General features: G+C 34.2%; 1 protein-coding gene across 1 annotated transcript; it reads left to right on the top strand.

Moving 5' to 3' along the window:
* The first annotated feature begins 26,055 nt into the window (after positions 1 to 26,055).
* LOC114755374 (potassium channel AKT1) lies at positions 26,056 to 33,341 on the top strand. The gene is made up of 10 exons (XM_028944250.1): positions 26,056 to 26,365; positions 26,920 to 27,285; positions 27,373 to 27,430; positions 27,512 to 27,832; positions 28,019 to 28,264; positions 28,354 to 28,452; positions 28,999 to 29,217; positions 29,580 to 29,774; positions 30,489 to 30,564; positions 32,119 to 33,341. Exons 1-10 carry the CDS (start codon positions 26,181 to 26,183, stop codon positions 33,060 to 33,062), a joined length of 2,709 nt encoding a protein of 902 aa, XP_028800083.1. The 5' UTR covers positions 26,056 to 26,180; the 3' UTR covers positions 33,063 to 33,341.
* Positions 33,342 to 72,089: the final 38,748 nt, after the last annotated feature.

The raw sequence follows: 72,089 nt of genomic DNA, 5'->3' as shown, positions 1-72,089 counted from the left end.
ACGTCGTTCGTGATTGGTACGCTGTTCGTGTGGATACCGGTAGAGGAAGCCGATCTGAGTTGTCGACTTCTCACGATCGAAAGGAGAGCATAGTCATCCCGAATGTCAGAATCCCTGAGCCACCAACAATTCGAATACCGCAGGTAACACCTCTTACTACTTGACTTAAACACAATCGGTAAATCCGGGCAAGGGATTGAAAAATTTTAAAGGTTAATTTCCGCTGCGTGTCTTTCAATTCCTTATAGGATCGTCACCTTTCTTAAACCCTCGCACATATTGGCTCGTGTGTGTGCTTGAAATCTTTCTAGTGCTGACGAACTTGCTACAACAAATGCTTTTTCATTTGCTCAGTAGGAGGGATGTCATATGTTTGCTGCAAAGAAAAATATATATGTTTGAGTTAAAGATCTCAGTTATAACTATATTTACAAAAAAAAAATAAATCAAATAAAATTAGAAAGTGATATAACAAAATATATTCCCAAATCCTATCCTTCGTTTCCTTAGAAATTGACTTCCAATTAGACCATAGAATGTTAACTTTGCTTCGAGCAATAGAGTCTATATAGCTAATGAATCTGTCCTTCTCTTCACCAATTGGATTCATATTGACATCAAAATCCATATGCTTCTTCTGAATATGACCATGACGTACTGCTAACTTCAGTAGCCTTGTACTACCTCTACCCTTCCTTCCTTTCGGCTCATTGACATCATTGCTGTCACAATCCTCCTCCATATTTCTATTAGAATCCTCCTCCATGTGCCTGTTCAAAAACCAAAATTAGATAAATAAGTAAATTATAATGAAATGCATTAACATAAATAATATCAAGTACATTGCAATGAAATAAATGAAAGAAAATAACACAAGGTACATTGCAAAATTACATTACTTAATCTATATTAATTTTCAAACTAGTTAGTTAATAAGGATTTTAAACTTCAAATCCATTACCCAATCAATATAAACAAATTTCAACCTATCTAAATGCAATTTCTTCATTAATAATTCAATGTATACCCAATCCTTAATCTAAATTCAATACATATAGGAAACTATCTAAATGCAATCTCTCTTAGGCATTTTGACAAACATTGTATGCATTATTTTTCTAACAAGTATTAACAAGGCTTGAAATCTTTAAATTTTCTACCCAATCAATATATACAAATTTAAAACTATCTAAACACAATTCTTCCATAAAAGTTTAAATGGAAACCTTAGAAACCAACTCAAAATTTCTCAAGTCACACAAACCCACATACAACATATTAAACCCACAATACAACCATTGAAAGAACTTACCGTCACTGTAGGTCGAAACTATTCTAGCTTGCCTTTGAATCAGAGAGTATTATAGCCTGGAGAAAGGAGGAGGACGGCGAGTTGCTATGCGTGTGAACTTCACCGTTTCAGCCTTGTTAATCGATAGCAACGAGCTGCTGCAACACGAAAATGATAGCTGACAGAACGACGGCAATGGAGGGAGGGCTAGCTACAGAATAACAGCCTTGAGAGAGTTGAAATGAGAGGGAGAGTTTCAGAGTAGCTCACAGCTGCTGCAGGTAGAAGATGAAAATGAGAGGGAGAGAGCAACAAATCAGAGTTCTCACGCACGCTACCTGCTAGCTGGTGACGGATATGAAGCTGATAAGGGCAATTTTTTTAAAAAATAGCCACCTTCATGTCTATTTCTTTAAAAATAGACGTGAAGTAACGTCTGTTTATATCAAACAGACGTTAATTAGGACAAACAGACGTGAAGTAACATCTGTTTTGTGTAAACAAACGTGAACATTATATATTTCTCCTCTGTTTTTTAGAACAGACATAAATAAGGGAGGTAAATAACACATTTTCTTGTAGTGTTGACATAGTGTCAATTTCTAGTAAAACTTGAGTTAATGTAAATAGCTTTTCAAAACTTATTATTTCTTATATTAGACTTATCATTGGTAATAAAATTGTTGAAATGATGTTAATTTCTATTAAAATTTAAGTTAACATGAATAGCTTTTTAAAACTTGTTATTCCCATAACTTAAGTTAATGTCAATACTATTATTTCTCTATAAGTCCATAACTTCCAGATAGCCACTCCTTGAAGCAATGCCATAGGCCGCCCATCTTCATTAATTCCAAGTTGTCTTTTTAAATTTATGGCAACCCATATTCAAGTAGTTGAGCAACAAAAAAAAAGAACAATAGTGTCTGGGACATGATACCTGATGCCGCAAGCTTCTAGCATACTTACCGTCCTCTTAAAATATGTAAAACATCTTGAACTTTGACGTTACAGTAAGAACAACTATAAACCAGCATATTCATAAAAAAATTTTAAGTAGAGATAGCATATTTTAAGTATAAACCAGCATATTCATTAAAAAAATCCAAAATAGAAGGACACAGATAGCCAAAGAAGAATTATGAGCATCAGTAAAGAAGAGAAGAAAGAGAAGGAGAAGGAAGTAAGAAAGAGGGACAGAGAGAGAGAGAGAATGAGAGAATGAGATGGAAGAAAAAGAAGAAGAATGGGGTATTTTGGTCTTTTCCTTACATTTTATAATTCATATTTAAGACCAATCTCTCTAAGCAATTTCCCTCATTCAAGTGTGCATTTTGCTATTTTGCTATTTTGCTATTTCAAGGTTCTTTTTCTGCCATTCTCCCTAATATATAATTTATAAAAAAAATATACTATTTACCAAAATGAATTTTGTAACGTCTTCCTTTTAGACTACATAACCTCTCAAATAAAACCATTTGGAACTAGTTCTTATGGCCTTAAGCTAGAAAAATTTGAAATTTAAAATACATTAAATTGGGGTTAATATTCATGTAACCCTAATCAAGGCTAAACTTTAAAAAATCATAACTAATTCTAGAAAAATTGAAATAAGGTGGTTCTATGTTCTGTTTAAAGCTCTTAACATGATCTTTAGAGGAAACAAAATACTCTTTGGTACCAACCATTTATCAATCATTCCTAGAATTTATGCAAAGTAGCACTGTTCATATGGTAAATTTTTAATTTTTCAAAATGTATGCCTAACTTTGGATAAGCATAACTTTCTGTACAAAATTTTAATTTTGATGAAATACCACTTTTTTATAGCTAGAAATATGGTCCATAAATTTGCCAAGTTTCAACCTAAAACTCATTCATTTAACCAGAATCATGTTAGCATGAAATTTGGTCATTAAAAGGCTATTTCATACCATTTTCACATCCTTTCTTGATTATTCTTTTCCCTTGGCATTAGGCAATTATTCCACACATATAAAATGCATTCAGTCATAATATTATCTAGCATTTACAGTCATCCAAGTCATTAATACAAGTATCCAAGCTTCATACATAATTATTACAAATTTGTATAATCAAAGTTCACATAAAAACATGAGCATTTCAAGCATCAACTTCCTCATTGCAACATAATCTCCTTGCCCTTCTCCTTGAACACTCTAACTCCTAAATTGTTGATTAATTAGGCATGGAAAGAGTGAGGTTTCAATGAATTTCAGTAGTAAGAACTACAATAATCATGCCAAACATGCAATGCAAGAATGCCATATGCCCCTAACTAAATATTATACATACTTTCATGCTCATATGCCATCGAAAGAGAGAAAGAAGCATACTGTTCAATCTACTCAACATTGCATAAAGCTAAGGCATATTATGCATGGAGTTAATCACATTATCATCCATCTAGCTCTCACACATCATGACATAGAAAAATCAAGCAATAGATAGCAAACCAAGCAAAGCAAGTTACTGATCAAATTGCAAGTTCATTGCTACCTCTATATCTCAAGTATTCAACCTCTTCCCTTTCTCCTTGCTCCTCTTTGTTCTTTTGATCAATGGCTATCAATTCATGCATAAATATATGTCACATTATCAACAATGCCACATAAACTACCATTAGGTATTAAGGTAACTCTATAAACCTATTTTCTTTGACTTTTTGACTTAAATTTTTCATCTTTGTTTTGACAAGTCTGAAGGGCCACTCTTACACAATTTTTCATGTAGAATTCAAATATCAACTTGGTTTTATAAAATCAAACTCCTTCCTATAGCATTGAGCTTGGCCGAATAAGATATATATTAGGGTTAGAATTTCTATTTTTGATTCCAATGTTTTTAAACACTTTCTCTTAGTGTATTCCTTCACCAAATCACCTTTTAAACTCATTGGAATCATCCAATTAATCTGAAACAACTTTTAACCCCTTGTAACAAGCTCGAGCGAGTAGTCTCCGCAATTAGGGAATTTGAAAAATCAATGAAAATATCAACCAAACAAGCTAGTCCAAGCTCTAAATCATAGTTTCTATCCTTCCCTAATCATTCTACATTCAATTTGAAATTTGGATAGCATGGTACCGTAGGATTTTTGTCACCAAACTCTACTAGCAACTAGCTAGAAATATAGTCAAATGAAAGCTCTTACATATGTTGATTAATTCTTGATCCTTACTTGATAATTTCTAGCTAATTCCTGTGTGTTCTTAGCTCTCCATGACTAGATTTTCTGCAATAAAATCTTCCCTCCTTAAGGTGCCAAAATCTCCAAAATTGAAGACTTGGGAGGGGGCATTTATAGGCATAATTTTGGCCTCTAAACCCCTCTAAGTGTCCTATAAAAATCTAAATGAAAAGGCTATGTGTCCCCTCTCTTATGCTGCAAAAAATTTGAGTAAGCCAAGTGTCCATGTAATTTAATGTTTAGGATAAACCATGTGCTTATTTTTATTACTCCTCCGGTCCTAATTATAAGACCCAATTGACTTATTTGAGGAGATTAAGGAAGTAAGTTAAGTTGGTTATTTATAATAAATAAGTGTTGTCATTCCTAAAATATCCTTGCTAATTAAGTATATTGACTAAAACTATCATTATTAGAAGGATTATCTTGGAAAAAATGCATAAATATAAGAGACAAAATGGATTAGGGTCTTATAATTAGGACCAAATAAAAAGTCAAATGGGGTCTTATAATAAGGACCGGAGGAGTAGTTTATTCCTTAATCATATGGGCCACTTGGACCATGAAAATTCTAGAGTTTCTTAGCCTAAAATCATACCCAATGGGCTAGAAAAAGAAGGAAGGAAGTTTTAACCTTCAATTCCCAATATTCCTCCACTTGATTTCGCCATGTTAATTAAAATTTCTATCTAATTTCTAATAATATTTTTGGACTTCCAAAAATTTATTTCTACCCATCCAAAATCATCTTTTAATATAGGAATGTCCCCTGAATTTGTTTTGGAATTTATTTTAACCTATAACTACTTGTATTAAATTTTTTCTGAAATCTGGTATTACTGATAAGATTTCGGCAATAATTATTATAAAATTAATTCTTTCACTTCTAAAGCCTAGAAATAATTTTATAATCTCAAATAAACCTTCCAACAATTTTCTCATATTTTTCTTGGAATTATTGAGGCCTCCATATATTTAAAATAATTGTTTCCGACTAATTTTTCACTATTTTACCCAAAAAAACTTTATTTACAGAAAATTTTGTAATAAATTATTTTTATGCTAATTTCACTTCCAGGGCCTCAAATATTATTCCAAACCAAACTCTCTAGTTTATTTTTTAATGATTTTTTGGGAATTTTCTGAAAATTTTCTCCAACTTTCCCATTTGCCTCTTCTTGGATTGATAATTTCAAAAATATCAATCCGATTAGGAGTTAGATTTCAGTTCAAAAGTTATTTCGACTCTGAATCCACTTTACTACTTGGTCCTCTATCTAATTTATTATTCATACTCCCAAGGTTAAAATTAGCGGGATGTGACAAATTTCATGTCATGGATTTACTTAGGACGTCAAAATTAAAAGTAAGATATCTATGTCATATCCTGTTAATTTTAACCTAGTAAATAAAGAACTTAAAGCTGATAGAGTGTAACATCTAGAATTTTAGGCCTAGAAGCATCAAAAGTAGCCTAAATTGGATAGGCTATCAGACTCTTTTTGAGCAGAAGTCCCAAAGATGAGAAAGGGAGTCAAAGCAATTTCAGGGACTAAACTGCAAAGTAAAAGTTTTTCAGGGGCTTCAGTATAATCAAGGTCAGAGACTCCAGTAAAGTCTTGAAGGCCTAGAGAGAGAAAAGAGACTAGATATAGGCCAAAGGTTAAGTTAGAAGCCTCAAAGAGAGGATTATATGAAGTTAAGTCCAAGCAGGGACTAAACTGTAAATTCAAAAAGTTATGACCAGCAAGGGCAAAAATGGAAGAGTATACAGAAAATTCCAAGAAAATTCCAGAAAATGGGAAATAATATTCTAAGACTCTTCTATGAAGAGAAAAGATAAAAATACCCCTGAGATAGTTTAAATGGAATTTATGAGGTTGTGGCCAATAAAAAGTACACTGTTTGAGGTAATTATTTAAAATAGCAAGAGACCTCAAAAATGTATGTAAAAATGAGATTAATTGGTTGAAAGGTTATACTAATTTATAAAATTAGTCCCGTAACCAAAAGGCAAGTGGAATGACTTTAATAAATTAAAGAGCAGATTATACCGATAAAAGGGTATTTCAGTAAATGATTTTTATACAAGGCTTAAAGGAAGTGTTATGGCCTGAGAAAATTCATAGATACTCTCTAGAATGAAGGGGAATTTATCGAGTAGATAGAAGAATTTTTTGAACCCCGGAAGGCCATAAAGAAAGTCAGAGAAATGTGAGCCAAGTAAAATAGGAGGAAACTTAAGGGCTAAGTTTAGATCCGACAGTTATGATCTAATCTCCATTCTCCTCCACCATTTTTGCGACACGTGGCCTCTTCTAGAAGCATGATACAAGGATGATGTAATAAGGTGATGCAATGATGATGCAAAAGTCCACTTGAACTTCCAAAATTGCCCTTACTCCTTCTTCTAGCTACCAAGGGCATTTTGGTCCATTCAAGCCAACTTTTTTGCTATAAATAGGCACTCTTCTCCCCCCCAATTCGGCCAAGCTGATGAACACTAGGGGAAACTCTGCTGCCCTTGCATCTAGAGAGAGAAAAAGCTATTTCTAGTGAGAGAAAGTCCTCCTAAGTTCAAGCTTCAAGATCAAGGTATGTGGTGGCTGTAGCATCTGATTTGATACCTATTTTGAATTAGTTACTGTGCATATCTGATTCTAAAATTTTCATGCTTAAAGTACACTCTGTAAGCTTTAAATCCATGGGTAGAACAATTTATTTGGATATGTGTACGATTTATGGTGATTTTTCAAAGTTAGGGTTTGAAATCTAGAAACAGTGTTGAACTTTTGGAAGAGTTTCAAGTTCCGTACAATTCCGGTACTGTTTGGCATAGAATTGGTTCCTGAAACTATTTTGCCTTTAAATTTAACTTAAGGAGCTTTCAGTGAGACTTGGAAGCACTCAATTTGGATTTTTCTAGATTTAATTATGAATTTTCAAAGTTGAGCAAAAATTCTGGAGTTTCTGCGTGAACAGTACCCGTGAACCAAAATTTCCAGATTTGGTATTCTTGAATCTAAAGCCATCTAAAGTGGTCCTAATTGATAGGAAATGGATCTTAAGGATGGGAAATGATGAGATTTATATTAGAAAATCTAGAAAGAAAACCCTAAGAGCAAGAGAAAGGGGTTGAGGTTCAAGAGAGTTAGTTTTGAACTTTATGTAATCAAGTGGTCCTAATAGATTGTATGATCAATGTGACTATGTTTAGGACCTTTGAAATATCCAAGAGGACATTTGACGATGTTGACCGAATGCCCACATGGTTGGAAAGTCAAGGGAGTCAAAGGAAAAGTAAGAGGAAAGCTTAAGGTGCAAGGTAATGAACTTACCTATTGTCATTGCTTGATGTGGTATGCTTGTATGTTGCCGTGTACATGTTATTTGCATGTTATTGTGACATGTTTTAGCTGCTGTAATTGCTATTCATGATGAGTAGATTATGTTTCCATGGCCATGCATCAAGAAGTTAGCTTTGAGCATGCTAGTATGTCACTAATTAACAAGAGAATAAACAAGTTGCGAGTAGTGCATGAGCATCCATTTAGCATGATTAATATGGTATTGTTTGCTACTGAGATTCCCCCGAATCTCACCCCCTCGTAACCAACCATTTAGGTCAATCAATGATGGGCACTAATGGCATGAGAAGCAAGGAAGGTAAGTGGAGAATTATTGATGCTAATGATTGATACTAATATTCAATGTATAATTCTCCTATGTTATAATTATGTTGTGAATGCCATGTATTTAATTATAAAGCTTATGACATGTATAGGAATGTATGAGCATGAATGGGAAAAATTAAGCCCATGTTAGGTATGCCAAAGAAATAAAAAGAATTAAAGTAAAGATATGTTAAGGGATAAAACGTAGGTCATGGAGCAGTTAGTTTCGAGCTTCAGTTCGACCTATCATATGAATGAGTTAAGCTATGAAATTTGGTATACTTATAGTTCACATCCCAAGATTTAAAATGAGTGGTTAATCACCTCATTTGGATATGTATACAAAGAGATATGAATTTTCAAAGTTAAGACAGAGAATCTGGAAAGTCCAGATTTTACCAAATGAATAGTAATATTAATCCAATAAACTGTATGTTTTCAGTGAGGGTGAGTTCAGTTGAATATTTTTCCCTTAAAGAGAATTGAAATATCTTTCTATAGAATTTTGGAACACCTCCATACGATTTTTCTAAAATTAGTTATGATTTTTCAAAGTTGGACCTGTAATCTGAAAACTAGACAGTGAATAGTAATTTTCCGAAAATTAACGTTCAAATTAAAATTTTTAAGTGTAAGACTATCTAACATGGTCTAGAATGATTCTAAATGAATGCTAAGGTACTATATAAGTAAGGTGTGATATAGAGGGTTAGGAAGTGTAGTAGAGGCAGAGATGAAACAACTTTTGAAGTAAAACTTGGTAAGGAGGAGACTGTCATTTTGAAAAATTCCAGTCAAGAAAGGGCAGTATTTAAAACTATGCCCGAAATTCCTAAGAATTCATGAAAAACATAACAGAGTGTATAGAATAGTAATTTGAGGTCTAAAAAGAGAAAAAAATATAAAAATAATTTATTACAATATTTTCTATAGTTAATGGTATTTTTGGTTAATTAGGAGAATGTTAGCTAAAATGAATTATCTTAAATATACAAAGACCTCAATAATTCAGACAAAAATGAGAAAAAATTTACTGAGGCCTTATAGATTGTAAAGTTAGTGTTGACCTTTGAAAGCAAAGAGGTTAGCTTTAAAAATATTTAAAACTAAATTATGTAGGTAAAAGGCCAATTTCAAGAAAAATTGAATAGAAGAAGTTACAGGTCAAATTTTGACCTGAGAAAAATTGGTGAACTTCTCCTCAATAAAAAAGAGTCATTGTTACAAAGAAATAGACTTTTAAAGCTACTGGATTAGACAGGATCAAGAAAAAACTTGGTGGAACAATTTTTTAACCGATATGGTGAGATTATACACTAGAATAACCTAAAATTTGGTGGAACAATTTTTTCCCAAATTTTTTGCTAATTTTGGTGCCAAATATGAGGAGGAAGAGGACATGCATAGAATTATACAATTTGTCTAAGGACATAATTAGAAGTAGTAAAATTATAATAAAATATTGTTTAATCACATGGATAAAAAGGTGGCATGACATGTGGCATGATCAGGGAAGGCAAGATAAGATCAAAGGACAAGTGTACAAGGGAATTATAACATTTCACCAAGGATAAAATAGGAAACCCTAGGCCAAAAATTTGTCTATATATACCCCCCATAAATGAAGAAATTTGGCCAAAATTTGGAAATTAGGGAGGGAAGGTTTCGCCTTTCAATTGAAGAAAGAGAAAGAGTGAGAGGAAGAATAAGACTAAGTTAGTTTCAATCAATCATCCAAGGTAAGTTAAAGCATTTATTAATAATTTAATTGCCTTGATTAGTGATTGATTTAGGATTGATTTGGATGGATAAAAATGGCCAAAAACCCTATATAACCTTGTTGCCCAAATTGCCTATAACTTGTTATGAATGTTTAGAAGATGGCATAGGGAGTAGATGATAAAAGATGGTTGAAACCTTGTAGTCATGCATGGATTATGAAAGAAATTCTACTTGAGATCTCTATGGATATGTCTTGGCCTAACTAGAATAATGTGTTAGGATTTGATTCAAGTTGATTTGATGCTTCCAATAACTTTAGAAGATGAAATTGTGTAGGACTATGTTAAGAAAATGTTTTTGGCAGCATTAAAATTGATAATAAAAATTTTAGATTTTCATACACTCTGTCTCGGCCAAACATGGAGCTTGGGAAGAAATTGGATTTTGATAAAGCTAAGTTCAAATATGGGTTCTACATGAAAAATCAAGTGGAAAAAGCATATGAAAAGTTATGTTAAAAAAGATGATACAAAAACCTTAAAATCAAGGATAAAGAGTTAGGGCTTTAGGTTTACTTTTTAATGAAGTTATTTGAGTTGATATTTAGAGTGCCATTATTGTGTAATTGATAGGCATCAATCTTGGGCAAGAGGAGACTTGAGACCAAATGCATGGAAACAAGAATCAAGGATTTGAGCAAGGTAGCAAGAAGTTACAATTTTAGTGTTGATTTGTATTGATGATCACTACGACAAAAATATAAATACTTGATAGTTGATAACCGTCAAATATAGAGGCATCAAACATTTTCCCAGCTAATATTTGATAGTTAATACTAGTCAAATATTTGATACAATACTTGATGGTTTTAACTACAAACCGTCAAGTATTGCTGGCAAATACTTGAGGATTTTTTATCAAAACCATTGAGTATATATTTAACATACTAGGAGATCAATGAGTCACAGTTGATCATGTTGAGCAAATTAAACAAACATAAGAGATCAATGACTCACAGCTGATCAGATGTTACCCTCTTTAATTTTAATTCTGCTATTCCAACTGTTAACAACTAGTAATTCTAGTCATTAACAACTAGTGATTGAAATAAATTAAATCATGTGCCATTCCATTTGAAAAAAAAATTTGGCAACATAACAACTTAAAAATGATCATTTTCTAGGCTTTATGCCCCTCATTTGAACTATATTAACTTTAAAAAAAATTACTAAATAGCAAACTAGTAGCACAACAATATCAAAACTAATAACTTCATTCATGAAACAAAAACAAAGCCATTGAATTCCAGCTAACTTGTATGAAAGTTTAATTCTTGAAACTAAAAACAAATTTCATTGAATTTAGAAACAATGCCATCTAAATTCAATCATGTCCCATTGTAATTGGAAAAAATTCGGTAACATAAAAACTTAGAATGAGCACTTCCTAGGCCTTATACCTTCTCTTTCTACTATTTTAACATCAAGAAATAAATCTTTCAATACCAAACCAACAAGGCAATTTATTCATGAAATTTTAATTTAGTCTAAATAATATCTCATATAACATGTAATCATTCAAACCATAAAAAATAATGCTTTAACAAAACTGAAATGATTCCATTCAACCAGAAATCAAACCCCACAAACCATAACCAGAACAGATAACCCACAATTTGGATAATGTAACCCAACATACAAAACTTGTAAACAACATATAACCCACACAAATAAACCAACATTGAAACAAAGAACAACTAACAAACATGCCAGTTAACATTTAAATGAAGAAGAAGAAGAATAAGAAGAAGAGATGAAGCAAAGTAAATGGCATTCACTATAAACCTAAAACATTTTTAAGACACTAGAGAAGAAAAAAAGGCAAAAAACCTGGAATACGAAGCAGAACCACCTCCTATACTGTCCTGAAATGTGAGCACGATAGTAGTGGCAAATGACGAATGTCGAACAGTGAACTCAATGGCAGTAAAGGGGAGAACAGGAAAATAATGGTAGAGAAGCACAAAATCACAAGGGAAGGCGCAAAATTGAGGTAGGGAATGAAGATTTGAATCTTCAAAGGCTAAGGGAGAACACACGATAGAGAAATGATAGTAAAAATTTTCAAACAAGTATGGGCAAAATGAACAGATTAGAGATTTAAAAAAGAAAATATTTGATGGTTATTCCTAATAACAGCCAAGTTTTCTCTTAAAATACTTGATGATTCTAATAAAAAACTGTCTAATATTCCTCTACGAAACCATACTTCATAGTTTTTTTTTTGGAACCATCAAGTATTTGAAAACAATACTTAACGGTTATTTAAAACCATCAAGTATTTTAACACAATATTTAACAGTTATTATTAATAAGGGTCAAGTATTTCTCATGTGGCTCTTATTTGATGGTTTTTTGAAAAATCGTCAAGTATTTGGTGTCAAATATTTATAAATATGTAGTAGTTTGTTTTTGCTATGTGCTCTATACCAGGGTATGGTTGAGTTAGCTATGATAGAATATATATATATATATATATAACTCCTTGCATTTATGCCTTGGCAATATGTATAGTTGAGTTGTTTAATAGTCTGATTATGTGCTTCCTTTCCATGGCATGTTATTATATATGAATGCCTAAAAATGTTGATTGCATATAGCATAAATTAACCTTAGATTGTTAACATTATGATTGTTGTTCTTTGCTATTGAGATTTCTTTGAAATCTCAGCCCCTCTTTTATATCTAATTGACATCACTAGGGGTCAGTGCTTCAAAAGAAAAAGGGAAGAATGTGGAAGCATAAGAAGGCTTACATGAAATGTCATGCAAGTATATGTTTGACCTTGTTATGTAATTAAGAGCTTTCAATATATTTATGTAATGTTATGTAAACTTTGATGAATAGATGTATGCTCCCACTTCTTTAGAAGTATTATGATATATAAGTATATGATAATATGAATGGTAAATGGTAAATATAGAGGCTATGGCCAAAATTTCATAAGTCAATGCAATTAAAAGAAATAGATTTTTAAAAAAATAAAGATTTTAGGGCTATAACTTCTCTAACCAAATAAAGGATTCTGGCTATAAGATTTTGTGAGCTTAAAGATCACATCCTAAGCTTCAAATGAAATAGTAGATCACCTAATTTAGAGCTATGTGATAAAAGTTATGTATTTTTGAAATTATGGTAGAAAGCTAGAAGTTAAAAATTGACCAAATAAACAGTGTTTTTGGAAACAAATGGAGCCTGAATGGAATAAGTAATGGACCAGTGAGTATTTTTCTATGTAAAGAAGTGAATGAGCTTCAAATAGAACTTGGAACCACCTTATTTTGATTTTTTAAGAATTAGTTATGAATATTCAAATTTGATAAAAATTTGAGGGTTACCAATTGAATAGTATCCCAAGAATGTGCTTTTCAAAGTATGATTTTGTAAGCCTAATGCCATGCAATGTGATTTTATTTGACATGTTTTGGCTCTATATATAATTATAAATTAAGGTATTACATTTTTGGTATTAGAGCAAAAGTTCTGGCTTTGTATAGTATGTCATGCTGTGTTATTACATTAGTTATATGTAAAGAGATTTGCAAGAAAATAGGAAAATGGCCTATATAGAGGGAGGTAATTCCGAAGAGACTATAGACCAAGGACTTCCAAGCAAGCCACTCAATTCATAGTACCAAATAGAGAAAGACCCTAAAGATCCTACTACTCTTCTAGGGTACTATTCTATAGGGCAAGAAATAGAAGGTACATACTTCTCTGTAGCATCCAACAGAGTAGTTGATCTTGATCTCAGGAATGATGCAAAGAGTCCTCTAGTGCCAAGGGCAGACAATAATTAGGCTGGACCTAGCACGATGCTGTTACCAGTAAAGTCAAAGTTCCCCACATATAATGATCTGCTAAAGGAATTCAAGTTCTGGCCCTACGTATAAAGTAAAATGAGAATCAAGTGGCCTCAGTTTACCTTGAGTTTCTATATTAGATCAAGGTCCTAAATTATGTCATTACTTATGAGGACCACACACTAGATGACATGACTTAGATCAATACCCTAATTGAAGTACTTCCTTATACAGATATATGGTGTAAAGGACATTGTGATTTCTTTCACATGGTGCCAGCTACCTTTGAGCAAACAGTTGAGGCCATATAAATCTTTGTGTTAGTAAACTTTCCAAAGATTGCTGTTAAGTCTAGTTGAACTTTTAAAATATGATTATATGTGAATGTTAGCTATATGTATAAAGGACTTTTGTTGTCTTACTGTATAAAGTGGTAGGAATGAAACCTGAGTCTTGTATCTATAATGGTTTTGTTTCTTTTGTGGTTACACAATAACAAAATAGTTAAAACCTGAAGAAATGCTAGAGTAGGGGAATAACCAGAAAAACCTAATAGGCCCCTAATAGATCTTATGCAAGTAATTATGAACCATTTAGAGGAATAAGAGAAGACGATAGAAGAGATCCAAGCTAACCAAGCTCAGCAAGATCAAGAGCGAGATGCTGTGATAGCAGCAGTAGTGGCAATAACAGTAGCAAACCTATGACAACCTGAGTAGGGAGCAATTGAGGTGCCTCTACAACAAGTCTAACTTTAAGGTCAGCCAGCTGTTTAAGCAAGACTGATGGCAAAGAAGGATATTCAATACCAGATTAGTTGCTTTTATAAGCACAATCTGCCTGCTTTTGAGAGGACTTTTGATGTGCAAGTAGCTGAGGATTGGTGATCGATGGCCAGACTATCGCCTTCTGGATCGCCAAGAAAGTGAGTTACACCAGATAAAATGCAGTATAGGATGCAACCAGTTGTTCTTCTCGAGGAGCTTGTTATTGGAAATCCTAGTCTAAATTGGTTTTCAAAAACATTGTAAATTGGAGTAGGTAAAAAAAAAAAGGGTTTTAATTGTTTTAAAGGTGGTGCAATAAATGTAAAGTGCAGAAAGTTAACTATTTTTGGTATTTTAAATGAATGAAGAAATGTTTTGGATTAAAAGGGAATTATGGTTAAATAGTCTCTTGATGATGAAAACTCAGCTATCACTACTCTTTAGAATGATTGGGAGTTTTAGAAAACCTCTAAGTCTGAAGAAAACCCCAAGTAATCACTTGGGTCCAATGTCTTAATTAATGAAAACTCACTTTAATCAAAGTTAATTAACATCTCTTAAGACACTACTGAAAACCACTTAGAGTGTAGATGAACGGATAATGCAAATGTCCTCTGAATGTCAATCAACAAACACAGAATACCAAGCACATAGATTAATTACAAAAATCACTGAAAATCAAACTGAACACAAGGATTCAAACTGAAATATTATACAGATTAATCAACATTAACATCATCTAATCCAAATACAATAGAATAGTCTAAACATCAGATTTACAATCATAAACCAAGTTTGATACAAATACAGAAAGTTCCTAAATCTAGAAATATTCAACATAGCATTAAACAAAGGTTTAGATTATAGAAAAACTCCCCAATTAGATCATTGAGCTCAAGCTTTGTTCTCCATCACCAAGAGGCTAAGGGGTTTAGCCTCTCATGCCTTCAAACCAATCCCAATCGCTCCAGGAATGAACAGCCATGGTTAAAGCTAAAAATGAAGTTGGAAAAATAGAGAAGAAGGGTGTTGGAGTGGTTTGATTGGTCTAGTAATGCAGAAAATGATGAAGAGATGAAGAAAAATGGAAGTTTTGGGTGTACGATCAATAAAGACTTGAGAGGAAATGATAGTGGCTCAACCTTGTGCAAATCTACAGAATGAAAGAGTGTCTTTTCACGGTAGCTGCCCCCTTTAGGTATAGAAGCTTAGAAACTTATTCCAAAATGCATAGCTTTACTTAACGCACTCAAGTCATGACCCCAGGAATGTAAGGTCGCAACCTGATAAGTTCCATGTCGCGACACGAGAAGACAAAGAGCTCTTATCTTGACTTGGGTCCAAAACATGTAATTTCACTAAGAGGCATCCAGGTCGTGACCTCAGGAGTCCATGTCTTGACCTGGGGAGGCAAAACACTCCCAACTCTTGTGTTTTGGTCCTTGTAACATTTTGGTTCCATCCATACTCCATCATGGTTCTTGGGTCCTTCTCTAATTACTTGAAAATCACAACAAAGAGCTTTGTAAAGACCAACTGATTATATATCAAGACACTTAAAATTGAGAAGAGAAAAATAACTCTTTTTACCCCTTAAACAACAAAATGTAATGCATGACTCAATATAATCAAATGGATATAAATGCACGCATAATGAGGGCAAAATTGTTGGAAAACATTAGAAAAGGCTCAAGAAAACCATATATGGATTGGGTTCTATCAATTGGATTACTCAATTAAAGAGGATATTTAAAGTTATGGACTGCTTATCATAAATAAAAGCACAAATGGCCATATATAAGTCAAAGAAAGAAGCTGACTGATAGTGGAAGAACACTAAGGGTGTGTTTGGATGAAACCAAATCATGGTTTGGAGAATAGCTTTTGGAGAATAGATTCTGGGAAGAATAGATTCTATGAAGAATAGATTTTGTAAAAAAGTGATTTTGAGAAGTGAGAGTATTTGGATAGTTGTTATCAGAAGTACTTTTTATATATACAAATTACTAAAAAAAACATAAGTTAATATGATAATTATATAAAAGATAAATTTTATGATATATTTTAATTTGAAAGAATAAAATTGTTAATAATATATTTTTTACCAATATAATTAATAATACATAAGATAATGTAATTAACAAATAATTAATATGTGTATATATGTTTATAAGATATAATGTTAAATATGTTTATAAAAAAATAATTGAGAAATGTTAAAGTCATATTATTGTTGAGATCTACTCTGACAGACACAATCATCTCTCCAATTTGAGCGAAAAGCAAAATGAATTCACTTATCCTGAAACCATGGTTTTGGATTCCAAAACCATGGTTTTGGCCCAAACCATGGTTTCAGATTATTAGCCCAAAATTGATGCTGTTTGGGTGACATCTCACCAAAACCATGGTTTTGAGGGTCACCCAAACAGGCCCTAAGTTAGTTTTGCAAACAGACAATGCCCTAGTTACATGGGAAGTATTTAAAGAACAATTCTACTAGAAATACTTTTTCATGATCAATAAAGGATACGAAGGAAGTAGAATTCCTCACCTTAAGGCAAGGATAAAAAGAACCCTTTAATGAGTACTTAGCTAAGTACATCAACTTGTCTCGCTACTCGAGTTACTTGCAGTACCAAAATAATGAGTGGTGATTTAACGAGAAGATGATTAGGGGATTGAAGCCCTCACTGAGAGAAAGAGTAACCCCTCGACAGATCAAGGTGTTTAACTAGATTGTAGAGAGATGCCAAATTATTGAAAGTAATCACACCTATTAGGATCTAACTAGGGCAACCCTCAAGACTGAAAGGACACATGTGAAAACTACATAAGGAGGGACAACCAGTAGTAGTAGGAAGAGAAAGAGGCCTGGCTTTGATAGAAGGCCCAAGAGAGGAGGTAGCCAAGGAGGTTTTGACATAACTAGGACGACCAAGGTATATGAACGATGTAGAAAGGATCTTAATGGGTCAGAATGTGTGCTATCAATGTGGCAAAGCTAGTCAAGGTGATTTAGAAGGAATTAACCCAAGAAGAGGCAATGTGGAAAGTGAAAGACGAAATGAGAAGCAAGTACCCAAATCTTTTTATATAAGGCATGTTTTAAATTTTATGGACAAAATTTATTTTTAGGAGGAGAAATGTCATATCCTATTAATTTTAACTTGGTAAATGAGGAACTTAGAACTAATACAACGATAAGCAATGTAGTAGAGACAAAGATAGAGCTACTTTTGAAGTGAAACCCGAGTAGGGAACAGATTGTCATTTTGAAAAGTTCTGGTCAAGGAATAACACTATTGGAAACTATGCCTGAAGTTTCTGAAAATTTTCAACAACTCATGAAAAATAGAATAGAGTGTATAAAATAGTATTTGAGACCTAAAAAATGAAAACAAGATAAAAATAATTTATTACAGAAATTTTTATAGTTAATGGTGTTTTTGGCTAATGAATGGAATATTAGACAAAATGAACTATTTTAAATATACAGAGGCTTCAATAATTTTGAAAAAAATGAGGAAAAATTTGTTGAGAGGTTATTACAGATTGTAAAATTACTTTTGACCTTTGAAAGTACATAAGTTAGCTTTAAAAATATTCAAAGCTGAATTATGATGGTAGAAGGCCAATTTCGGGGAAAGTTGAATAGAAGAAGTTACAGGTTAAATTTTGACCTAAGAAAAATTTGTGAACTTCTTCTCAATAAAAAGGACTCATTGGCACAAAGAAATGGACTTTTAGAGCTACTAGATTAGACAGGATCAAGAAAAAATCTGACTGATATGGTAAGATTATACACTGGAATAACCTAAAGCTTGGTGGAACCATTTGTTCTGAAAATTTTTGCTAATTTTGGCACCAAATATGAGAAGGAGGACATGGATAAAATTATACAATTTGTCTAAGGGGATAATTGGAAGTAGTTAAATTATAATAAAATATTGTTTTATAATTACATGGGTAATAGGTGGCATGACATGTGGCATGATCATGGAAGGGAAGATAAGATCAAAGGACAAGTATACAAGGAAATTATAACACTTGACCAAGGGCAAAATAGGAAATCTAAGGCCAAAAATTGCCTATAAATACCCCATCCCTCCATAAATAAAGAAATTTGGCCAAAATTTAGAAATTAGGGAGGGAAGGTTTTGTCCTTGAACTAAAGAAAGAGGAAGAGAAAGAGGAAGTTAGCTTCAAGCAATCATCCAAGATAAGTTAAAGCATTCATTAAGAATTTAATTGCCTTGATTAGTGATTGTTTTGGGATTGATTTGGATTGATAAAAATGGCTAAAAAACCCTATGGAACCTTGTTGCCCAAATTGCCTTATAACTTGTTATGAATGTTTAGAAGATGACATAGGGATTAGAGGATAGAAATGGTTGAGAACTTGGAGTCATGCATGGATTATGAAAGAAATTCAACTTGAAATCTCTATAGGTTTGTCTCGGCCAAACTGGAATAATGAGTTAGGATTTGATTCAAGTTGATTTGATACTTCCAATGAGTTTAGAAAATGAAATTGTGTAGGACTATGTTAAGAAAATGTGTTTGGGAGTACTAAAATTGAAAATGAAAATTTTAGATTTTCATACCCTATGTCTCGGCCAAACATAGAGCTTAGGGAAGAAATTGGATTTTAATAAATCTAAGTTCAAATATGGTCTCCACATGAAAAATCATATAGAAAAAGCATATGAAAGTTATGTTAAAAAGTTGATACAAAAACTCTAAAATCAATGATAAAAGGTTAGGGTTTTAGGTTTAGTTTTCAATGAAGTTGGTTTAAGTTGATATTTGGAGTGCCATTATTGTGTAATTGATAGGCATCAATCTTGGACAAGAGGAGACTCAAGAACAAAGGGAAGAGAACAAAAATCAAGGATTTGAGTAAGGTAGTAAGAACTTACAATTTTAGTGTTGACTTGTATTGGTTGTTTTTGCTATGTGTTCTATGGTTAAGTTAGCTATGACGGAATGTGCATAATTCCTTGCATTTATGCCTTGACAATATGTATAGTTGAGTTGTTTAATAGTATGATTATATGCTTCCTTTTCATGACATGATGTTATATATGAATGCCCGAAAATGTTAATTGCATATAGCATAAATTGACCTTACAATTGTTAAGATTTTGATTATTATTCTTTGCTACTGAGATTTCTTTGAAATCTCACCCCCCTCTTTTTTTATATCTAATTGACATCACTAGGGGTGGCACTTCAAAAGAAAAAGGGAAGAATGTGGAAGCATAAGAAGGCTTGCATGAAATGTCATGCAATTATATATTTGACTTTGTTATGTAATTAAGAACTTTGAATATATTTATGTAATGTTATGTAAACTTTGATGAATGGATATATGGGATAATGCTCCCATTTTGGGAGGTATTATGATGCATAAGTATATGACTGTGTAACTAGTAAATGGTAAATATGGAGGTTATGGCCTAAATTTCGTAAGTTAATGCAATTAAAAGAAATAGATATTTTTGAAAAATCAAGCTTTTAGGGCTGTAACTTCTTTGACCAAATGAAGGAATCTGGCTGTGAGATTTGGTGAGCTTAAAGTTCACATTCTGAGCTTCAAATGGAGAGGTAGATCACTTAATTTGGAGTTATGTAATAAAAGTTATGAATTTTTAAAGTTTTGGTAAAAAGCTAAAAGTTAAAAATTAACCAAATGAATAGTGTTTTTTGGAAACAAAATAGAGCGTGAATGGAATAAGTAATGGACTAGTGAGTATTTTCCTATGTAAAGAAGTGAATAAGTTTCAAATAGAACTTGGAGTCATCTCATTTCGATTTTTTTAGAATTGGTTATGAATATTTAAAGTTGGTAAAAATTTTAGGGTTGTTAAATGAATAGTAGCCCTCGAGAGTGTGATTTTTTAAAGTATAATTTTTTTAAGGGAAAATTTCAGTGAAGGACCGCAGAAGGCAATTTATAATAGTCAAGGACCAAAACTTTCTGAAATTTCACTACAGGACCAAGGGACCAAATTGAAATTAAAATTTAGAGTGAGATTATAATAATACCTGATAAAGCCCAATTTTTATATATTTTATCCCACATTAATTTACGATTTAAATGATAATTTTGAGCTTAAATGAACTTTTTATGCATTATTGAATTAATTGGTTAATTTTTGGATTTTGCATAAAAATTGAGATTTTGGATTAAAAATATAGATATTTTGTGCTTTCCTATTTTTGACTTGGAATCAATTTTTCCTATTTCTTTGAAAGCAAGTCTCATATTTTTAGAAAGATTATTTTTAGAAAGTTTTGTACTTTCTTGCCTAATTTTTGTGCAGATCTAATATTTAATTTTTGATTATATTTGGATATAATCTATATTAATGGATGTACTTAAATTCTTGTAGATCAAGAAAGGGCACATAGGAAATCCAATGGTGCAAGATTATTTCTTGGAATCTAAGCAATGACTAATATCAAGTGGGTCAATTAGTTACTAATGGGCTTGACCTTTGGATCCACAAAAATTTTCTTTTCCCTCGTTATATTATTTTCCTTATTTTTGGAGAAGGGTTCACGCCAAATCATACCTTTTTATTCTCCATTGATTCACGCACGGATACCATTCATTGAACGTCAATTCTCTCCTTTCAACATTATCCCATATTCACCATATACCTCACGTCATTCACCCACCAAATTCAATCACCTCTATCTCCATTCATACACGCACAATTCCTCACCATCACCTTCAATTAATTCATGGCTATGGCATCTAATAACCTTGGTGGAGGAGATAATACCATGGAAGCTTAAGCTTATAAGGAGGCAACTTGGAAGGAGCATGAAGGAGACTAGAGCCTTGGGCTAGCACTTGAAGACCACAAGGGAGTGATATTCCATTTATCTTTTTAATTCAAGGACTTGAATTTGTTAGTTTTAAATGGGTTCAGGTTGTAATTTTGTTGAGACAATTTAGTTCTAGATTGTCATCTTTATGCTTGGATTGGATTGATATTTGGATTTTATTTGTGTTGAGACACTTGTTGGAATTTATGTTTAGAACCTTTGCATTGTTAATTGAATTTATAATTGAGTTTTCATTATGAGTTTAATTATCAATGTAGTTTGAATTACAAAATTTGGGTTCTTTTGCCTCTTAATTGTTTAATTAAGTTGGCTAATTGTCTAATTGTTTAATTGGATAATTTCAAACATAATTTTCAGAATTAATTGAGTTATTTTTTATTGGTTTTAATAAGTTTAATTAACCAACCTTATACTGTTATGAGTTCTCTAATAGTTTAAGGGTTTTTGAAATTGAGGGTTCCCTTTGTTTCAAGTAGGTAATTAAGTTTATTAATTCCACTCTCTTATCACCTCCTTTTGGTCTAATTAACTGATTAAGGTTATGAAGGTTGAATTCATGCGAATCCTAAGTTGTCTCCTCTACCGTACCTGAAGAGAAATCTCTGAATTTTTACTTGCTAATTCTCTTTGCTTTCTGATTAATTTTCTTGATTCATTATTTTTATTTTCCTTCAAAAAACCCCCCAAAAATTGCATTGCATTCATTTAGTTTGGTTTAATTTTCATATAGATTTAGGACATTTGCATTTTGCATTTAGAATTAGAATTTTACATTTTAGTTTGAGTCCACTTTATTGCTTTTTTTTATCACCTAAATTTTCACTAAAGAAACCCATAACTTGTTCTTTGGAAGTAATGACCTAGGTCGACTCTAAACTACAAATTAATTGGGACCTAGTTTAATTGAATGCTTTGACGACAAAAAGCATCATCAATACCCCTCTCTTTTTATTTTATTAAAAAATAAATATTTATCGGAGTTACTGTTTCGGCCACCGGCACTCAGGTGGCCACCGCCGGGGGTCTGATCACCGGTGGCCAGAACAGTAGCTCCGGTCGGACCTCCGGTGGCCGGAGTTTTTTTTGTTTAAAACAAAGTGGCCAAGAGAGGGTTTGAACCCCTGACCCCTTGGCACACCAAAAGACTTGTAGTCACCAAGCCAAGCAACCCATTCAATCATAAGATGTAAATAAAACTACATATAACAAAACAAACGCAAGTGTCCAAATATAAGTGAATAAGTGAAATTAGACGATTTACAAGTGGAATTCAGCAATTTGCAACAAAAATTAGGCAATTTACAAATAACATAATAGAAGTCATAACCCAAAATGCAAGTATTTAAGTGCAAATGAGCAAGTAAAATTTGAAGATTTACAACAAAATTTTATGGATTTACAACCGAAATTTGGTAAACACAAGAGAATTCACAACCCAAAATGTAAGTGTTTGAGTGTAAGTGAACAAGTGAAATTAGACGATTTACAAGTGGAATTCAGCAATTTATAACAAAAATTAGGTAATTTACAAATAACATAATAGAAGTCATAATCCCAAATACAAGTGTTTAAGTGCAAATGAGCAAGTGAAATTTGAAGATTTACAACAAAAGTTTATGGATTTACAATCTAAATTTGGCAAGCACTAGAGAATTCACAACCCAAAATGTAAGTGTTTGAGTGTAAGTGAACAAGTGAAATTGGACGATTTACAAGTGGAATTCAGCAATTTACAACAAAAATTAGGAAATTTACAAATAACATAATGGAACTCACAATCCCAAATACAAGTGTTTAAGTGTAAATGAGCAAATGAAATTTGAAGATTTACAACAAAATTTTATAGATTTGCAAGTGAAATTCGACAATTTCACTTGCTCATTTGCACTTAAACACTTGTATTTGGGGTTATGACTTCTATTATGTTATTTGTAAATTGCCTAATTTTTATTGTAAATTGTTGAATTCCACTTGTAAATCGTCTAATTTCACTTGGTCACTTTCACTCAAACACTTACATTTTGGGTTGTGAATTCTCTTGTGTTTGCCAAATTTGGATTGTAAATCCATAAACTTTTGTTGTAAATCTTCAAATTTCACTTGCTCATTTGCACTTAAACACTTGCATCTGGGGTTATGACTTCTATTATATTATTTGTAAATTGCCTAATTTTTGTTGTAAATTGCTAAATTCCACTTGTAAATCGTCTAATTTCACTTGTTCACTTACACTCAAACACTTACATTTTGGGTTGTGAATTCTCTTGTGTTTGCCAAATTTGGGTTGTAAATCCATAAACTTTGTTGTAAATCTTCAAATTTCACTTGCTCATTTGCACTTAAACACTTGCATTTGAGGTTATGAGTTCTATTATGTTATGTGTAAATTGCCTAATTTTTGTTGTAAATTGCTGAATTCCACTTGTAAATCGTCTAATTTCACTTGTTTACTTACACTCAAACACTTACATTTTGGGTTGTGAATTCTCTTGTGTTTGCCAAATTTGGGTTGTAAATCCATAAACTTTTGTTGTAAATATTCAAATTTCACTTGCTCATTTGCACTTAAACCCTTGCATTTGGGGTTATGACTTCTATTATGTTATTTGTAAATTGCCTAATTTTTGTTATAAATTTCTGAATTCCACTTGTAAATCATCTAATTTCACTTGTTCATTTATATTTGGACAGTTGCGTTTGTTTTGTTATATATAGTTTTATTTACATCTTATGATTGAATGGGTTGCTTGGCTTGGTGGTTATAAGTCTTTTGGTTTGCCAAGGGATCATGGGTTCAAACCCTCCCTTGGACACTTTGTTTTAAACAAAAAAAAAACTTTGGCCACCGGAGGTCGGCCGGAGTTACTGTTCTGGCCACCGATGGTCGGACTCTGGCGGCGGCCACCTGAGCTCCGGTGGCTGGACCTCCGACCTCTGGTGGCCGGAACAGTAACTCCGATAAATATTTATTTTTTAATAAAATAAAAAGGGAGGGGTATTATTGTAATCTCACTCTAAATTTTAATTTCAATTTGGTCCCTTGGTCCTGCAGTGAAATTTCAGAAAGTTTTAGTCCTTGACTGATATAAATTGCCTTCTGCGGTCCTTGACTGAAATTTTCCCTTTTTTTTAATCCTAATGCCATGTAATATGATTCTATTTGACATGTTTTAGCTCTATATATAGCTATAAATTTAGATGTTACAATCTACATATAATTCATGTATTTATTTTTACAAATATAAATTCTAAAATAAAGATTTTTTTTGGTAATTATTGTTGTTAGAAAAGAGTTACTACTAAAAACAAAAATCAAAAGTAAACACTTTAAACAAAAGAAAGTTCAAAATAAATTTAAGATGTCTATATCACATCTCGATAAGCACATGATATTTGAATTTGGACGCTATTAGCAGGAAAAAAAACTTGTAGGGCGCGCAATCTATTAAATATAAAGTCGTCGACTCATGAAACTATAATTAATTCTAGAATTAAAATTGTAATCATCAATCAACAATAGATTTTATAAACATACTACCTCCAATTCTAAATATAAAAGTTAATTTGTAATATAAATTATACTATAAATTAGCTGGCATTATGACATACAAGTTTTATAACAAAATCCACTAAAATGCTTCTTTTCTTCTAACTTTTTACAATTTTTTTTTTATTTTTAATAAAAAGTTTACAGATTTTACACATACCCTATTTTATGTTAGCAATTTGATTTTACAATTTTCTCACTTTTTATTAATTTATTATTTTTATGTTAGTAAGATAATTTAAATTGATTATATAGTTATATTTATAAAGTTTGGGTTAATTTAAATATATTATTTTCTGAAACCATAAAAACAACTTGAAGTTAGTCTAATTTCATTAAAAAAATTAGAAAAGTAAAAATACTATAAAATTGATTTCTTTTTTTATTTTGGGAAAAAAAGAAAGAAGCTGGCCAGGCCTTAGTCTAATTTTAGTTGCTTAAATCCCAGCATGCTTGGAGATGGGTTTTTTCAACCCACTCTGTTAAGCCCGTAGTCCATTGCGAGTCAACTTACGGTCGTCTAACATTACCACTTTTATGATCTATTTTTCTTGATTTTTGTACTCTTCATTTGAGGACCTTAGTTGACTCAGAGAGCCTGAGAATTAATCCCCGAGATTTTGTTTTCTAGTATGGTTTTGAACTTAGCTCCTTCTCTTGCATTTAAAAGGAAAAAAAAAAAAAACAGAGTTAAGGTTTTATGAAAATTCTTCCGGAAGTTGTTGGGAAAGAAACAAATTTTAGTTGATGCTAGGGTAAATTTGTGTATTTTGCCCTTGTGTGTTTCAAAATCTTTATCATACTAAGGGCTTGTTTGGAGCTCCGTTCAAAATGGGCTTTTAAGCAAGTTCACGTAAGCCGAGATAAAACTCTCCTCACATACTTACCTTGTATTCCGTAAATCACGTTTGAAAAGCTACTTATAAGTCAATCCAAACAAGCCCTAAATTGCTGTAATTTTCAATTAAAAAAGACAAGAAAACAAACTGTTTGACTTGTTGGTCCTAGCAGCAATAGGAGAGATCGAGAGAATGCACGTGCCTGCTCAGACGGCCTCTCTCTATTTAAAGCCAAGCTCAGACGGCCCTGTAATCCTCACCGCGATAGATCAACCGAAGACTTGCCAACGAAGGGAGCAACTAGCCATGCCGACTCAAACAATATAGCAAACGAAAAACCAGACCCACAGAGAGAGAGAGAGAGAGAGAGAGAGTAACAAACAAAATAACAGAGAAAAGAGGGGGATGATAGGAAGCAGAAACCGGGGGGTGTTTAGTGTAGGTGTGTGTGGGCAAGAAGAGCTTGAACTGTCCAGAGATGGCAGCCATTACAGTCTATCTACCGGCATATTGCCTTCTCTTGGCGCTCGAAGCAACCGCCGAAACATCCTTCGACCTTTCATTATCTCCCCCTACGACCGCCGTTACAGGTTATCTTCTCTCTCACACATTCTCATTTCTCGTGTTTCTTGTTTCTTTCTTTCTCTCTCTTTTTTCCCTTTCTCGTGATTTGCTCTCTTTCTCGCTGTTATATTAATTTTATTGGAAGCATTCTCGTGACTGCCGAAAGTGTTTCTTTCGTCTTTTTTAATTTTTTTTTTGTCCCGTTGGTTAGACTTGTTGCAACCTCTTTCGTTTTCTCCCATCAAAAAGCTGATTTTTTTCCAAAGGAAAATCTTTTCTTTGTCATTGTTTCCTTTAAAATTGCAATCTATTGAGAAATGCTCGCCATCCTCTGGTCAGCTTAATAGGCACTTCTTGTTGGACTGTTGCAGATTTTCTTGCTTTCCCGTCAGAGATGGCTGGTAGTCATATATGATTTTTCTTCTTCTTCTCTGCTTCAAAGATTTGATTATTATTGTTATTAGTACACAAGGGGACAGGAACGATTCGGATTGGCCAATGCAAAGAAGTTTCAATTTCTAATTGAAAACAGCTTTCTTTTAACTGGAAGCGAATAAAGTGTGCTTTTTTTTGCCCACAGAATATGGCAGACTTTTCTGGTGATTCTGGTTATATACACGGCATGGGTGTCGCCATTTGAGTTTGGATTCCTCAAGGAACCGATAAGATCACTCTCCATTGCAGACAACGTTGTCAACGGATTCTTTGCAATTGACATAGTTCTTACCTTCTTCGTTGCCTATCTTGACAAAACTTCCTACTTATTAGTGGATAGCCACAAAAGAATCGCCTGGAAATACGTTAGTTCTTGGTTTGCCTTTGATGTCATCTCCACGATCCCTTCAGAGCTCGCTCGAAAAATCTCCCCTTCCCCCCTTAAAACCTATGGATTCTTCAACATGCTTCGCCTCTGGCGTCTCCGAAGAGTCAGTGCTCTGTTTTCTAGGTACGAGATATGATAATTTTGTTTCAGATCAATGACCTTTCTATTGAGATCTGATTTCAATCTCAAGTCTTTTATGCTTCTGATCAGATTGGAAAAGGACAAGAACTATAACTATTTCTGGGTTCGTTGTGCTAAGCTTATATGTGTAAGTTTCTGAACGGTGTTCTGATTGATGTACAGAGTTTGTAGTGTGGCAGATGAGCAACGTTTGGGTTTGTCTGTGTAGGTCACGCTTTTTGCTGTTCACTGTGCTGGATGCTTCTATTATCTTCTTGCTGCTCGGTATCATGATCCCAAGAGGACGTGGATAGGAGCACAAATGGGGGATGATTTTGAGGAACAGAGCTTGTGGTTGAGATATGTGACTACTATATACTGGTCAATTACAACCTTAACAACTGTCGGCTATGGAGATTTGCATCCAGTAAATTCCAGAGAGATGACCTTCGACGTCTTTTATATGCTCTTTAACCTGGGATTAACTGCGTATTTGATTGGTAACATGACCAATCTGGTTGTCCATTTTACAAGTCGAACTAGACAATTTGTAAGTAAATTATCAAAACATTTCTCTATTTCAAGCTTCAAACATATCATCTTAGAAGTGGATAAAGTCCTGGGATGTCTCAGAATCTGATAAGATGACCCAAAAAGGACATATCCTTAGTCCTCAATTAGTTAGTAAATTCGAATTCAGAATAGTTTATTTGAAGTTTGTTGGTTGATTTTGCAGAGGGATACCATACAAGCTGCGGCAAGCTTTGCACAGAGGAATCGATTGCCTGTTCGGCTACAAGATCAGATGCTTGCACATTTGTGTTTGAAGTTCAGAACAGATTCAGAGGGGTTACAGCAGCAAGAGACACTTGATTCTCTTCCTAAAGCCATAAGATCAAGCATTTCTCATTATCTCTTCTATTCTGTGGTAGATAAGGTTTATTTATTTCGTGGGGTCTCAAATGACTTGCTTTTCCAACTGGTAATTGTCTAATCATGTCTTCTCAGACTTTTCTTGTTTGTGTGTTTTTTCTGCTAGTCGTTTGTTTGATTTCTATTTTTGTCAAAAAGGTCTCGGAAATGAAAGCTGAGTATTTTCCACCCAAAGAAGATGTCATCTTGGAGAATGAAGCTCCCACAGATTTCTACATTCTAGCGACTGGTGCTGTGGTAATAATCCAACTTCCACTGACTGTGTTGGGATGGGGTAACTTACTTTATAAAAAGTTTATTCTCTTTTTTTAAGCAATAAATGCACGAATTTCAACTGTTTCATTTTTAATATAAATCAGTGTTTAATAATTGACTCTTTACATGTCATCTTATTTTTCTTGAACTTCTTTATTCAAGTAAGAAATTGAAACAAAATCATAATAAGATTTAAATTGTTCAATTTTTTTTTTTTTTGGCTTGTAGCATGATGAAATTGGCTGGCCCAGCAACAAATACTGTAATGGGAATGATATTGCATTAGAAGCAAGATTTTCTGTATTCAATAATATTTATCGTTTCGTAGTTTTTCTTAAATGTAGATAGACACGGGTGTTATCTTATCTGTTTCTTTTTCTCACTCTCTTTTTGCTCTTTAAATGTAAATCTTGAGATTAAAAGTCATTCTATTTATAGTTGAGTGAATCATTCTAGTAGATGGTGTGTGTATTGATAATTTTGTCTCGCAAAAGTGGCAGTTTAATCTTGTTAATTATTTTGTTATAGGAGCTGTTAGTTTTGAAAAATGGGGTAGAACAAGTGGTGGGAGAGGCAACCACTGGTCAACTCTGTGGTGAGATAGGGGTACTCTGTTACAGGCCACAACTCTTCACGGTTCGAACCAAGAGATTGAGCCAACTTCTTAGGCTGAACCGTGCCACCTTCCTCAACATTGTGCAGGCCAACGTTGGAGATGGCAACATAATCATCAACAATCTCCTTGAGGTTGGTCCCTACTACCCTTTTCAGCCTTAGATGTATGAACTAGATGACTAATCTAAAGATATTAAGAAAATTAATTAAGTCGGTTATTTGTATCAAATGTTTGCTGCTTATATCTTCATCGATAAATACTTCCTTTAATACATGCAACTAATATTGATAGTTGGAAAAAATTTGGAAATTTGTGAGGTAAAGTGGACGAAAGTCTTATATTAAGATCAAAGTGCATTTTTAAACTAACTACTATGTTTAGGATGGAAGGGAGTAAACTGTTAGGGAAAAACAACATTGAAAATGTGAAAGAGAAACTAATTAAGGTACAATAACGATGGATGATGTTGCTTTTGTTGTTGTTGTTGTGACAGCATTTGAAGGAACAGGAAGACCCAATGATGAAGAGTGTGTTGGTGGAGACAGAGAACATGCTGGCTCGTGGAAGGATGGACCTACCGCTTAGCCTCTGCTTCGCTGCTCTTAGAGGAGACGACTTGATGTTACATCAGTTGTTGAAACGAGGCTTGGATCCCAATGAATCTGACAACAACGGAAGAACTGCTCTCGTACGTACAAACTTCTATTGCTACCACCACCATTCATTCTACTTTCCCTTTGTTCTCATACTACCTCCGGTTCTAAATATAAGACTTAGTTTGTAGTGCAAGAACTGGAGATACTACATAAAATGAAACTTGCGTGCCGTATATTGCGTGGACTATGAGGAATGAAATGTGCTCTTTAACAGCTTGGGTTGATTTCACTTATTTTGAAGGATTTTGTGCTATACAAGACAAATGTATAATGAGAGTTTTGTCTTGTAAACACAAAAACGCTTTTTTTAAGTGTTCCCTAACCCACTTATAATTTTACTGGATCACTGTATAGTGAGCCTCATCGTTCATGGAAAGCTGCTTTACTTGTAAGAGCATAAAAGTAATGCAGCTTTTTCTCTAAATAGCCACTCTTTTCTTGTACTTTCTCGCCACATACAAAACAATAGATTTGCTTCAGATCTGTAGAAAAAGGATTTAATAGAGAAGCCGTATGCATAATCTCTGACTCGTCGTAATGCTCGAGCAAACATGTTTGTAAAAAAACAGTTTTATGATTCAATAATAACAACCAAAGCATCATATAATAAGAAAGTATACTAAAGCATGTTATATATTTGGATTTTTGTGTCCCACTGGATTGCTTCTCTCTTTCTGAATGCACATTTTGGTGAGGCCTAAATTTCTTGATTTCTAATCTGTCTTTCATTTTCTGCATTGTATCAGCATATTGCAGCATGTAAAGGAAGTGAGAACTGTGCCGTGCTTCTATTGGATTACGGGGCTGATCTCAACGTTAGAGGTAATCATCTCATTCAAATTTTTTACATTCTATTTTATGATATAAACGTTTACTTTGCTCGAAATATTTTTAAATGGTTGAATGATTTATTAAAAGGGCAAAAAAAAAAAAAAAAGATAGCGATATCAGTAAAAGATGAAATTGACCAATTAGTTTAAATTGAAAATTATAATTTTATTTTATTGTATGTTTCTATGATTAACTAGTTATGAACTTTTTTTTTTAATATTTGAAATCTTTTTGAAGTTCAACTTTTGTTATTTCTACTTTTCGTTTTACAATTTTTTTCCCCCCTAAATTTTATAATTTCAAATGTTTGTATTGTACGTGGTATGTTGCGCTGCCTCTGATATATTGGTGCTTCTCAGCTCTCCATAGACGATTGTGTGTAAACCCAAAGCCATGCATCTTGTCTTTTAAAACCACAGGTCATACTCTAATCCGTAGGGTGTATCTGAGGGCATTATTATTTAATTAATTAGCATTAAGTCACTCGTTCAGGTATGTTGCTTCTAAGGTCTAAACATGATGTTGTGAGTGGCCAAGAATTGTATTTTCCGAGAGGCTTCTGCTTTGCTCATTTCTTAATACTTTGTCAGCCTCAATAATGCAAGAATCCCTTTCCTATTTTAGTCAGGTCATCGTAATAATGGATTTGAGATAATATTAAGTATAGCCGTCTGTCTCGTTTACCAAGGCTTATTTATTTATCCCCATACGCTCTTCCAAACAGAACAAAAATTTATTATTATTATTTATTTGTAAAAAGATGGTGTCATGGACATCAGATGGGATTGTGATTTTCTGGTAGTAGTCGCAGCCTAAATAGGATCCTGTTCTATTCCAAAGTCAACTTTCCAGTTTGATACACCCAATGGGTGATCCATACACATTCAAATTTGTCTACCCCAGATTTCAATGTTGACTTTATGACTGCATGTTACTACCTTCGATCCTTAATATAAGAGCTAGTTGACTAATTTGAGTAGATTAAAGAAACTAGTTAAGTTAACTATTTATAATAAATATATGTTATTATTTCTAAAATATCCTTGTTAATCAAGTATATTGGCTAGAACTATCATTATTGTAAGGACTATCTTGGAAAAAAATGAATAAATATGAGAGATAAAGTGGATTGCGGTCTTATATTTAGGATCAAAATAAAAGTGAAACAAATTCTTATATTAAGGACTGGAGGTAGTATTTTATATACTACTTGTTGTACTTAATATAAAAACTAGTTAAATATTCAATTTGATATTAAATATAAGACTATAATTTATTTTACCTCCTATATTTATTTATTTTTCTCCAATTCATCCGTGATTGTACACGTTACGTGTTAGTTTTAACGCACATAATTTACAGTGACGTTTTAGTGAAGACAGCACTATAACTTGACTAATTTCTTAAAAATTGGAAAATCAGTTATTTGACTCTTGTATTAAGAATTGGAGAAGGTAGTATATTAAAAACTGTGACGCTGCAAAATGAATGTGAAGATGAAGCTTTTGTTTAAGACGATGTGTTCACTCAGTTTCAAATTTGCAGATTGTGAAGGGAATGTACCACTATGGGAAGCAATACTGGGTCATCACCAATCAATGGTGAAGCTATTAGCAGAAAATGGAGCTTCCTTGAAATTCGGAGACGTGGGTCATTTCGCCTGCATTGCAGCAGAACAGAATGACCTTAACTTGCTCAAAGACATAGTCCGATATGGAGGAGATGTCACACTTCCTAGAAACCACAATGGAACCACAGCCCTCCACGTCGCAGTCTCTGAAGCCAACGTTGAGATTGTCAAGTTCCTGCTGGATCATGGGTCTGACGTAGACAAACCAGACAAGGAAGGGTGGACCCCAAGAGAGCTTGCAGACCAGCAAGGTCATGAAGAAATCAAAACCATTTTTGCATCCACAAAGGAACCCAAAGCTCAGTCTGTTGTATCCATGCCTGAGAGACACAGCACAAAGATCAGATACCTAGGAAGGTTCACTAGTGAGCCATCCATGCCTGTGGCTCCACAAGATGGCCCGCTTCGTGGCAATGATAGGTCGTACGGCGGGAGCAGGCCGAGGAGGAGGACGAATAATTTTCATAATTCTTTGTTTGGGATTATGTCCGCTGCTCACAAGGGGGACAACATGGAGGATTTGATGCTTGGTGTAAATAAGGAAAAATGTATGGGGAATGATGTTGATAATGGAGTTGGTGGAGGGTGTTTGGCTGCTAGGGTTACTATTACTTGTCCAGAAAATGGTGAGGTTGGAGGAAGACTTGTGCTGTTGCCTGAGAGCTTTAAGGATCTGATTGAGATTGGTGTTAAGAAATTTGGATTGAGCCATGATAACGTCAAGGTTCTGAACATAGATGGGGCTCAGATTGATGATATTGATGTTGTTAGAGATGGTGACCATCTGGTTTTTGCCTCTGCTGGTGGTCTTGTGCGCCAATCCAGTTGCCCGGAACCAACTCAAAACAATGTTTTGTGAAAATCTTCCTTCCTTCTTCATCTGATCAAGCAATTTCCATTGGCCTGAGAAGCTCCCCAAAAAGAAAAATCCAGCTTATTATCTTTTGTCTTCCCACCTGCTGCTTCATTTCACTTCACTGTTCATCCCAATTTCAAAGAAATAGAAATATAAACGGATGATTCACTGTTTTAGTCTCACTTTGTGAAAAGTAAATGTTTTGTTTTTCATGGCTGCTAAGAGCTCAGATTGAGAAATAATATACTTCAATTGTCTATAGATCCCTTGCTTTCTACTGTATGTTTGCTTTTCCCTAGAGCATTTCTAGTTTTCGAGCAATGTCAGCTCCTTGTTTTAGTCTTGTATGCAGGATATGGCCAAGTCTGAACTTTTTTCATATGAACTAAAAATAGAGTCTTTTTGATAAAAACAAAAGAAAAGAAAATAAATCTTTATAACATCCAGTATTTTAAATATCGATTAACTAAGTGCAATGGGAGAAGTGTTTTATGTATGGAGTAACGAAGGGTAAACAAGAAGTTTAGGGGCAAAAACAAGCATATTAAGAGTAGTCATGAACTCTATACTTAAAATTTTGTAATATCCAATTTGTTTAAAAGCAATAGTATTTTTGTTCTTTTACCCATAAAATTTTAGTGCTTGAGGATGCAGTGGAATTTCAGAATTTTTTGAGAGTTAGTTGATATTAATTGGCTAATGGAGGTTTATTGAAATTCTCCACGAAAAATATCCAAAAATTTAAGAAAAATTAAAACAAATCTTGAAAGATGGAAAAGAGGTTTTTAAGGTATTTTTCACGCTTAGAAAATTATTTAAAGTGAAAATTCCCGAAAAGTCTATGTTGGGAGGAAATTTTAAGGAGATAAATGAAAACATACTTATTGAAATTATGTAAGGGTCCATAAAACTTATTAACAAAATATAGCTGATTATTTTGGAAAAAGTGGTTGTCAATTGCACTACCGTTGTGGAAAATATCAAATGAAGTGTAGTAAATTGGCATAAGAAATCATTTATTTTAACAAGCTTGAGATTTAGAAAAAGTGGCTGTCAATTGCATTATTGTTGTGGTAGTAATGCATTACAAAAGTAGTTAATTGCCATAAGGATTTATTTAATTTTCGCATGTCGAAAATTTGAAAAAAGTAGTTGTCAATCGCATTACTCTGATAAATATCTAGTGAAGTGTGCTAAATTGTGTTACAGAGAAGTTGTAGATCACCAAAAGATTAAGCTTAATAATTAACTTATATATTATTTTTCATTAAATTATCAAATGGATTGGGTGTCTTAATGGAGCAATGGGGCTTAGTTTCACACACACACACACACGAAACTAATGGCAAAAATTATAAAAGCACCGATATTTTAAAATTTCTAGCTATTTATCAGGAGTATGGGTTTCAAATTTTGGAAATTGGTGCTACCTTTGTGAAATTCAGCAATTCAAATGGTCATTTTTTTAAGGATTTCCCATTTTAAATATTTCTCCTTTTCATTTGACAATTTTTTTAACAAAAAAGTATACGTTGAAATGTTTGTATGGTTTGGCCAAAAAAGAAGAAGAAATGTTTGTATGGCACTCCGTGCGCTTTATGACATATTCCTCTAGTCCTATTTATAGAATAGAGAGAGAAGATATTTTTTGGTCCTATTTATAGGGCACTGAGAGAAATTTTTTATATGGATATACAAATTTACCTTTCATTTATTATGGTGTTAACTTTGCATACATGAAGTATAATGTATATTAAATAGAGATAAAATTAGAAAGTTGTTGAATTTTAAAGAAGAGTTAATGAATTTTAAGATTTTTCTTAGTCTGTGTGAAACATGTTGGAATTGACTTATAAATAGAACAAGAGGAGTAAAGCTTTCTCACAAACTAAGAAATATTAGTTAAATTATTAAATATGTTTTAAATTACTCTTCTTTAAGAATGTAATTAGAAAATTCTCTTCCTCTTTCTTACATTTAGAACTCTTTCCTTTCCTTGTAACAAAAGGTAAAAGTATAGAAAACTAATCAATAATTATTCTGTCAAATTCTTATATTTTGAAGTAAAATTTTCTTCTTAAAAACTTTTTATATTATCGATACGTTGTGTTGCCTCTGATCGGTGCTTCTTAGCCATAAATTAGCAAGCATAATGTCTTTTGTTATCCATAGACGATTTTGTGTAAACCCAAAGAGGCCAAGGTCGTACTTTAAACTGTATCCACTATAGTTGGCAATTCAAAAGAGGCCAAAAAAAAAAACTGTATGGAGTATGAGGTAAAATTGCTTGACATATTTTCATTTCATTGGATAGCGTACAAATTAAATGCTTCACTCTCATCTATGCCTTTTTAAATCTCATTTTCTCTCTCCTCCATGGTTATTTGTATCATGTGATTTGAGATACGGATCGCACGATATGTTACACATTTAACATTGGGAGATACGAATCTCCCACTATATCCCATCAACTTGTAAATCGCGGTGTGAATCACGCAATTCACACCAGAATCGCTTGAATCGCACGCCACCGGTGGATCACACGATTCTGGGTGTTGTCAGGTCACGTGGATCCAACTCGGATTTGTGCGTGAACCAACATGGTAATTCCCTTTTTTTTTGTTATTTAAAGGAGGGAAACTGCCACAAATTCAATTACAAGCTTAGGAAACCCTATTTTTTATTCCCATCTGCTCTCTTTTTTATGTTATGTATCTTGTGCCCCGCGTTTGCATATTTTCTCCTCTTCTACTGATCCTTTCTGGTTGAAAAAGTGTTAAAGATTGAAGGCAAGGGTCCACTCTATACTGTTGTTGAGTTGTTGGTTGACAAGGTGGTCCATTCTAATCCTATTTGGTAATTCTTTTTTGCTTCCTTTTTGCTTCTATTGGATATTATATTTGTGAAGAGTGGGAAAAATGAGTCAGAATCAAAATAAGAAGAAAAAAAGGAAGCTGATATTACATGGAATCACTGTGAAAGAGTTCCTTCCCATAGACTTATGGTTAAATGCAAATACTATTCACATCAATATTGGGGTAGGGTAGCTAGAATGAAACATCATTTGGCTGGAGCTAAAGAAAATGTGATTCTTTGTACAAGTGTTCCTAATGAAGTGAAAAAATTGTTTGTTAAAATGCTAGAAAATAAATAAAAAAGCAAAGATGCTAATGGTGTTGAAATATTTACAGAGGCAACTGTTGAAGATGCTAAGGGGAAGGAAGGGACATCAAAAATTACCAAACAAAAAACAATGAATGAGATGGTAAAAGATAGGGAGTTAGTAATTCAAGATATTTGTAAATGCATCTATGGTAATGCTTTATCATTCAATTTGGTGAGAAGTCTACTGTTTATTCAAATGTTAAAATCTGTTGGTGAATATGGTAGGGGTTTGAAACCTCTAAGTTATCATGAGGTGAGATTTCTCACTTGAAAAAAGAAGTTGATAAAATTCAAGAAAGTTTAGCAAAGTATATGAAGGAATGGGAGAAATGGGGTTGTACTTTGTTGTGTGATGTTTGGACCGATGGTAGAGGAAGGTCTCTTACTAATTTTTTAGTTAACAATCCTAGTAGAACAGTTTTCTTAAAGTCAGTGGATACAAATAGTGTGATTAAAGATGCTAAACAAATGTTTGAATTACTAGACAATATGGTTGAGGAAATTGGGGAGGATAATATGGTGCAAGTTGTAACAGATGGTGCGTCAAATCTAGTGGCAGCAGGGAAGATACTAGAAGAGAAGAGAACAAAGTTATTTTGGTCCCCTTGTGTAGCACATTGTCTTGATTTAATCCTTGAAGACATTGGGCAACTTCTAGTATTTTATAATACCATCACCAATGCAAAGAAAATAACAATCTTCATTTATAGGCATACATGGGTCCTTAACTTGTATAGAAAGTATTCCAAAGGAAAAGAATTAGTTAGATCGGTAGTGACAAGGTTTGCAACAGCTTATCTTACACTAAGTTGCATATTGCAACAAAAAGATGCTCTTAGAACCATGTTTGCTTTAGATGATTAGATTTCTAGTTCTTTTGCTAGTGAAAGTGAGGGTAAGCAAGTGGTGGACATGGTTTTTGGGGATTCTAGATTTTGGAGTTCCATCAAATATTGCTTAAAGTGTGTGAGTCCATTTGTAAATGTAAGAAAATGGGCCAGTCCATCCTTGGTGGATTGGACCCAAATTCATTGAGCTTTGGGGTTCTGATGTAAATTACAAAACATATGTGTCCCTAACTGCAATTTTAGCCTTTTTTTATATGATATGCAAAATCGGGGGAACGGTTGGATGAAGGAGGCGGTTTATTATTTTCAAAAGTGTGGAGTTACATAACTAATCCAAGAGGGATCATTTCAAGTGCGCGTGCTTTTCTCCATATTCGGTTGGTTCCTCCAGACTCCTCCTCCCACTCTCCTTTCCTGTGCATTTGCTGTGTCTCCAAGATCCGAGTTCAATACTGTAACCGGACCTCCGTGTGGCTATCTGAAGATTTCGAATACTCCAGGTACACCCGAAATCCTACATTGGTATCAGAGCTGTGATTTTTCCTGTTGGTTCTGTGGTCTGCGTTTTTTTTTATATTAGTGTTCTTTCCTGTTTTTCGGTTCTGAGCATCAGAGATTTGCTTCACATATATATTATGCAAATCCTTTCATTTATGCTACAGTATGATTGTTTTCTGACTTATATTTATAAGTAGATATGATAGATTATGTCTCTACCTCCATAGAATGCGTTCTACATCAGTATATTTTTTGACCGTACGTTTGACCTTTTTGGGTGTCTGGAAAATGAAGTTTTTTGGCTTCAAAAATTATCCCATTGCATAGAGCTCGAAAAAACGAAGAAAATGATATAAAGCACGCAAAAAACGGACACCGGAAGACGAAGATATGGAGGAGAGAAGATTTCGGGTCCGTCGGACTCGAACCGGTTTCAGAAGCCGGGTTAAGATGACCTGGCTAGAGGTTGAAGGAGACCTCCCAGGGCCAAAACGGCGTCGTTTTGGCCCCTCCTGTTTAAAAAAAAAAAGGAAAGGAACTGGGCTGGATGCAGGATCCAGCCTAGATGTAAAAAAAAAAAAAAAAGGGAGGAAAAGGTATCTGGGCCGAGAAGCAGGGTCCAGCCCATTATATATATATATAAAAAAAACAAATTTAGTAAAAAATTTTTTTTTCCAGAACTGCCATGTGGCGTGTTCCGCCACGTAGCATGCCATCTAGATACGTGGGGCCCACCACCTGAAAGGTGGTGGTGCGTGGAGCCGGAACGGCGCGTGTCGTCGTCAGCAAGCTGTAGGGCAGCGCGTGTACGACATGCACCGACAAGACCAGTGGGAAAATATTTTTTTTTTCATTTTTCTTAAATTTTTTCTTCTAGAGGCACGTGTGGGCGCGTGGGTGGTCTGTTTGAGGTGCGGTTTATCTGTAAAAATCCCTAAAATCAAGATCTTCATTTTGATATATAATTTGATAATTCTTGAGACAATTAAGGATCCGCTGGTGAGTATTTTCAGTGTATTTTCAAGTATTTTCATGTGGAAATAAATTCCAGAATATTCAAAGTAATTTAAATTATTTTGTTCTAGGTGAAAATGAAGCAAGAGGCTTCTAGTAGCACTGAAAATATCAAAGATGGTTCATTGGAATACTCATACATGGATAATGCAGTTCTAGAATATGAACCAAAGGATGAGGATCTTGAAGAGGACCCTGAAGAGGTTCCTCAAGAAGACCCGGAGGAGTTAATGGATTTTGGACCTGAGTCGGAATCTTTATTCTCCACTGAACCCCTCCGTACCGAACCTCATTTGTTTTTTAATGATTCACTAGATCTTCCCAATGAAACCAAAGTTGAGGAAGGAGAAGAGGTGGATCAACCCTGTACCCCTGCTTTAGCTATGAGAATAGCCGAAAGAGATGCAGCCAAACTGACAAACATAAAAGGCATCAATGGCGTGCTCGCCAGCTACATCCATTACATGACCGATAAGAAGAATATTGAATTCTACCTTAAAGTCATAATAGAGTACATAAGAGTAACAAGGGTTAGAGGTGGACCTAAAGGAAAACCCATAAGGAAATTTTACTGGATCTGGGCTATAGATTTAGTATCATCCTTTATGACCAAAACATGCAAACTTAGGAAGCTGAGGAAAGCGATGCTTGATTACCTTTATGTCCATATCAAATGATGTAATACTTGTATTCGCTTTATTGATGTTTATTATATTAAGTTTTTTGGTTTCATGCATTGTAAACAGACTAAGTGTGTTATTTCATTTAATGAAATTACTTGAATTGTTGTTGTATGATTATCTTGTGAATAATATATGTATGCTTTTTATAAGTGGGAGCTTTTTTAGAAGATAAGACTTCTAAGAGTCACAATTTTTGAAGTGCTTATATAAAACCCTTGATAGGACATAATGATTGTTGCCTGTATTTGTGTGATGGGAGGTACAAACGTATGCTCTTGATCATGGATCTTGCAGTATCATTACTTTCTGATCAAGGATGATATAAGTACAGGACATTGTATACTTCACTGTGCTATATATAACTGAAATGTTCTATGGTACGTCTCTCTTTTAGAGAGAACCTAGAATAATGTGGGATAAATTTGTCACAGAACTGAAAATGGCAACCAAGAACATAATTGCTGAGCTTAATAAGAGAGAAAAGCTCAACAGGGATAAATGGGACATATGGCACCGAAAGTTCAATACATCTTGGAGGAACAAGATGCGGTTGAACCTTTAACCACTGCAATGGTCGAACCTGAAGCTGGGAATATAGCCCAACATAGGAGAGACTAAGAGGCTTACCTAGTTTGGAAGAAGAAAAACAACATAGCAAGAATTATGCTTCTGAGTGCCATGGCTGATGACATCATGTGCGAGTTTGAAAGGCATAAAACTGCACAGGCTATGTGGATAGCGTTGAAAGACAAGTTTGGTGGTACTTCTATCACTAAACTTAGAAGGTTGATGATTAAGTTCGACACCTACAAGCTCAAGCCGAACAATCCTATGAAACAACATCTAAGAGAGATGGCCAACATGATCAGAGAACTTAAGGAAGCAGGCCATGTCCTGTCTGATGAGCAGCAAGTGCAAGCTGTTATCAGATCACTTCCTGCTAGCTAGGAGCACATGAAAGTCAACTTGACCCATAATGAAAACATCGTTACTTTTAACAATGTAGCCAAACACTTGGAGCTGGAGGATAAATGTTTAGAGGCTTACAAGACCTCTAGACAAGCTTATTACACTGAGGATGCCGGTACTTCCCAATCAAGGCTCGATTCCAAGAAGGGCAAAAAGTTTCAAAAGAAAGGGAGAAAGGGTGGTCCTCAGCCCAAAAAGGGAAAGAAGCAATTCAAGAAGAAGGGAAAGAAAGGTGGGAAGAAGAAGCTAGACTTGAAGAAGGTCAAATGCTTCGCCTGCCAGAGAATGGGCCATTTCGCACGTGACTGTTCAAAACAGGCTAAGAGCGAAAAGGTATTAGTGAATTATGTGAATTCACATGTTTCATATGTTTCTAGTACTGTTTTTCTAACAGAACCTGTTTCTTCTTCTTGGACTATAGACTCAGGCTCCACAGACCACGTAACTAGGGATCGAGGATCCTTTATTGAGTACCGTCAGTTGCCGTATCAAAGCAAGTGGCTTTACGTTGGGAACAACGCGAGGATCGAGGTTAAAGGTTTGGGCACCTGTAAATTTACTTTGCGTGGTGGGAAGACCTTGATACTCCATGATGTACTTTACGCTCTCGACGTTCGGCGGAACTTGGTTTCTGTATTGTGTCTGTTAGAATTTGGGTTTGATGTAAACTTTCATGGCAAAGTTGCAAACATTTTTAACAACTCTGTTCTTTATGGTTCAGCTTTCCTGTTTAAGAAGTTCTTTGTTTTGGATATTGTTGGTGATTTCAATAATAATGAATGATTTGCTGTTTCTTCAAATAATGTTGACATAAACACCTGGCATCCTAGACTAGGACACATTAATCAAAATAGAATGATTAAACTAGCAAAAGAAGGATTGTTAGGTGCCATTCCCAATATGGAAATGTCACTGTGTGAGAATTGTCTAGTTGGTAAGGCAATAAGAAAGCCTTTTGGTAAGAGAACAAGAGCTGAAAATCCATTGCAATCAATCCATTCTGATATCTGTGGTCCAATGAGTGTGAGCGTGAGGCACGGAGCTTGGTATTTTATTACCTTTATTGACGATTTTTCACGATATGGTCATGTCTATTTGATCTCGTATAAGTCTGAAGCTCTTGAATGCTTTAGACGATACATAAATGAGGTAGAGAATCAAATGGATAGTAAAATTAAAGCATTACGTACTGATCGAGGTCGTGAATATTTATCTGATCAATTCAAACAGCTCTGTGAAGAAAAAGGGATAATTAGACAACTGACTATCCCTGGCACTCCACAACAAAATGGAGTTGCTGAGAGAAGAAACAAAACTCTTCTAGATATGGTTAGGTCTATGATGGCCCAAGCAAACCTACCAATTTCGTATTGGGGTGATGCTTTGTTAATGGCGACCTTCATACTTAATCGTGTACCCTCAAAATCAGTCGCTTCCACACCCTACAAGTTATGGACAAAACGCAAACCAAATCTAAACATCTTGAGACCCTGGGGGTCAGCGGTGTATATCCATGACGCTTCTCATAAGCATGGGAAGTTGGGTCCTAGAGGAAAGACATGTATCTTCATAAGGTACTCTAAACAATCAAAGGGATACATTCTCATAGGTGAAAATGAAGATGGAACGGTGACTGAAATAGAATCAAGAGATGTAACATTAAGACTGAATTTCCTAATAGAGGAGATGTTGACCGCACTGTTTCTCTTTATGAGACATAGGAACAAGACAGTGTAGAACAAATTGACCAACCAGAATCGTCTAGGTGTGTCAATCTGAGTGGGAGCCAAGAAAGGTCAACACCAAGACCTGAACAAAGAAAGAAAGAAAAGCAAATAGCTCCCATCAGAAGGAGTAACAGGGAAAGTGTTCCCAAAAGACGCTTTCAAATAGAAGGCGAATCTCTCTTAGTTACTCTAGAAGGGGATGATGAGCCCCGTTCTGTACGAGAGGCCTTGTCAGGTCCTGCAAAAGATGAATGGATGAAAGCTATAGAAGAAGAAATGGACTTAATGAAAAAGAACCAAGTTTGGGTGTTAGTTGATCTTCCAAAAGGGCGTAAAGCCATTGGGAATAAGTGGGTTCTCAAAATTAAAAGAAAAGTGGATGGATCAATTGACAAATACAAGGCTTGATTAGTGGCAAAAGGGTACACACAACAGGAAGGAATAGATTATGAAGATACATTCTCACCTGTTGTGCGTTTCAATTCTATTAGACTTATTCTGGCAATAGTAAACAGTTTAAACCTAGAATTACATCAGATGGATGTAAAAACTGCATTTCTAAATGGTGATCTAGATAAAGAAATCTATATGGAACAACCATTAGGTTTCATTGAAAAAGGAAAAGAGAACAAAGTTTGTAAACTCAAAAGGTCCATTTATGGATTGAAACAATAATCCAGACAGTGGTATTTGAGGTTTCACAAAGCAATAACCTCATATGACTTCCAAATGATAGAGGAAGACCACTGCGTCTACATTAAGTGGTTTGAGGGCAATTTTGTCATATTATCCTTATATATAGACGATATACTATTAGCCGGAAATAGTCTAGATTCCGTGGTGGCTATTAAAGAATGGCTCTCGTCGAATTTTGAAATGAAAGATATGGGTGAAGCAGAATATATACTTGGAGTTAAGATCCAAAGAAATCACTCAAAACGAATCCTCTCTCTTTCACAAGAGAGTTACATCAACAAGATTCTTGAGCGATTTAACATGAAAGACTACAATCCCATGACTAACCCTGTTACTACTGGAGTGGCTTTGAGTTCTTACATTTGTCCCAAAACCGAGTCAGACAAAAAGAAGATGGAAAGAGTTCCATATGCCAGTGCTGTTGGTAGTCTGATGTACGCAATGATGTGTACAAGACCAGACATCTGTTATGCAGTGGGACTAGTGAGTAGATTCCAGTCTAACCCCGGTGAAAAGCAGTGAAGAGGATCTTGAGATACTTAAAAGGCACTTCTAATTATGCACTGTGCTACAAAGGAAGCGACCTGTGCCTTGTTGGGTACTCCAATGCTGATATAGGCGGAGATGAAGAAGAACGAAGGTCAACTTTAGGTTATACCTTCTTGCTCAACAATGGCGCCATATGTTGGAGTAGCAAGAAGCAAACGTGCATTGCCTTACATTCAATGGAAGCTGAGTTTGTGGCATGCACCGCAGCAGTGCAAGAGGCTTTATGGCTGACGAGATTTATAGAACACCTTGGATTTGGAAACAAGAGTACCAATCCAGTGACGGTATACTGTGACAATACTGCAGCCATAGCCTATACTAAAGATCTTAAGCATCACAGCAAAACCAAGCACATTGACATCAAGTATAATTTTGTTAGAGATTATATAGAACAAAAGGTTGTTACTGTACAATACATTTCAACCAAATGTATGGTAGTAGATCCTCTGATAAAGCCAATAGGTGAAAAAGTTTTTAAAGAACATGTACAAGCCCTTGGCATATGTAAAGTGTAATATGAATGCCTCATTAATGAAATTATATTTTTTCGTTATCACTTTATGTGTCTGTCCGAAAGTATACAATGTCTAGTATGTCGTACAGGTCAAAAAGGTTGGCTCTCTCACACAGGCAACCACCTTTGACACTCAGGTGGAGTGAACAAAGATGAGACATTTGTGTTCACCAGTAAAGCAGTAATGAATGCTGATATGGTAGGGAAGAAACACAAAATTTATGTCGCCTTGACTAAAGTGTAACAAGTCAAGATGAGATCCACGTTGATAAAGTTGGATCAAAGTTTGGAATCCGACTTCCATAATACCTGTAGCCAGACAAAAAAATCTTCAACGTCGATGTCATAACAATGAGCAGAGTTGAAAAATTTGGGTTTAGATACTGAGTGTGTCTAGACCTAAGTTTGTATGTGTTAATAATAAATCCAAATCGACATACGCTCTTATAGTAAAAGAGTAACACCGTAGCATGTGTTTCATACCATATGTGTTGGGAGAATCGCAAAAGGGAAGCAAGTGAAAGATCCCTGCTTCATTGCTGTGAGTCCCAGGGAGGAATTATCCCCCTATTAGTGTCCTTTGACTTTGACAATATCATGAAGAGATGTTTCAGTGACTGCTGCTTTGGCATATGTCCTATGGTCATGATTGATGCGATCTAAGGTAGTATACTAAGAAAGCAACTGATTCATTTCAAAGTGATATTTGGGCGAAAGGAAGATTGACTGTGATATACACACCTATGCTAGTGTCTGTGACATGTCCCTTATGACATTTTGTGGTCGTAAGTGTGGATACTAGACATAAGAGAAAGGTAATCTGAGTCAACCATTGACTCGAGAGGGATTAGATTTACCATGAAAAAGTGTATATATAAGTAAATCTAGGACATCTGAGGCATAATTTTAAAATTCAAGCTACACAAAGGAGAGGGTGACTTGTGCTGATCCTTTAAAAGGGATTTCTAGTACAGGGACCCAAGCGAAGACGTCATGCCCATGCGGTCACCGCAAAGCACTAAGTATGAAATTTAGGGAAGGTGAAGAGTCTAGACCCACAACATCTAATCCACCAAGTGTGAGTGGGAGATGTAAGAAAATGGGCCAGTCCACCCTTGGTGGATTGGACCTAAATTCATTGAGCTTTGGGGTTCTGATGTAAATTACAAAACATATGGGTCCCTAACTGCAATTTTAGCCTTTTTTATATGATATGCAAAATAGGGGGAACGGTTGGACGAAGGAGGCAGTTTATTATTTTCAAAAGTGTGGAGTTACATAACTGATCCAAGAGGGATCATTTCAAGTGCGCATGCTTTTCTCCATATTCGGTTGGTTCCTCCAGACTCCTCCCACTCTCTGAACCTCTTCTTTGCTGTGCATTTACTGTGTTTCCAAGATCCAAGTTCAATACTGTAACTGGACCTCTGTGTGGCTATCTGAAGATTTCGAATACTCCAGGTATGCCTGAAATCCTACAGTAAAAGTTTTGAGACTTGTAGATGGTGACTCTAAACCTGCTATGCCATATATTTATGAAGCAATGGATAGAGCCAAAGAAGAGGTTGCTGACAATTTTGAAAAGAAGGAATCAAGGTATAAAATGATATGGAAGATCATTGACACTCGTTGGAATATGCAATTATATAGACCCCTCCATGCGACTACTTATTTTCTTAATCCTAAGTAAGTTTTATACACTTTAAAGTTTAAAATTTAAATATTTATTGTTTAATTGTATGTTAGAATTTAGAAAAACATAATAACTTATTTATTATTTTCGTAGGTTTCATTATGATGAAAGATTTAATGTCGACTAGGAAGTTTATTTTGGTTTATATGAAACTATTGAGAGAATGATTCCGGATAGAAAGATCAAGATTTTTAATTGATCAACAACTTGAGGCATTCAAGTCTGCTAAGGAACTTTTTGGAAGGAGCATGGCAATAGATACTAGAAACAAAAAACAACCTGGTACTGTTCTCTAGTCTGTGGTCTATATTCTATACTATTTATAAGAATTTAATTTTTTTAATCTTAATAATAAATCTGAATTTTTGAAATCATTTCTCATTATTGTATCTCTTTTTAACTCTTTGGTGGGAAAGTTAAGGAGAAGAGGGAAAGAAATTGCAAAAGATAGCTATGAGGATTTTGAGTCTCACATGTAGTGCTACTGGATGTGAAAGAAATTAGAGCACATTTGATCAAGTACATACTAAGTGAAGAAATCGTTTAGAACAATAAAGGTTAAATGCACTTGTATTTGTCAAATACAACCTTCAACTTGAGATGAGATAGAAGATTAGAGAGGAAAAAGGAGAGACATATGATCTAATTTGTTTATCAGATATTGAATGTGATGATAAGTGGATCACTGAAAAAGAAAATCCATGCTTGCTAGTGGATGGGTCATGGATGGACATACGTGAGAGTTTTACTCTTGACGAAAGAGCTCCAAGTAAAGAAAGAAAGAGAGGTATAATATTTTAAAGCTAAACTTAAGTTAATTTTAGTTTAAATATATGCCCTCTTGCTTATTAAGTTTTTTTTCCCTAGGTCCAAGAAACTTGAATGCCAAAGCCAATAGCAAAGGAAAATCTATAGTAACACAAGAGAATAAGAATGAAGATGATGTTAAAGATGGGGAAGAGGAGGATGATGAAGAAGTAACGTTGTTAATGGAGGATGACCATGAATTGAGTGACATTGATCTTGGAGATGATGAATGATGAATTCAATTTTATGTTTAGTGATTTTAGTCTTTTTAAGCTAGGATTTTGATTTTTGAATTGATTTTGGGGACTATTTTTCTTTAGAATTTCATATGTTGGGTTTTTTTTAAAATTTTTTTGAGAGGTCTAAAAAAACTAATATTTATAAACTTTTGATATCTTTTTATACAAAAATTATTTATATATTATCCTTAATAATTTTTCATGAATCTTACGATTCACGATACGTTTCGATTCAAGATTCAAAAAATCAGCTTTCCGATTCATGATTCGAATCTCATTTTGATAACCATGCTCTTATTTGCATCTTCCTTTTTAAGTCTTAACAGGTATATCTCTGCCTCCCTTTCTCACTCTCACCCTCACCCCTCTCCCCACCCTAAAGAAATGTGGATTAGAAAATGCTAAAAGTGTGAAGACTCCTATGAGCTCAAGCATCTCACTAGACGCAGACAAGAAGGGCAAGGACGTAAATCTGACCAAGTATAGAGGAATGATAGTGTCATTGCTCTATCTAACAGCAAGCAGACTAGGCATTCAATTCAGTGTGGGAATGTGTACAAGATACCAATCAACTCCCAAGGAATCACATGAAGAAGCCGTCAAGAGAATTCTTAGATATCTTGTCAGAACACAAAATTTGGGAATCTGGTATTTGAAGAAAGGAGCAGAATATCTAATGGGATACTCAAATGCTGATCATAGAGGTTACAAGATGGACAGAAAGAGCACCAGTGGACAATGTCAATTCTTGGGAGGATGCCTTATCTTATGGTCAAGCAAAAAGCAGAATATTGTGGCAATATCATCCACAGAATCAGAATATGTTGCCACTGCAAGCTGTTGTACCCGAATTCCATAGTTAAAGCAGCAACTACAAGATTTGGGAATCAACTTAAAAGAGATTCCAATTCTGTGTGACAACACGAGCACAATATGCTGTCCAAGAATCTAGCTCATCATGCCTGTACTAAGCACATTGATGCTCGACATCACTTTATTTGGGACCATGTTCAAAAGAAAGATGTAAAAGTAGAATTCATCCCTACTGAATATCAAATAGCAGACATTTTTACGAAGCCCCTTAATCAACAGAAGTTCAATTACTTTAGAAGAGAATTGGGAATGGTAAATCCTAATAAGTTGTAAGAAATCTCACATTATCTCTCTAGTTTAAGTCTTTACATTTAAAGTTTTGATGATTGAAAGACTAACTTGAGCATCGAAGTGTGTAGAAACTTGTTTTGCTGGAAGCTTTGTTTTGTCGAAGAAAAACAGAAGGGAACAGAGTATGGAGTGATTGATGAAGGCATCGATAATCATGTTGTAAGGAAGGATTGATTTATTGATCAATTGATCGATAAATGAGGTATATAGAGCAAAAGAAAGAAGTTGGAAGGAATATTATCGATAAGCTGATTGATCACTCAATTATCGATCAACACATCGATCAACAGCAACGTTGAATCAAAATCAAATCTAGCAAATGGGTAAGAATTATCGAAAAGCTGATCGATAAATTATTATTCGATCAAATGATCGATAAACCAGGCCAGGTACGCACTTTTACTTAAATTTATCGATAACGTGATCAATAATTCATTGTTTGATAACTTGATCAATAATTGTCTTCAGTGTTCTTATGTATTCTTCTTATTTATCAAACACGTAATCGATTACTCATTGATCGATAACTTGATCAATAAATTTAGTGCTTATAATGTTTAGATTTTGATAAACCCATCAGTTTTAAAACCCTAACTCAATAAATATGTTCCCCTGTTTTTACGCAATGGTCCAAAATTTACTGTTTCATTAAATTACTCATTCCCTTCCACTCAAAATCATTCCCTAAGCTCCTTCGATCACTGCCAAACCTTTCAAATCCACAAAACACTGAACATTCTTCAAAATCTCTTTTGACAATGAGAAATGGCAAGAGTCAAGCAACGGAATGTTGACCAGATGAAAGCACCAAGAAACAAACACAGTCCAAAGAAACTACTCCCTCGACCACAAAGAAAAGATACAGACTGAAAGTAAGGGAGGACCATCAAAGAAAATAGGTGTATTACAGATTCGAGAAAGTTAGACCAAAGGCTCTGAGCAACCTACTCCTCAGTGAAAATCTCCACGGTCAAAGTCAAAATCCAAGCTACCAATGGTTATTAAAGAATCTGAAACAGAATCCGATGATGAAGCTTTAGTTTAGAAAGCTATGGAGACTACACTAAGAATCCCTATCCCTGAGCAACTGAGACAGAGGAAACAGAAAGCAAGTAAGGGTGTGTCATGCTAAGTTCCTACCCAAGGTACTCTATCTGAATCTTCCAGGTTTCTGGTTGGGAATTTGAACAATGATATAAACATGGCTAAGTTTAAGGCAGATTTTGCAAACCATAAGTTCTGTCCTATGGTTTCAGTTGATATTTAAGGCCTGAAGAAAAATGAGAAAATCAATTTGGATTTGAGTAACCCACTGGAATATTATTCAAATTGACAGATCATTGGAGGAGAATACTGCCCAGAAGTAGTTAAAAGATTCTATTGTAATATGAAATCTATGGAGGAATATGATGATCAAGATAATCTAATAAATGATTATCTAAGAATTCAACTCAGAGGCAAAATCTTCAATCTCTCTAGTGCCAAGCTGAATGAACTACTAGGAACCCAAGAATTTGTGAGAGGAGGTGACATGAATGACATCAAAGCCTATAAAATCCTAATGCAAAGTGATGACTACCCCGAGGAACTAAATTTTCCACTAAAGCAAATGTGTGATTATTATAAAATAATCCACTATATCTATTCAAGGAGCATGGTCAATAAGTGTAGGAGTTTCTCACATTGGAACTGAGATGATTACTTACTACTGGCCAGGATAATCAGTGCAGAAAAGATCAACATAGGGGATCTGATATTTAATGAAATGAAGGATTTTGTTCTTAACAAATCCAAGTCTACACCAGTCCCTTATCCTCACTTGGCCACTTATCTCCTTCAAGTGCATAACATTGCACCTCTTGAGCTAGGAGAACTTAAAGTAAAGGTTTTTGCCTTTGGCATCAATCAACTCAACAAGATGAGAATCTCTGTGCCATTTAGACCCTCACAGAAGCTAGCTTAGAAAGATAAAGGGAAGCAACTAGCAGCTAGCACCTCTAAACCTCAAGATGAGGTAGAATCTACTGCAGCTCCCTCTCATACCTCTGGACCCTTATATATGGAATGATCAATTAGGGAGATGTTCCAGGCAAAGCTTCAAGAATTTGAGAGTAGAGTTTATGTCGCGACCAAAGACTATAGGGAAATATCAGACAGGAAATTTGATGGCCTTTCCAAAATTTTGGATTGTCATCGCCAAGCCATGGTAGTTTTGGAAAAAGAGGTCTCACAGAGGTTTGATTATGTTGACAAAGAGATCAGAGAACTGAAAAGCTTGGTTGTTTTACTCTGCATAAACTTCTCAGCCCCTAGCACTTCTTTCAGTTTTGAAGACCTACTCTCTCACCCACTATCTCCTCCTCACCTTGAACCTGAACCACCTACATCATCTATATCTACTTCACCATCTGTTCCTTCCACCTCTCCCACCCCTCCTCCTGGTACCCTAGCCCTTATCATGGTTCCTCAGCCTATTCCTTTTCTGACTCTTCCACCTATCTCTCAGACTGTCTCTCCATTCTCTTAGCTTCCCCCTCTTCCTATCTCAATCACTTTGCCTACTGTTTCTACTTCTTCCTTACCTTCTTATGCTGATAAATAGGGGAGAAGGAATCTGTTTAGTTTAGTTTCTATTTTATTATATTTTTATGTTTTTCTGTTACTTATGTTATGATTCATGTGCTTCTGATATGTAATCTGAATTTTAGCGTTTAACTATTATCAGTTGTGTTTAAATATTATTAGTGGTGTATTTCTGCTAGTTTTTTGATCTATCATAAGTCTTTACTGATTTTGTGATCTGATTTATATTGTTATATGATTAATCCTACACCTTTGTTTTGTCATCATCAAAAAGGGAGAGAATGTTAGATTTAAGGTTTTGATGATAACAATTTAAGGAATCTATGTTTTAGTAAGTTGATCGATCACCTGATCGATCAAGGGTTTATTGATCATATAATAGATAAAGTTCCTGTGTAAACAAATAACTTAGCAGAAATGTTAATCGATAACTTGATAGATAAATCAATTTGTATGTGTTGATCGATTATTGTTAACACTGTTTTGTGGAGAAGTGTGCAGAAAATTATCGATCAATTGATTGATAATCTAATGATTGAACAATTGACAGATAATAAGACACAATTTTTGGTAAGTGTTTATCGATCATATGATCGATAAATAAGTCATCGATGAGAAGACAGATAAATGGTAAAGCTTTCTACTCTCGTTGTATTTTGTTTTAATCACCATTTATTGATCACTTTATCGATCATAGCTTTATCAATAACTTGTTCTGTCATTGCATAATAACTTACCTGTTTATCGATATTTTCCTTCTGTTTAAGTGTTTTGAAAAATACTTTATCCATCACTTGATCGATCAATGGTTTACCGATCAAATGATCGATCATCACCCTTTTACTGGATTAAACTGTGTTAAGCACTTCTTTGATCACTTGATCGATCATTAATTTATGGATAAAATGATCAATCATCCATTCTTCTGAATGTTTTATTTTCAAATAACGTGATTGATCAAACATTTTTTTTTGGCATTTTAAAACTAAGTTTCTAAACTAAATTTTTATGAATCACTTGATTGATCAATTCTTAATCGATAACTTACTTGATCATCATATGCTCTAGGTCCTTTGTGAAAATCTTTGTTAAACCTTTGTTTTGATCAAATTTTCTATCATCCATTTATCAATAAAATATTCGATCAATGCTCTTTGAAAGTAACTTCTGACTTGCTTAGCTTTATTGATAACTTCATCGATCAAACAATTTTCGATCACTTATTAGATCAATGATCTAGTCCTTTCAATAACAAGAAGCTACAGTGAAATTCAAAGATCTTCTGAATATTTCTCTTCGAGCTTTTCTTAGCCTTACTGTTTATCTTAATTCTCTATTTTAAGGGATTCAAAATCATAAGTGACCTTAAGCCTTTTCTCTAAATGATATTTCTCAAGTCACTCTTTTCATTTATTGATCACTTGATTGATCATGAGTTAATCCATAACTTGATCAATAAATATAGTTATCTATTTCAAAATCTTTCATCTTAATTAATCGATAACATAATCAATAAACCAATTATCGATCATGACTTCGATCAAGGTTGATCAATTCATAGTTATTGGATCTGATGTTTGATTGATTCTTTCCTCATCTACCATATGAATATTATTATCATTTAATCAGTTATCCTCATCTACTATATGAATATTATTATCATTTAATTAGTTATCCTCATGAGCTTCATTCTGAAAGAAAAGCTCATTAGATTGAAGTATTGATACAGAATACGAAGCAAGCTCAACGGTTATTTAAGTAGCCTGTAACCTACCATATCAGAAGCATTCATGGTGAATACCATTGCAACTAGGAAAATATGCAATTGAACTCTCAACGGCTAGAAGCTCTTCCATCCAAGAGTTATTAAACTTCTCCAACTATAAAAGGCGTGAAGAAGCATTAAATGCAAAATTGAATATGTGAACTACCTTCCACAAAAGCTCTTACTGTTGCATTCAATACTTTGTTTCTCTTTTACCGAGCTTTAGTGTTTCATAGTCATTTACTCTGAGAGAGACTAATACACCATCTTTAATCACTTTCTAAGTGGAACTCAAGAGTATGGACTCTTGAGTGGGTTTGTAACCTTAGTCAATTGCTGTATTGAGGCACCAAGAGCCCAGTTAATCTTGGATCATAGTGGAAATCTTAGAGGTGTTCTGAGGACTGGATGTAGGTTAAGACTGAACCAGTATAAATCTGGTGTCTTTGATCTGCAGCGAAATCTTCCTAACTATAAGCTCTTTGTTTTTATTAGTTTTATTGTTTCAATTTGGTTAAAATTTTTATAACTCACCCAATTCACTTCCCTCTTAGGTGAGACTGCCACTAACATCCTGCTTTGAGCTTGCATGGTCGGCGGTCGCACACCATTCCAGTCTCCAGGGCTCTCCTGTTTCTCAGTCTTCATCTAGCTTGTGCGTCGTCACTCATCAATAGCTAAGCTTTCTGTTACTATTCTCTATTGAGGGAGTCACAAATAGAATGCTTCAACTCTAGTATCCAAATGCTCAGTGACTTTTGGTCTGGAAATTAAAACCTACTACAATTTTGATTTCTCCTCCTTCTCTATAAGTTGCTGCTATTTGTTGAAGTTTTGTTTGAATAACTTAAAAGTATTTTTGTTGAATAACTTACAGGAGGAAGCAAAAGATGTAGGGATAAAGAAACAATGAAATCGAGTGGATGGTGTCACATCCCGAAAAATTTCACCTAGATATAGGGAATTAAAAATTAGGACGGGGGTCAATGTAGAGACTAGACAGAGAGATAAAACAACTTTTGATGTGAAACTCTGATAATGTCCGGGCTGACTTTTCCATAATTATCGGTCTTGGAAGGGCAAAACGGAAAAAATTAAGAAAAATTCTTGAAAATTCCTAAAAAATGGGAAAAGTGTGAATTAGATGTTTTGAAAACTTAGTTGAGGCCCAAAAGGTGAAATTGCAATGAAAATGATTTATTATGGAATTTCCCGTAAATGGAGGATTTTCGGGAAAATATTGAAAAATTAGAGTGAAATAATTATTTTACTGAGTTAAAAGCCTCAATAAATTTGAGAGATTGATGAAAAATTCATCTAAATATTTATTTGAAATTATAAAATTAGTTTTGGGTCTTGAAAGTTCAGAAATTAATTTTAGGGGATTTATTTTCTAGTAGTGACACTAATACAAGTCTAATAAAAAAATTCAAAATAAATACCTAGAGGTGGCAAAAAATTCTGAAAATTTTCATATTACATTCTCATATTAAAAGGTGAATTATCATAGAGAGAAATAAATTTTTAGAGGTCTGAAAAAATTATAGAAGGTTACTAGTGAATAGTAACCGGTAAAATTTCAAATTGGTTTGAGATAGTGAATGGGTTTGTGGGCCATCTTTTTGGACCAGCCAAAACCATTTATGGGGCCCACATTGAGCCCAATAAGGGCCCAATTTCATGCACCTTCTAGGTCCCTTTGTTTTTATTAAATAAAATGCAAAATTAGGGGATAGTTATGTGGAAAAATCTAGAGAAAAGCCACATGGAGTGATCTGATTATTTTGGCACTTGATGACTGCCACATACACCTCTTGAAATGTCCAATATCGTTCAAATATGGAGGGATAAGGGAAGATGAAATTTTTTTATAAATACCCCCTTAGAAAACAAAAATAAATGTTGGAAAATTGGAAAAATAATGGGAGACTCTGTCCCTGTAGCTCTAGCTCCATTTAGCCAAAATTCTTGAGTGTTTTGGACAAGGAATCACTCAACTTACATCAAGGAAACATTAAGGCATGCTTATGCCTTCCTATTCCTAAGTTACAAGCTTGGTTAGTTGAGTTTTTAGCTTGAAAATTTGAGGGTATATGCTGCCTCTTTTTGGTTTGAGTATGTAATGGGTAGGGAAGTATAGAAGCCTTAATAACTAAATAGAATAAGCAAGATTAAGTGGTGTATGGATTGATTTTTGAAAGAAAATCCACCTAGGATCCTATATGTCATTTTCGGCTAGCTATTGTTCATGCTGAAGGAAATTGTTTTGGCTTGATTTGATGATTTTAATGTCTTTAGAACATATTTTTGTGTAGGGATATGATGTTGGAAAGTGTTTAAAATCATTGGAATCAAAAACGAAATTTTTGGAGATATATAACCCCTACTCGGCCAGTCACTATTCATGGGGGAGGAGTTTGAATTTTAAAAATCTGATTGCACCACTAGATTCCTCATGAAAAATTGTGTAGGATTGAGTCATGAGATGATTGGTTCTAAAGATGGAATTATTTTGTTAAAAATCAAAGGAAAAAGGGAGGAATTTGTTAAGTTAAAGTTTAAGGATTGTATATAAGTTGTTTGATTAGTAATGTGGCCTATTTTATGCTTGGTTTAATAGGCTTTGTGAGAAGAAATTAAGAAATATCATTTTCCCTTGAAGTGATCAAATTGGACAAGTAACAAAAGGTAGCATTGAATTATGATCAAAGTGCTTTCTTGCTTACATTTATGTGTATGTGTGTATGTGCTATAAATGCCATGATGTGACTGTATATGTGTGTATGTGCTATAAATGCCATGATGTGACTAAGCTATGCTGATGAATTAGGATTGTAATGTTTATGTTGAGTTGCCTTGGCATTATGTTATGTGAATATATATGAATCTGCTTACTTTCCATGGTATTTCACTATGCATGAACCACAATGTTATGAGCACAAAAGCATGTCACATTATGTTTGCATGATTACATGATAATTATGATTGTTTGCTACTGGGATTTCTTTGAAATCTCATTCCCCTTATGTGTAAATAACCCTAGGAGAAGGATTGAGCAAGGGCAAGGGCCAGGAAGTGGTGAATGAAGGCATGTAAAGGCATAGGGACATTATTAATGGATATTATGTTAGTTTATGTAATGTTTGGATGTTTTGTATTTGTTGGATAATAGCTCCTTGATGGAGATGAACACGTATGAATACATATGAATATGTATAATTATTCTAGAATGTATGTACAAATATATTACAAGTCCCAAAAGGTTGAAGATGGATAAAAGGTAAAGGAAAGATAAAGTGAGACTTAATTAGGGGATAAAATGTCCCTAAAAAGGGCCAAACTTGGGACAAATGAAATAATAAGTATTTATTCGAGTCTAGACCTGAGATTTGGTAGAATTATAAATTATACTTTTAGCTTTAAATCAAGTAGTAAAAATTTGAAATCGGAGTTTTGTACGAAGAGTTATGCCCTTCCAAAGTTGGGCTAAAATACTGAAAATTTGAAAATTGACCATATGTACAGTGTACTTTGTCGAATTTTCTGGTGCTGTTCTGGATGGAATTATGTCCAATGAATATTTTTTTCCTATTGAACTCTTAGCAAGCTTCACATGAAAATTTGACCTACCTCGTTTTGATTTTTTTAGAATTAGTTATGAATTTTCAAAATTTGTCCAATTTCAGATGAACAGTGTACGGACAGAATGAAAAGGAAAATTTTAAAGTTGAAAATTTTCATTTGGAAACACTGTAAAAACATGTTATAATGGTTCCAATTGACATATAATGGGTTATAAAAAGAGGTGTGACACTTTTTGGTATTAGAGCAAAGGTTCTGGCTCTGTCTAAGTTGCACTGTATTGATTGAATTGTGGTGTGATATATAGCTGGCTATTGAATAATGATCATGAATCATGATTCGTTATTGGCAATGATTGCAAATTGTGAATGTTGATTGAATGGTATTGGGTAAGTTTATACTCTGTGGTGGGTTGTGTCTGCTATAAGTTTAGTGTAGGAGAGGTATGGCCTGTTGTGAAAACAGTAGTTCCGGGAAAATAGTGAACCAGAGGATGTCAGGTGAGTCATACTCGAAGTGATACCACCCACATATCTCTGACCCCGATGATCATATCCCACCACTGAGGTACTATCAGTTCCTTAGGGAAGTAGACGATATCTGTCTAGAGGAAGCGGGTCCTAGTAGAATTCGGGCAGTACTCATAAGCATAGTTAGGCCTAGCCAAGTTATGCCCGGGATTCACCAACGAAGAAGAGACGTTGGTTAGCTAAAAAGGAATTTAAAGGATGTGATGATATCTATAAAGAGTTGATGGATCTAAATAAAGATTTTGACCAGACTCAGGATCACTACTGCTATACCTATCTGAACTACTTCCTCAATGTAAGATTAATATATAATGTGTTATATGGTTGTGATGGGCTGTACTAGGGTGAGGATAAATATTTTACTGATGGTGCCATATGTATATATGGGAATAAAAAAGTGATATAAAGTGTAGTTTATATAAGTGATAGTTCTGTTCCTCTTGTAGTAAAGGAGAAACGATATAATGGCAAGGACAAGACAAGGAACGCAAGCAAGGGAGCCACAAAGAGAAGCTCCCATTGATCCGATTTAAGTAGTTTTGGATCAGCTAGAGGAACAACATAAAATGATTCAAGAGATACAGGCAACACAAGCTCACCAAGAACAGGAGCGCGATGCTGTTATAGCAACCACAATGACTGCAGTAGTAGTAAAGCTGCAGCAAATAGGGCCAAGGATGGCCGAGGCACCACAGACAGCTCAAGGACAAGAGCCAACAGCTGAGCAGGTACAACTGGCTGGGGACCCTGATTCACTAAGAGAGTGGATTGTTCGGTTTAGTAAGCAGAACCCCCCAACTTTTGAAGGGACACTAGATGTCCAAGTAGTCGAGGATTGGATTACTCAGTTAGAGAAAATCTTTAATATACTAGAGTGCTCTTTCGAGAAAAAAGCCTAGATGGCCATATACAAATAGGAAGGAGAGGCAGACCATTGGTGGAAGAATACTGAGATGATCCTCTAGGCAAATGTAACCCCTATTAATTGGGAGGTATTTAAGGAACACTTCTACCTAAGGTATTTCCCACAATCCGTGAGGGATGTAAAGGAAACAGAATTTCTAATGATTAAGCAGGGTCCGCATGAATCATTTAATGAGTATCTGGATAGATACGTTAGACTGTCCCACTACTCTAGTTATCTTTAATACTGCAATGATGAGCGGTGGAAGATGGAGAATATGGTAAGGGGATCGAGGCAAGAGCTGAGGGAAAAAGTAGCCTCACAATAACTGGATGAGTTTAACAAGGCAGTGGAAGTCTACCGTATCACGGAGAGTAGCCTCAATCACTAGGAACGAGGTGAGAGTTAAGCAGGAGAGACCAGTAATAAGGGGTGAACCAAAAAGGAGTTCTTACAATAGAAGCAAAAAGAGGTAGAAGCCTATGTTCTCTAAGAAGTCCAAACGAGGAGGAGGAATGAGGCGAGAGGGAAGCAGTAATGCTCGCCAGAAGATAGAATGCGAGATCTGTGGTAAGAACCACGGAGATAGACCATGCCTGATGGGTCAGAATGTGTGTTTCAGGTGTGGCAAGCCTAGACATTATGTACGGTAATGCCCGATAGCTGCTGACAGGTCGAGACCATAGACTCAAGGAAGGGTGTTTGCCCTTATAAGAGATAGACCATGCCTGATGGGTCAGAATGTGTGTTTCAGGTGTGGCAAGCCTAGACATTATGTACGGTAATGCCCGATAGCTGCTGACAGGTCGAGACCATAGACTCAAGGAAGGGTGTTTGCCCTTATAAGAGAAGAGGTAAGTAAGTTGGCTGAGATGATTCAAGGTACGATTTAAGTTAACGACTACCCTATGCATGCATTGTTTGACTTGGGTGCTAGCCACTCCTTTGTTTCGAAGGAATATACAAGGTGTTAGGTCTCACTGTTAATATAATGTTAAATGATTTATGTATTTTTGTTCCCACTGGTACTAGAGTTTTCACGTCTAATATTGGCCTAAACTGCATTATTCAATTACATTAGAACTAATATACATGCCTTTCTATGATATCGATAGGATACTTGGTCAAAACAGACCATCCTCATAGAACGTATTCCTCTAGAGTTAGTCTCCTGCCTCGAGGTAAAGGTTGAACTTGATCATGAAAATTCAGGCAGGTGAATACGTGAGACATGACTACTGAGGATATATGATACTCCTCTCTGTAAGAGCAAAGATGGAAAAAGGAAATAAAGCGGTGATGGAATGATACCGAGATGGGTTTGAGTTACTAACTCCTTATTGTATGAGCTAGTAAAACAATTGAAAGTATAGTAGGCCCGACGAAGGGAGGAGCCTATACCCTGGTAGGGAAGTAGGATAACGACTCAACTCTCAAGTAATCAATGTAACCTCGAAAGAGGCAAGGTAAGAATACAGAATATTGAGGTTTATTAAATCCCTAAGTAGTGGTAGAGAAACCCCTAAGGGATAGAAAACCAAGAGGGATAGAGAAACTAGATATTATCAAATAGAGAATTAATGATAAGTTAGATGGCTGACTTAAGCACAACATAGCATGGTGATTAAATGTTAGCTGTGTGATGTGAACAGGGTATAGTAATCCATATCTGACCATAAGAATAAGTGATCAGAAAGTAAGGAAATTCAGGAAAGGTAAAGTCAGGCAGGATCCCTCTTGAGGATACAATTGAATGAAAATAGATAAGCATGTGATAGTTAATGGATGTAATGGGAATGAATATGTCATGAGGGATGAACAAGTTTTTGATAATGCCTAAAGCCTAAGGATGTTGGAGTATGTAACCCAGGCATCCAGGCTAGTATGAAATTCGAGAATCGAAATTCCTAATGAGGAATGCCACTGCCTATAGAATTGTTTAACTCTAAGTGGAGAGACCCCCTTTTTTAGGTATATGAAAGTGAGGAGTGTACCAAAATAGGAATTGAATATGAGGAAAACTTGACCACGAAGTAGCTCTCCAAAAGTGGATGTGACTCTCTATTGTAAGGGTTATATTATGTTCGTAAGAGCAACTATGCCAGGCAAAGGTTACAGAAAATAATCAGCTGCCAATTGCTTTGGTATGAGCAATGCAGTATCCATAAGGGTTAACCCTTAAATGATGGGCTGCCATTTGCTTTGGTATAAAGCCCTCAATGCTCTGGATCCACTCCTCAACATCGAATCTCATTATCTGATCCCAGTGACAGAACTCATTTTGCCATAACGGTGTGAATAGGAGCCTGTTCATCATCATCAGGGTCCACTCTTCTAATCTTAACTTCAAAGAAAGGTATTCCTCACGAATATCTCGAGGGCATCTATGAGTTCATTGAAGCTAGCACTATCTATACGATTATAAATGTCTCTCACACCATTTTTCCAAAGCTGGGTCCTAGGGAGTACTTTAAGTAATGCTAATGTCCAGTCCATCATCTACAGGGTAGCATCTTTCCTAGTCACATAATAGTAAAGCTTCTACATACCCTCCAGATATCTCAGGTACACATGGACATTCTGATTCTTGTTAGGCTTAATGTACCAGCACCTCTCCCTAAAGTCCTTGGCTAGGACCTTTATGGTGTGGAATTCCTTCATGATTGGAAGTAGTTTGACTTCACTAGGTCCAGCTCCATCATCATAAGATATTTCAATGACCTTGATCCTTTGAGGATCATTAGAAGCAACTATAGCTATGTCAGGCAGAGGGTTACTCTCCTATAAGGTATCATAGTAGAAATTCGCTATAAGGCTATAGTCGTCATCTTCATTGAACCATTGAGGGAAAGGTTCTCCTGGTCTCCTCTAGTTAACTGAACCCTTTGAGTCACTATTATAGCTACCACACCTCTCTTTATATCCCATTATATATTAATTGGAACTAATATAAGTTGTTTCGTAACATTTTCGGATGAAAAATTTTAAATTTTAGAATTGTACTATTCATCCTATCTGTACAATATTCATCTCAAAATGGGCCAACTTTGAAAATTCACAACTAAATCTAGAAAATTCAAAATGATGTGGTTCCAATTTTCACGTAAAGCTTGCTAAGAGTTCTATGGAGAAAAAATAATCATTAGGTCCAATTCCATCCAGAATAATTCTAGAAAATTCGTCAATGTGCACTGTTCATTTGGTAAATTTTCAAATTTTTAGTATTTTTACCCAACTTTGGAAGGGCATAACTCTTAGCACACAATCCAAATTTAATTAATTACCACTTGTTTTAAAGGTAAAAAAATGAGATATTTTAGCTTGCAAAATCTCAGATTCAAACTCCAATAACTCCTCATTATTTTATGTGTCACAAGTTTGGCACTTTTTAGGGAATTCCTATTCCCTAAATACCACTTTCTTAATTTATTTCCTCTTTTCCTTCATTCACATTCTTTCTACAATGCATCAAGCATAATTTCAACATTGAAACATGGAATAACAATATAATTTACATCAAAATATCATTCATAACTTATCAAAAAGTCAACATAAAATTTAGTACACTTGATACAAGTTTCTAATATAGCATAATATTCATAAAGCCATTTCATTCCAAGGCCAATTCTTTCCCTTACTCCATGCTTGGTCCACTTCCTAATTAGTGCATAAAATGACATAGGAGGAGTGAGATTTGAAAGAAATCCCCGTAGCATATGAATCATAATTATCATATAAATCAATGCAAGTTTAATTGTAACATGTCATGCAATCCAAACCATTCCCAACTCATAGGAATTCATACCAAATATCGTGCAAGGAGAGGAAAATTATACTATCCATACTAACATACCATAAAGCATTTGGCTAAAGCATAATCAATGTCAATCATAATCAAGACCACCACACAATTCCTCCAATCCAAGCAATCAACAAATCACAACAAACAAGCATGATAAATAATCAAATTATAATTCAAAGCTACCTTTTTAAAAGCTTGTCCAGTTAATTTCTCCAAGGTACAATGCTTCTCCTCAATTCCTCCTCTCAGTGCCTATTAAACCAAGCATAAACATAGGCTACATTAGTCACTAAACAACTTGATTCCAATACTTTAACATTAACTTAATAATTTCCCCCCTTTTTCTTTGATTTTTAACAATATGATTCCTCCTTTAGAATTAATCATCCCATTACTCAATCCTACACAATTTTTCATGAAAAATCCAATGGTGCAATTAGATTTTTGAAATTCACACTCCTTCCCCATGATCTTCACTTGGCTGAATAGGGGGCTATATGCTTCCAGAATTTCTATTTTTTATTCCAATGATTTTAAACACTTTCCAACAGCATATCCCTACACAAAAACATGTTTTAAAGCCATTGGAATCATCAAATCAATGAAAAAAAAACTCCTTCCCTATGAACAGTGCTGGCTGAAATGAGAACCAAAACCCTAACTTGGTTTTCTTCTAAATATCAATCCATACACCACTTAATCTTTCTTATTCTACTTGATTATTAAGGTTTCTATCCTTTCCTAAGCATCACACATCCCAACCAAATTTTTCAGCATTTTCCAGCATTTTTCTAAGCAAAAATCCTAATCCAATCAATATAATACTTCAGGATAATGATGCTTAGACATACCTTAATGTTTTCTTGGTGTGTGTTAGATGATTCCTTGCCTAAAACACTTCAAAAATTTTGAACAAAGGGGCTGGATGAACAGTGGCAGAGTCTTCCCTTATTTTCCCCATTTTCCAATATTTTTTTGGTATTTTCTAGGGGTATTTATAGACCAAATAATTTTCCATTTTTCCCCTAATTAGCACACCCAAAATGATAGATAAAAGGGTGTGTTAGCAGCCATCAAGTGTCACTTAACTTCAGATTTGAACAAGTGGCTTTTCTCTAGATTTTTCCACACTAATATCCTTTAATTTTGCATTTGTTTAATTAAAAATAGAGGGACCTGAAAACTGCATGAAATTGGGCCCCTATTGGGTTCAGTGTGGGCCTCACAAATGGTTTAGAATGGTCCAAAAAGATGGCCCACAGACCAAATTACTATCTCAAACCAATTTGAAACTTTATCGGTTATTATTCATTAGTAACCTTCCATAATTTTTTCAAACCTCCCAAAATTCATTTCTCTCCATAATAATTCACCTTTTAATATGAGAGCATGATCCAAAAATTTTCAGAATTTTTTGCCACCTCTAGGTATTTATTTTGAATTTTCTCTAGTTAGGCCTCTATCAGTGTCACTGCGGGAAAATAAATCCCCAGAAATTAATTTCTGAGCTTCCAAGGCCCAAAAATAATTTTATAAATTCAAATAAATATTTAGATGAATTATCCATCAATCTCCTAAATTTATTGAGACCTCTAACTAATTAAAATAATCATTTTCCCTTATTTTTTAATATTTTCTCGAAAAACCTCTTTTTACAAGAAATTCTGTAATAAATCATTTTCACTGAAATTCCATTTTTCGAGCCTCAACCAAGTTTCCAAACCTCTAGTCTACATTTTTTTTTTCCATTTTTTAAGTATTTTTTGGAAATTTTCCCAAATTTTCCAGTTTTCCCCTTCCTAGACCAAGAATTATGAAAATGCCAACCCAGACCTTATTGAGGTTTCACATCAAAAGTTGTTTCATTTTCCCATCTAACTCCTACATTGACCCTCATCCCAATTTTTGATTCCCTATAACTAGGTGAAAATTCTTGGGATGTGACAGTAGCCACAACAAGCCACTCTACTAATTGAACAGTAATATTCTCCTGCAACAATATGTTAATTTTCCTTGTAATTGACACATTATCTAAGCAGAGCGTTCTATCTCATGCCAAAACCTCCATTCTAATACTAAATGTTACACCTTACTTCTAGAATGACTTAGAGTTCATTCAGAACCATTTTAGACCATATTGGATGGTCTTGGGCTCAAAAATCCATAAAAATCATTGATTTTTGGATTTTTACTGTTCATTTGGTAAAAATCTAGTTTTCTAGTTCAGCTTCAGATTTCAATGAAATCCTAGTAGCAAGATCAATCAACCAAAACATCAACATACATTAATTACAAGCATTCCAACTTTTTTGCTATTAATAGGGAACTTCTTTACCTCATACATGTAGCACTCTAACCTACAATAGCCAAGACACTTAAAGCAAGAGTATAGCTACACAATCATCATCATCATCATCATTTAGCTCAACCACATAATAACACATGAAATTGCATAGCAATCAATGCAACAATCAATGTTAAGGTTAATTAAATCTTACTACCTTAATCTAATACTCTTTGATTCTTTGACCTTCTTCCTCTTCTCCACAATTAACAAACCCTAACATGATAAATCACAAAAAGGACAGCAAGATTACCAACCATTCCACATAAAAATTAACAACATAGCTTAAGTAACTCCTAACCCTTTAAAGCTTTCATCTTTGTTCTTAGAACTTTTAGAGTTTATTTCCTTAAACCTAAAAATCCTTTCTTGGTTTATTCCTACACGGTTTTTCATCTAGATTCTATATATACTCTTGGATTTAAGAAAATGAATCCCCTTCCTCAAGAACCAAGATTGGCCGAATAGGGTCTAGATTTTTTCAAAAATCACAACTTTGATTTTAATGCTTTCAACACTTGTTCTTTAGGTCTATCCTACACCATTTTCCATTTTGAACATCATGGAAGCATCAAAACTTTGAAAATCCCATTCTAGGTTAGGGTTCTCATCTTGGCCAAATCATACCTCTAGAGAACCAACCACAAAATCTTTTCAAAAACACATAAAACCACTTGAAACCACCTTACGTCATAGTGTTCTAGCTTTGTTTAGCAACAAACTTTCTCTCCTATACATCATACATTTCAGCTAGAACAAAAGAAAGGGAAAAACCAAAAATTTCAACCATCTAACTTAAGAGAATCAAGCTAGAAACAACTGTGAATCATCTACAAACCTTAACTCCAGGCTTACTTGATCCAAGATGGTTGTTTTCTCCTTGGTTGCACTTCAAGCTCACTCTTGCTCTCTCATTTTCCCTCTTGGCCAAACTCAAATATGAAAATGGGGAGGGGAAGAGCTCACTAAATGCTCTAATAAATATCTCAACCACCCACCTACTACAATTAATTGTTATGCCATGTGTCACCTCTCTATTTAGTCTTGAAACTTCTCTCTTAATTATGTAAATCCAATTGTAATTAATTTTCAAAAGTCAAACTCTCCTCCACTTGAGGCTTGACACTTGAAAAGTTTAATTATTCTTTAATAAGGGCTTGACAAGTGGCAACCTGAGGGCCAAATAAAGTACAAGACTCTAATATACACTTTATTGGTGCACTTTCACTCCGGGTTTATTTTCTTTTTTATAATTACTGTATTCTAGCCTCTGTAATTATTTTCTATCAGATCCATAATTTATTCTCCTCAATTTTCTCTTTCCAAAATGCCCTCTTTAGCCCAAACTCGAATTCCCATTAATTAAATAAAAAGGAAAACTAATTTCCTTTTCTTTAGTTATTTTCCACTTTTCTGAATAATTAGGAAAAATCCTGGATAATTGAGGGTCTGCTTTTAATTTTATAATCTCTTATAATTCCTTGAGCCATCATAGGAATTTTCTTGGGATTTTATTCTTCTTCCAAGTACTTATTTGGAATTTTCCAAATGAAAGGCCTTAAACTAGCTTAAATCACCCTTAAATTCCTTTGTAATTTTTTCAAGGGTAATTTGGTCATTAAAAACTAATTATACAAACTCATATAATTCTCAAAGAATATTATCTTTATTTTTTCTTAATTTTCTAAGACTTGGAAATATTTTTTCATAATTATTTTTGACCAATTTTCCTTAATTAGTCAAACATTCATAATTGACTTGGAAAATCATACTAATTATTTTCTACCATAATTCTTCTATTTCTCATTATCCTTTTTGGCCCTTAATTGTTGAGGAATATTCCTTATCCCTAAATGCCAAATTATTGGATGTGATAATCCCGGGAAATTCAGGACCCCAAAGTACTTTATATGGTGCAAAATGGCAAGATAAGTGGAGAAGTGCCTAAGGGTTGTATTTTACATGAATTTTATATTAATTTTCTCCCTATCTTAATGCTAAAATGATGGAGGGATATAGAAGAGATAAGTGTATAGTTAGATAAAAAATACTTGTACGGTTAGATGCAAGACATGTGTACGGTTAAATGCAAAACACATGTATAGTTGGATTAAAGACATGTGGTTTAATGATGTAAGCATGATGAGGTAAGTATGATGTCATGAGAACACTTGTCACTACAAGACAAAGATGAAAAATGGATGGCCAAGATTTAATCTTGTAATTTTCAGATCAATGGCTAGGATTTGTTCTTAAACTCTATAAATATCCCCTCCCCTCCCCCTCATTTCGTCTAAGCTCAAGGAAACCATAGGAAAACTCTTGCAAAATTAATTCTAGAGAGAGAAAGAAGAAGGAGAGAGAAATTTCAAGTGACCCCATGTAAGATCAAGCTCTAAAACAAGGTATGTTCATGGTTTTTGATGTAGTTTTTACTACCCTTGTTGTTGTTAAGCTTAGTTATGGATTTTAATGATTTTTGGGAGGTTGAAACCTTTGGGAGGCATGCTACATTAAATTATTAAGAATAGAGGAAGATGAAATTGATGTTAGAATAATGTTTAAAGGCTTGAAAGGAACAAGAATCAAGTGGTTTTATGTTGGAATTGGTTAGATTTCATGACTATGGTCAAGGCTTGTTCATAGGAAAAGAGTTTGATTTTGATTATTTTGATCTTGGAAATGGATTCTATATGCAAAATTGTGTGGGAATGGCATGTGATATTAATTTTAAAAAGGCTAGAAATCAAGCTCAAAAGTTAGAAGCCAATATAGCTCAAAGAATACAAAGTCTTGATGTTGTTAATTATCATGGCTCTAATGAATGAATGAAAATGATGTGTTGGTGTATTTAAGGCCATGAGATATCAAGAAAAATGAATGGCAAAAGTTAAGCAAGCAACCTTAATGGTTGGAAGCAAAAAGAAAGGTTAAGGATACAAGGTAGTGAACTTACCTTTCTTGTATGCTTGACATGAATGTTTGTGTATTGATGTGCATTATGTGATTGGATGATATTATGAGATGGTGATGCTAGCATGATGCTTTATTTCAATGATGTTTTGCATGGTCATGCATGTTGGTATGAAACATTGAACATGGGAATATGTTATAAGTAAGCATGAGTTAGATTAAGCAAGCATGTTATATACTTACATCCATCTTTCATGCATTGATGATAATATTTACTACCGAGATTCTCCCGAATCTCATCCTTCCTTAACCAACCATAATAGGTGATAATGATCAAGCAAATGATATATGAAGGGGAAGCAAGAAAAGAGGCAAACAATTGAAGAAAGTTATCGTATTGCATTGCATAGATTGTATACTAATGGATGTTATAACTGTGATATTGATCGTATGTGATGATCAGTGATGACGATGGCTTGTATAATTGGCTATGATGCTGTATGGGAATAGTCTATGGATTGATGTAATGGTATTATATAAGGAAAGAATTAGTTATGAATCATTAATGTAAGTTAGGGAGATAAAGCATCCTTAAAAGAGTCACGAATTAGTAACAAAGTGGAGGTGAGGCAAACAATTGATTCTGCCTGTAAAATTTGATATGGTTAAAGTACACATCCTAAGCTTTAAAACAAGTGGTAGATCACTTAAAATGGTTGTGTGTGCATAATTGTTATGGTTAATCAAAGTTAGGATAGTGAAACTGGAACGTACTGTTTTGACCAAATGAACAGTAAACTTCAATGAATAAACTATATGAATTAGACATAGTTACTATAATTGAAAGAGCTTCAAACATACATTTATCACTTAAAATTATATCACTTAAAACAAGTAAACATACAGTTACATCTAGTTATATTTTTTTTTTCTTGTGGAGAATTGAAAGATCTTCAAATAGAATTTTGAACCACCTCAATATGATTTTTCTATAATTAGTTATGATTTTTTGAAATTAGACTAAAAATCTAGAATTTAGCCAGTAAACTGTAACTCGAGAACCAATTGTAAATTTTCAATTTATGGGTTTGTTTCATGAATCGCTTGAACCGTAACGCTTCCAAATGTGTACTCTGAGGGGTTAAAGGAAGGATGTTTCAATGTTCCTCTCTTGTTATGATGCAAAACATGATTTTATATGACTTGAGGATGTCTTAAAGTTCTAAAGCATGTCGAATTATATCTTACTTGATTTATATGAGAATTATAGTTCATTGCTACTGAGATTTTCATGTAATCTCATTCCTCCTATGTTAAATTATGCTTCAAATAAGAAGTGGCTCATCCATGGACAAGGACAAGGATTGGGTGTTGGATTGAAGGAATTATATGAATTATGTAATGTTACATGATGTTACGTAATATTTTGACAAACCTTATAACGATATTGTAATGGATTATGGATTGTATTACCTTGTATCTATGATTATATAGTGTGCTTGATGCTGGAAAATATGGATCATGGAATGCTTAAATGGAATGATACATAGAAAAAGGAAAAGAAATTCAAGAAAGAATGAATTAGGAGATAAAATTGCCTAAAACAAGAGCAATCTTGTGCCACGTAATATAATGAGTGATCGGATCGGAATGTCGCCTTTCAGATCATTAAGATTATGGTTGCACCAAATAACGTAGTATAGGGCACAACCAATCATTCTTCTTGAGGAGCGCTTTATTAGAAAAACCTAGATTAAACTAGTTATCAAAAGCAAGATGATTTGGATAAAGAAAAAGGGCTTTAATTGTTCAAAAAGTGGTACAATAAATGTAAATTGCAAAGAAGTAAATCTTTTTGGTATTTTAAATGAATGAAGATATGCTTTGGATTAAAGGGAAGTTATGATGGGATAGTCTCTTGATGATGTAAACTCAGCTATCATTGCTCTTAAATTGATTGGGAGTTTTGGAAACCTCTAATTCTGATGAAAACCCTAAGTAATCACTTGAGTCTAATGTTTTAATTAATGAAAACTCACTTTAATCAAAGTTGATTAACATGTCTTAAAACATTGTTGAAAACCACTTAGAGTGTAAATGAATAGATGATGCAAATGCCCTCAAATTGTCAATCAACAACAATAAAATACCAAGTAAATAGATTAATCATCAATGATCAATGACAATCAACTGAACACAAGGATTCAAAGCTAGAATATTCATATGGATAATTCAACATTAAATAGCATCCAATCCAAATATATTATAGCAGTCTAAACACAAGATTTACAAATCATAAATCAAGTCTTATATAAGTGCAGAAATCCCTAAATCTAAAAATGTTCAACAAAAAATTTAAGCATAGGTTTAGACTGAGTAACTACCCTATTAAGTCCTTGAGCTCAAGCTTCATCTCCCATCACCAAGTGGCTAAAGGTTTAGCCTCTCATGTCTTTAAACTGGTCACAATCGCTCCAAGTATGATAGTGTCACATCCAGCATTTTGTGACTATGTTATAATTACTCTAAAAATGGCTAAGTGCCAGAATATTAATGTTAATGTAGATTGCACAACTTTTGATGTGAAATCAGGATATGGACCAAAGTGGAATTTTTAGTATTTTGAGTAAGTCAGTATAAATTAGAAAAATATGACAGAAAGCTCTGAAAATTCCTAAAAAACCCTAGAAATTAGAGAAAATTCTCTGGAACAGGATGATGGTCCCAGAAGTCAAAATATGAAGGAAATTAATTAATATTAATTTTCTAGTAATTTTTCCACTATTTGACTAATTAAGGAAAATTAGTCAAATTTAATTATTTCATGTACTCCAAGGCCTCAGAAAAATTGGGAAAAATATGGATAAAATACCTTGAGAGTTTTAGAACATTGTAGAGGTAATTTATTTCCAAACTACCCCCCAAATTAGCTTTAAAAATATTTAAAGTTTATTTAAGCCAATTAGGGCTTTTATTTGAGAAATTCAAAAAGAAATATCTATAGAGGGAGTTAAATTCTAGGAAAATTCATGAAATTTCCTTGGAATCAAAGAGAGATTTTAAAACTAATAGAGGAATTTTTTGAGTACTGGAACTCTAGAAAGTATTTTTAGAAGGAAAAGCAATACTTTTAGCTACTATTTTTTACTAGGATTTCTATTCTTTTGAAAATCATTATGAGGGGTGATGACTCAAAAGTAAAAGGTGGTGGCTCAAAAGTAAATGATAAAGGATGAGGATAGGTGGTCAAAAATATCAAGGACAATTATGATACTGCCAGTATAAAAGTTACTTGAGCCGGTAGAAAGTTATACAAGATATGTTATGAAAAATCTTTTTCCTTCTTGACTAAGCTATTCTTGGTGCCATTTGGAAAGTGGAAGAAGCAAGGAGAAGTTTCAAGATGTGCATGACATAAGCCCTTAGGAATTATGATGTCATATACATCAATTATTAACCAATCACATAATTTTAGCAATTTAAACATCTTCCTCTCCCACCTCCTTCACATTTTAGTTTCCATAGGGGAAACTCTTTAGAATTGAAAAATTAAAGCTTAAAGAGGAGGACAAGGCAAGAAATCAACTAACCAAACTTGGATTCAAGGTTAGTAGTTAATCCTAGTTGGTAATCCTAGTTGGTTTAATGCTTAGAAATCTTGAGTTCTATGGCTGAAAATCCATGATTTTCCCTTCCCCTCTTGTTAGTTGAAATTATATAGGATTGGTGGAGGATGATTTTGATGATGGGAATTAGTTTAAGAAGTTGTTTATGACTTGAATCAAGTGGTATTATATGATTATGGTTGATATTGTTGTTATTGGAAAACTTAGGGTACCCCACAGCCAAGAGGACTTTTTACCTAGGATTGGTTTTTACTTGTTTTGATGCTTCTAATATGTTTAGAATGAAAAATTATGTAAGATACACCTAAGGAATAAGTCTTGGAAGCATTGCAATCAAAATTGGAAATTTAGGTGAAAAAGAGGAAGTGTTTTGGCCTAAGGGGTTCAAGAGGAAGGAAGATGAATTTCATAATTTTGAGCTCATATTTGGATTCTACGTGAAAAATAATGTAGGATTGGCCTGAGAGAATAATGTATGAATAGATGGAAACAAAACTCAAAAATTAGAGAGAAAGAGATTAAGGGTTTTATTCAATTCAAGCATTGACTTTTGTTATGACGTGAAATATAATGGTTATGCCCCTTGTGGGATAGGCTTTGATATTTGTGAAGGAAGGAGCCAAGAACAAGAAGAGAGAGAGTTAAGGCTTACTTCACTTGAGGTAGTAAGATTTAATTAACTTTGTTGTTAACATTGTATTGTTGTTATGCTTATGTTATTGCCATTGGATGGTTAAGCTCTATGAAAGTTTACGTATGACTTGTGGTTGCTCCTTGCAATGTTATGCCTTGGCTATTGCATGTTAAAGTTTCACAAAGTATGGGTTAGTTTTAGTTCCCTAGCAATGGCTTTTAATAAAGTTGTGTGATAATGATGCTTGTTGATTTTATTTTGCTATTAGGATTTCTATGAAATCTCACTCCTCCCAAGTTTACCATGATTCAAGTAGGGTCAGAGGCACTTCGAAGAGGGAAGAGCATAATGGAAGAATAGCTTCATAGTTTTACATTCCATGGTATGAACTTGATATATATATGTAATAATGCTGGAAATTGTTGCCTATGGAGCTGTAAACTTTGATAAATATTTTGAAGTAGTTTTTGTATGAATTTGGCCATGAGATTTTGTATGCTTATAATACACATCTTGAGCTTTAAATCCATGGATAATTCACTAGAATTGGAGATGTGTGCAAATTATGGTGATTTTTCAAAATTAGTGCTTTAAATTTGAAAAACAGTTTTGACCATATGAACAGTGTAAATTTTGTACACTTTTGGCACTGTTCCAAAACAAGTTAGCCCCTGAAATATTTGTCTCATGTGGATCTCTTTGAAATCTTTCAATTGGACTTGGAACCACCTCATTTTGATTTTTATAGAATTAGTTATGAATTTTCAAAATTGGCCCAAAAATCTAAATTTACCAAATGAACAGTACCCGAGAAAGCAAAAATTCCAGTTTTGTTTTCTTGCGTTGTAAGCCATCCAACGTGGTTCCAATTGACGTAAAATGAACTTGAATATGGTCTATAGCTAAGAGGTCACAATTAGCCATGAGTGATGTTAAAAAGAGGATTGGAAAAATGGAGAAGAAGGGGTTGAGAGTGGTTTAATCAGTTCAGAATTGCAGGAAATGATGAAAAAGTAAAGAAAAATGAAGGTTTGGGCTATAGGATCAATAGAGACTTGAGAGAATATAGTGGAGGCTCATCCCTTTGCAAATCTACAAAATGGAGAGAGACTGGTTCGTGGTGGCTATTCCCCTAAGTGTAGAGGCTAAAAAACCTATTCTAAAATATACAGCTTCACTTAACACACTCAGGTTGTGACCTTAGAATCTCATGTCATGACTTGGGAAGTCCAGGTCATGACCTCGTAAGGCTATGTCGTGACCTGAAGACATAGAGGGCCTTCAGTCTTTACCTAGCTCCAAAACACATAGTTCCATTTAAAGAGCATCCAGGTCATGACTTCATAAGCCCATGTCACGACCTGGGGACAAAGAGCACTGCAAATCTTATGTTTTGGTTCTTATGACTTTGTGGCTCCTTCAATGCTCCACCTCGGGTCTTAGATCCTTCTCTAATTGCCTGAAAATAGCAACAAAGAGCTTTGTAAATTACAGATCAAGGTAATTACCATTAAGGAGAGAAAAATGACCCTTTTTATCCCTTAAATAGCAGAATGCAATGCATGAATCAATATAATTAAAAGGATATAAATGCATGCATAATGAGGGTAAAAGTGTTACAAAACAACATAAAACACTTAGATGAGTTTGGACTTGAAATTTGGTAGGCTTATAGATCTTATTTTTAGCTTTAAAATAAGTGGTAAATCACTAAATTTGGAGTTTTGTGCTAAGAGATATGTCCTTCCAAATTTGGGTTAAAATACAGGAAATTCAAAAAT

Source organism: Neltuma alba, unplaced genomic scaffold, assembly GCF_004799145.2.
Source record: "Neltuma alba isolate B1F8T4 unplaced genomic scaffold, ASM479914v2 tig00010265_pilon, whole genome shotgun sequence".
NCBI classification, from domain to species: domain Eukaryota; kingdom Viridiplantae; phylum Streptophyta; class Magnoliopsida; order Fabales; family Fabaceae; genus Neltuma; species Neltuma alba.
Note: the sequence above shows the minus strand (reverse complement) of the source record. Positions and strands in the feature narration are given on the sequence as shown.

Coding starts and splice junctions, on each gene's coding strand:
- LOC114755374 (XM_028944250.1), top strand. CDS start 26,181: ATGATAGGAAGCAGAAACCGGGGGGTGTTTAGTGTAGGTGTGTGTGGG. Junction 28,265..28,353: donor ATGACTTGCTTTTCCAACTG/GTAATTGTCTAA, acceptor TTTGTCAAAAAG/GTCTCGGAAATGAAAGCTGA. Junction 29,218..29,579: donor TCATCAACAATCTCCTTGAG/GTTGGTCCCTAC, acceptor TTGTTGTGACAG/CATTTGAAGGAACAGGAAGA.